Source organism: Corvus kubaryi, unplaced genomic scaffold, assembly GCF_017639235.1.
Source record: "Corvus kubaryi isolate FWS band 111438036 unplaced genomic scaffold, C.kubaryi_AGA036_p1.0 37341, whole genome shotgun sequence".
Taxonomy (NCBI): Eukaryota; Metazoa; Chordata; class Aves; order Passeriformes; family Corvidae; genus Corvus; species Corvus kubaryi.
This window is the reverse complement of record NW_024581112.1, coordinates 5,966,586-6,037,594: the sequence shown is the minus strand read 5'-3', so window position 1 is coordinate 6,037,594 and position 71,009 is coordinate 5,966,586. Positions and strand designations below refer to the sequence as shown.

At 44.5% G+C, this 71,009-nt stretch overlaps 2 protein-coding genes across 7 annotated transcripts; one reads left to right on the top strand and one right to left on the bottom strand.

The window, feature by feature from the left end:
* Window positions 1-23,819: 23,819 nt before the first annotated feature.
* On the bottom strand, window positions 23,820-48,544 carry CD58 (CD58 molecule). 3 transcript variants are annotated; one of them, XM_042031738.1, is made up of 11 exons: window positions 48,442-48,544; window positions 37,109-37,402; window positions 36,207-36,461; window positions 34,127-34,216; window positions 31,749-31,808; window positions 31,512-31,568; window positions 29,977-30,024; window positions 28,262-28,333; window positions 27,560-27,622; window positions 27,162-27,230; window positions 23,820-24,977 (listed from the first exon to the last, which is right to left on the bottom strand). In XM_042031738.1, the coding sequence occupies exons 1-11, from the start codon at window positions 48,482-48,484 to the stop codon at window positions 24,916-24,918; spliced, it is 1,113 nt and encodes a 370-aa protein (XP_041887672.1). In that variant the 5' UTR covers window positions 48,485-48,544; the 3' UTR covers window positions 23,820-24,915. The 3 variants fall into 3 exon arrangements, with proteins under 3 accessions (XP_041887672.1, XP_041887673.1, XP_041887674.1); XM_042031739.1 differs by lacking the exon at window positions 29,977-30,024; XM_042031740.1 differs by lacking the exon at window positions 34,127-34,216.
* On the top strand, window positions 42,341-70,720 carry PLA1A (phospholipase A1 member A). 4 transcript variants are annotated; one of them, XM_042031734.1, is made up of 12 exons: window positions 42,345-42,642; window positions 54,461-54,537; window positions 56,076-56,277; window positions 57,569-57,746; window positions 58,466-58,574; window positions 61,766-61,867; window positions 62,690-62,779; window positions 63,623-63,790; window positions 64,830-64,919; window positions 65,376-65,484; window positions 68,815-68,979; window positions 70,260-70,720. In XM_042031734.1, the coding sequence occupies exons 1-12, from the start codon at window positions 42,509-42,511 to the stop codon at window positions 70,342-70,344; spliced, it is 1,509 nt and encodes a 502-aa protein (XP_041887668.1). In that variant the 5' UTR covers window positions 42,345-42,508; the 3' UTR covers window positions 70,345-70,720. The 4 variants fall into 4 exon arrangements, with proteins under 4 accessions (XP_041887671.1, XP_041887669.1, XP_041887670.1 ...); XM_042031735.1 differs by lacking the exon at window positions 61,766-61,867 and having other exon boundaries at window positions 42,342-42,642; XM_042031736.1 differs by lacking the exon at window positions 63,623-63,790 and having other exon boundaries at window positions 42,343-42,642.
* Window positions 70,721-71,009: the final 289 nt, after the last annotated feature.

Sequence of the window (71,009 nt, the reverse complement as noted above, 5' to 3'; positions counted from 1 at the left end):
AACACATACACACCAAGGGACAAAGATGATGTCATGGCACAGCTGTTTCTGCGACACAGCTTCTTTTCCGGCTTCCCGATACAAATCCTGCTCTTTCTGAGCTGCAGCGAAGTGGGTGGTGAAACTGTCAATTGGAAGTTGCAGATTGTCCCTGCCTGGTGTGTGGTGCTTAGGCTGTCCCTGCAAAAGCTAACAGAGCCCTTCCGCTGCACTACGTAAACTGTGGGGAAAGGCACTGGGGCTCCCAAAGAAGCTGTTTACCTATGCAGTTGCCTGCTGGTACTTATTTACAGAGCACTACTGACAGCCACCAAATCTGCTTGTATAGCTCTGGAGACAGTTCAAACTCTCTGTTCCCAGACAAGTGATTAATGGTGTATGGAGAGAAGTTGGGACTGAGGATAAAACCGAGCTTTCAAAACAAGAGCCTCTGATCTCAAACTGAACAAACATTTTCCCTTGCCTGTGTCAGCTAGTTTGATTTCCAACAAAAGAGCAGATTGCTTGGGAAACCACAGTCACGCCAATGAATTACTTTCCTACTAGCCAGAGAGAGCTCTCTCAAGCACCCTGTCCTGCTCTCTCAAATCAGGTTGAAGGCAGAGCTCCATCTCGAAGCAGCTAGTGCAAATGAAGCTCAGAGGTGGGTCTCCCGGCTCAGACCTTGTAAGGAACAAGACTAAACTCTTCAGAGCCCCACCTCCTTATTAACCCTTACTTATAAATAGCCATAGGGCCAACCTGTGCTCAGAAGATGCACCCAATCCTGCCAGCAGCAGATCCAAACATGAAGGCATCAAGGGAACAGTTAACTCACCCTTTGAAAGGACTACAGAAGCCAGATCAGTATTTTCTCACAGTTTGAAAGCATCTCTGAACAGGAAAGAATTAACGGCACTGGCAAAGAGGTGCTCCATGCAAACAGGTCTGTGGCAGCAACCCAGAGAGCGCCGCGACAGCAGCAGCCCAAGGCACGGCGTTCGGATGGGATGGTCAGACAAGACCAGCCTTCCCCTGTGCCCCATCCACAGAATGTATGAAATGTGGTGGGTGATTATTAACAGCTCTTAAGGTCCGTGGGTTTTAGCCCACATGTACAGAACATGCATGCAAGTATAGACTCATATATGTGCATGCACACAGAATCGTTCACAGACTCGTGCTGTGGAAAGTGCATCCAGCCCGCAGCCGTTGCCTCGGGCTCTGCCAAAAACTGATGGGATCTTGCTGAAAAGTGCTCCAAGCACAGGTTGAACTCTGTGTGAGCCTCTTCCAGCTGAGCCCAAGGAGAACGCTGCTATTGTGAGGGCCAGAGCCTTCCTGCAATGCCAGCACACGCAAAGGCTGACGTTTCATAAGCTGCCTGCCATCGGGAGGACAAAGTCCCGTTGAGTGGGTATTGGCTCTGCCTTCCTGTGCAGATAGCAAGGGATCAGCTGAACTCGAGTTTGGCAGCCTCCCATGGTATGGCACAAGGCTAGCCAAGCATGTGAGGCAGAGCCATTATCAGTGCCCTGTTCCTAACAAAGTGAAGACATTCTCTTTCATCTCAAACTAATATTTGCTCCTGTTCTTTCCAAGTAGAGGAAAAAAGACACACACTGTGCCAGATCCCCTGCTGTGATACATATCTCCTGATCTCTGGCTTGTATGGTTACAGGGAGGCTGCAGGCATGGGAAAACACTTAAACATCCGAATCCAGGATAACATCCTGAAATCAAGGTGTAAAGTAGAAACAATAAATAAAGGTTCTTTGGGAAGGAGGGAAGATAAAATTATTTAATTCCATGTGTTTTCCCACCACAGTGGCTAAGGAAGCTAAGGTTTACAGAGGGCAAGAGAAGGCAGCTTGTCTAGTCCCTTTTAGGAGGAAGAAGGTGCTGGCTGCCCAGACTCCCTATCCAGAGCCCTGCTATCTCCTCAGTGGCCTTTATCACCAAAGGCAGGAAATATGAAGTTCTAGGACTTTTCTCAGCACTTTAGTCCTGATTTAGGGCAAGACAAGTCAGCCTCATGATTTAGCCAAGATCCTGAGAACTGAAGGAACTTCTGTCTCCAGAGAGTAATCCTAATTCTACAGGACCTTTGTGTATTTTCTTTATAACTTGAACCTATCCGTGAACTAGATTCACTTGCATTTCTAACTAAAAACAATCCACCTGTAAACACTGCCTTACAGCTAAGTGGAACCTAAGTGATGTGACATGTACTGGAGACACCCTGCTCCTGCTAGGATGCTGAATATTTTACATAGAGCTGTTCTGGGAAGCTGCTTGCATTGGCCATGATGCAGTGGAGATGCTGAGAGTCCACAAAGCACTGAGCTGCAAGGTCCTGGTTCTAGGCAGGCAAAATAGGATGTCTGGTTACAGATGGGTGTCTGTTCCTCTGCAAAAGTTAGACCAAGACTCTAACAAGCAGGGAAGCAGAGGAGAGGCACAGCTCAGGGGGTCACTGGGACCTAGTTCCGAATGTCCTGAGGGTGATCAGCCTGCCCTCCCCTCATATCTTTAACTATGTGAGCTCTCAAGAAATCCCAGTGGAGAAGGCGCCTAAGAGGGGATTTTGCTGTTTGTACTTGCAGTTCTCTGGGTCAGCCAGTTTTGGAAATAGAGGGCCAAAATTCATGTAACGAATTTTGCAGTTAGCTCTTGTCCAGAACCAGTTGATGACACATGGACTCTGAGCTGTTCAGAGAGAGAAAAAAGAGAGAAAAGTTCCTGTAAGGCTCATGTCAGCAGTAAACATACAGAAGTGGAAAGCAGGTGGACTACAGATACCAAGAGGCAGGTTTCAAATCAGTCTCAGGTCTTTTGCACCTATGTTTCCCCTGAACTGGAGCTATTTCACATCCAGCCAACTCAGAGCACAGGCAAGGAGGTGGGCTTTGCCGCCACTGCTCATGGAAGGACGTGCCCTTGTTTGCTTCAGGAAGGAATGAAAGAGTGCAGTGAGCCTGAAGGAGGCCAGACTTTCAGCTGTGCCTTTTATCTACATCCAGGCTTTCCCCAGTCTCTGCAGATATGGGCCTCTTCATACCATCTCCCTGTGATGCTGTCTGGAGGAGGGGACAGGGAAGCAGAGTGAAGGAGAGCAAGTGGTAACATGGACCACACAGCCCTGGAGTGCCAGGTCTCCTTTCCTCATGAGCTTTCCTTTCTCTTAGCAGCCTGCTGAACGTTCCTTGCAGGTTACTACAGACCTCTGCCACAGCACCTGCACCCCTGAAGCAAAGGCTGGGTTTGGCCAGGTGACTCTGGAGGTGTGAGCAGGTGCTTCGTCAAAGGGATATGTCAGGAATGCAGAGACACCCAGCACCACACAGGGGACGAAGCCCAGCATCCCAGCCAAGAAGCTACAGGGCAGGCTGGGCAGGTGTGTGCAGCCCATGGGGTCACAGGTGAGGGAGGTGACCACAGCACAGCACTGCTTTGGTGTGTGATACATGACAAGGAGTGGCACAGGCCCTCATCACATGCCTCACATCCAGCCGTGGCTGGGCATCAGCAGGCCTGCAAACACAGCCAGCCAGCCTTGGAGTATGCACTTTTCTTGACTCTTCAGTCTATTCCAGGCACTTCTTCTGCATCCAGGGGACAAGGGTCACTGCAGTCCTTTCACAGGGTGCCAGTGAACCAGTAGGGAAAGAGCCAAGGTAAACTCTTGAAGAAAAGCAAGAGCCACCACAAACACAACCGACTGAGCCCAGCAGGAGCAAGCGTGTGCTCTGTGTTGTCCCTTTAAACAACATTCAGAGAAGTAGTATTATAAACCAGTGGCTGCCACCCAGGAGGCAGGAGTCCTGGCTGCCATGGCCAGCCCTGAGAGTGCCTTTGCTTTTTGCCTTTGCCTAGGCCACAGGACATCTATGTTTCTGTTTCCCTGCTGTTACAGCATGTGGCAAAGTGGAGGGACTCCTTCCAAAACCTTTGGCCTCTTTGAGAGGGCAGCAAAGGACCAACTCAGCTTGGAACTGGCCAGCAAACACAGGGACAGCAAAATGCCTGTGTCAAGTACAGAGGCTGCCTGCTGAAGTGCTTGGAGCACCGATCCTCAGGAATTAAATCCCCAGGGAAACGGCCAGTGTTGCCCATCTATTTACTTCCAGCCACAGTGCTCTGCCTCCACATGGTACCTGGACATTATGGACACAAGCCAAACATCCAAGATACACCTGAGTCCCATGGCCTGACCCATCCCCTGCCAGTATCTCAGCTCCAACCCCTCAGCCAGGGCCCTCCTGCAGCCCGTGCACCCCCATCTGCTGGGGTCTCAGCCCATGCACCCTTTTTGCCACAGCACATGCCCTTCATGGGCCTTCCATGTTTGCCAAGCTGAGCAGCCACAGAGAGAGACCCTTTCCCCTCTATGTAAGAGAAAAGGCTTCAGAAAGGCTTCACAGCAGAGAAACCAGACCAGCTCTCTTCTATCCCCTCACAGAGCTGAGATGACCAGCTATTTCAGCTAAGGGAACCCCTTCCCTGGGTGGCTGGCATCTGTGGATCTCACCCATAAGTCTTCATTTTTTCCTGCACGTCAGTCAAGTGAAACTAATCACAGATGGTTTTTAAAGTACTGGATGCTATCTCACTGGAGACTCTCTCCTTAATTGTGTTGCTGGTTGACAGCCTGCCAGGGCCTGTGCACCTCTCCCAGGAGTTAATATTTTATCTAGAAGTTCAAGGGAAGCTTGGTGGAAATTGTGCTAGCCTTGAAATGCCAGAGGTAACTTTTAAATATTTCCTTCCTTCTGAAATGTTGCTCGTAGAAATGTATTCTCTGAAAGGAAATGGCTCCAGATCTAGGCTAACAGCTGGGGAGATTATTCATGGAAATCAGTGCCCTGAGGCTCTATATCACTTTCATCTATCTTTCCAAAACCCCCCACCTTTATGGAGACCAAATGCATCACTCTTCCAGGGAGGTGAAGTGAGAGCAGCCCTCCAGCAGAGGAAAAAGTGCTCATCCTGAAAAGGTTTCTTTGTTCTCATTGCACAGGATCATTTTTCTACTGTACAGCAGATTTATGTGAGGAACAGCAGTGGCACAGAGCATAATGACTCCATTTTGTTTAATAATTAACTCACATGGTCTCCGGGTGCCTCACGTTCCGGCAGACACTGCAAGGCAGTCAGGCTACGCCAGTGAGAGAGCAAAGCAGCAGGTGGGCAATAAGGAAAAATCCATTTCTCCTCCTGCTCACTGATGTTGTGCCCTGGCCAGTTCTGGGGTCTTCTTACCTGAACTGTGCTGTCCCAACAGCTCTTAGAACTCTGCAGGCTCAGAGTATTTTACCGAAACAACTGATACTGCAGTGATTTTTTCAATGAGGAACATACAGCAACTATTTCAAAGAGCAAAGCCAAACTTCATAGCAAGAGTGAATGGAAGCCAAAATTCATCTCACTATGTTTTCCAGCTGCCATCAAAAAGCTCTCTCTTTCAACCCATCACTCCTTGGTTTGCAAATGGCCAGGAAATGTTTTACAGTGAAAAGATACATGTTTCAGGAGAATTTGCTGGAAACTTTTCACCAAAATTTTCTCAAATTTATTGCTGGTTCCTCACAACCAGATAATTTCTAGAGAAAAGATGTTTTCAAAGAACTTGTCAGCTTGAAATACTGCTGAGGGAATCCCTTTTCTAGGCATCATAACATTTAGACATTTTTTAAAAGCAAAAAAAGATCACCACAGAGATACAATACTTAGTTGTTAAAAACCAGAAGGCTAGATATAGTGAAATGGTTCTAAAAGGACCATTTTAAGGTTACTGAAATAAAATATTTCAAAAAGGGTTTTCTTTCCCCTAGCAAAATATCAATTCTTTGAAAGGTTAGAGATTTTAACTTTTTCTTCAAATATAAGGTAGACCTCTTTCCACAACATCTCAAATCTTGGGGAAGGGGGAAATCTATTTCCTACTCAGCTTGACTTTTAGAAAAGCAGAAAACGATAAAGCACAATGGAATTTGGCTGGAAAAGAAACCAAAAATCTCAACCAGAATCCTTTCCTTAAGTGAAAACAACCCTAAGGTTATCAGAGACACTTGCAGTCAAGGCTGAGGCAGCTGTAGTTTTAGCAGCACTTCCCTTCCTGAACAAACGCCTGAGATGCCATCAAGTCCACATTGCCTGGGACCTGAATTCTGTTCCTATATCTCTGTCTATTTTAAGGCATATCCCATACATGGTCCTTTCAGCTCCTCACAGTCAGGAATGTGGCTCTTCCTGGAAACCACCTGCTCAGGGAGACAGCTGGGCTTTTACTGAGGGCCGAATCTGCGCTGCAGCCCCTCCCGGGTGGGTTAAGGTGTCCTCCTTGCAGGGTTTCACAAACCTCAGCACTCGGGGCAGAGCAGCAAATGTGGGAGGGACTTTGGTTTACACAATTACAGCTTATTACCATCCCTCAGGCATCAGATTATGGTTCAGGTACAACCTGACACCCACGTCCTCCTCACCTGCCCGACACGAGTTTCCTTTGCAGGCCTCCTGTGCCCTCTGCACTCATCAGGCCATGAGTCCTGCTGATAGCTGGTGCCAGGTGACTGCTGCTCCATGTCCTGTGGAGGCTGCCAGCTAAGCTTTGTCACCCTGCCTCTCCAATGGTCTGAAATGACCTTCAAGAGATTGGCTGCAAGGTGAAAGTACACTAGCAGGTTGAAACTGGTCACTCAACATCCAGGGATTAGAGCAAATGAGCAAACAAAGCTGGTTTGATTTTTCAAGATTTAAGACTTGTCTTAAAGTCCTATCTGCAAGCCCCAAAGCAGAAGCTAAGAAGAGCCAAGGGCCAAGGTAACCCAAATTTAGGGGACTGGAGGACTCTTGACTAGGCTGCCTGGGACAAGGATGAGAGCTGGTGAGAAGTGAGAGGGTATTATTCCAGACCATGTCTAACTGGGTACTAAAGTGTGGATGCCAATCAGTGCCCTATCTTCTCTGCTACAATCAGTCCCAGGGAAATTCTGTATGAGGGCATCATCCTTTGTTCAAAGGGGGAAAGAAAAAGTCCACTTTGGTAATGGACAATTTTCAGAAGAGAGCCTTGAAAATCCTCCCCCAGCTGAATGTCCTAGTGATGTTCTAGTGGTTCCTGAGAGCCCTAATAGATTTTATCTGTCCTGTGACTGATGAATTGTATCGTGTTCTTTTACTTACCCTCTGAGTGCTTCCAGAACAGACTGGCTGGGGGGATGCACAACTGCACATTGGCACCCCAAAATCATCGGGTGGTTGCTTAATTCCTTCAGAGAAGGGTTGAGTGATCTGGGAAGAGGAAAGTGTGGAGGATCTCAACACACCTCAACTCTCTGCTTTTTTGCTTAGCACCACAACATGCCTCCTGCAATGCCAGGTCTGTAAAGGTGGTGCCCGAGCTCAGGGCAGTGAGGAATTCTAGCTAAAGTTCTCCCTCTTCAGTCCTTGAACATAGAAAGGATGGCTCCACAATTCCTCCCAGGGCCATCCAGCTCAATGATGTGTGACTAACGCTTTCATTGACCAAAGACCAACCACTTCCCTCATGTGACCTTACATAACTGTTCATCTATTCCATTAATGAATGGAGCTTGAGAAAATTTCCATTGCCTAAGGCCCTTAGGGGAAAATGCGTGAGCACTGTCTCCACCTTTTGTGTGCCGCTGTGGGATTTTCCTATGGATTAACTGAGTACAGTTGTATTATTTTTTGGTTGCTGTCATTGGTGACTGAAATTGTAAGCTAACAGTCAAGTGCCATGGGGGTGGGGAAAAAAAAGGAGTCTCTGCCTGAGCCAGAGGAAACAGGAGACTCCCCCTGCCAGGAGGAGCAACAGGGACGTCACTGCATCACCAATGTGGTCAGGGACTGCACCTATTCCCAGGCAAAAGCTGCTGTGTTTACTCAGCCCTGAGCAGAGCCAAAACACCTCCCAGCTTCTCCTCACTCCCTCCACAGATTCAGCAGCGCCAACCTGCTGGTGTCCAGGGGGACAGACCCAGTCCTGGGGCTGGCAAACAGTTCTCTCTGGCCTGCCATGGTCAGGATGGAGCAGTCTGACGCTGGGCAGTAGCAGAAAGGGGTGATATGTACCTGTGGGGTTTATTGGCATGTCAGAGGTACACACCCCAGCATTTATAGCAGGTAGGAACTGGAGGGAAGATGGGAATACCCCAGTATTTCTAAAACCCCCTACCAATGCCTCAGATTTTCCCATTTTTACCACTTCACTGTGGTGCTGCCTAAGATAGAAATTATTTCTATCATAAAAGTCCTTCTACCAGTTAAAGACTGAGGAGGGGAGAGCTTGACCTCTCCCCAAGCAATGTCATTCAAAGGTGCTTGCAAGTGCTATAGAGACACGATTTTCAGAAATAGGATGAAAGTTTGAGTATGTGCTTTGGAACCAAGGAATATTTTGGATGTGCAATGTGGGCTCCCCATGGTGTAGGCTACAAATCTCATTTGGAATGTTGCTGAAGCTAAGAAGATAGCTAGGTTGAACAGAACATGACTGGACTACCATGATGAATGAAGTGGCAGCACGGAAATAATGGAGGATGCTCCTTTTTCAGTTTATGGGGAGAGAATGCAAATGTTGCCCAGGCTTCTGTAATGCCTCGTCCATGTGCAATGATGAGTAAATATTTAACTGCAGAAAGAACATTCCCTTCCAGAGATTGAAGCAGCCAAGTTAATCAGTTCCAAACTATATTCAAGTCATGGGTGTCAAGAGGACAATACAAGTTCAAAAACCTTGAGGATGTTCAAAGTCTGCTATTATACCTTGACAGTTGCCGTGCCTTCCCTGGGATGCTAAAAAGGAGGATATTTTCACCTGCTGAGAAAGCAGGATGATGAACTCTCTCAAAGACATGCTTCATAAGGAGGGGAAAGGGCTGGAGATGTGCAAACAGGAGTTTGACAATCCTCTTGTTGCATCCAGATGGCGCTTCAGAAACTTGGGAGATGAGGCTGCCGCAGCAGCTGGACTGGGAAAGCCCTCAGGCAGGTCTGGAGACATTGCCTGCCCTGGCAGCCCACAGGATGTTCACCATCAGGGCTGATGACAGAAGCTGCCACTGGTAGGAGTTCTCAGTTTCTGCCAGACCCTCCTCTTACACAACTTATTTCCAGTTGTTCTTTTATCCAAGTGTAGTTTGTCCTCGTCTCTCTCTCCCTTACAAAGCCAGTCTGTTCCCTTCAGAGATTATGCAGAGAAGGTTGTTAGTACTCATGTCTCTAATAAAACAAGTTCCTACAGACATGATGTAGTTCATATTTTCATTTACTGTCTGTAGGGCTTGTGCTGCGCTCCTGGAGCATTGGAAAGAGGCTTGGCTTTCAGCACAGTTTCTCCCACCAGTATGACTGGCTGAGCAGTTGATGAGCTGGGATTTTGGCTGCTCTTGGCTGTTCATTCACCTCTGACTTCTGCTGCTGCTTTGGAGTAAAGACATCCCTCTGTAGAGAAAAAAACCACTCCAAGAATATCTTCAGGCCCATCTCTCCTCTGATGTCTTCCCCACAAAACCCCTTGAGGTTCAAGGAACTTATTTCTGGCTCCCTGCACCAGACGCTATTCTCTAGAGCCCATTTTGCTTTAAAGGGACTCATTTAAAGTTGGGAGGAGAAAGGAGGGAAGTGATTCTGTGTCCTAGTCCATTTGTATGACTGAACATCTCAAGTGCTTCAGCCAAAGCACTCAACATTTACTATTTGGGGTGCTTTTTTGTTAACAGATAAGAGCTAAGTATTTTATCATGAAATTAAACTCTTCATGTATTATTCAAAGCTCAACTCCTCCTAGAGAAATGACAAATCAGAATAATGCTAAACTGAATTGTGGCTACAAAATAAAAAAGCAAAAGTCCGTGCTGCTATTTCTCACTTTGGATTTAAACCCTCTGGACTGAACAGCCCTTACCAGGCACTGTGTAAAGTTTTTTCCTAAAATAAGATGACAGGGATCAGGGGCCCAAGCTAAGCTGATTAGCACAGCTAAAGCCGTATCACATTGCTACAGTGGGTCACATGATTGATCACTAGGATAAATATTTAGGAAGCTTCCCAAGGGAAGGGGAGTAGATGGGACTGACCATAGAAACCAGGCAAAATGGGCAGCTGGATTGTACCTAACAGTGGGTCTGATACCATTCACCTGTCATAATACAGATCAAAAAAGCAGGGGTAGCTTTGCGATGGGCATTACCTCTCCCATGAGCTTCCCCTTTGAACACATGTTCTGCTCCACAGGACTCTGGATCACCTTCACTGGGAGGCAGCTTTTTCAGCAGGCAGGACAGAGAGATGTCACTCCGCAACCACATGCTCCCCATCCTGAGGCTTTGCTGGCTCAGGTCAGTCCTGCTCCCCTTTCCCCGCAGCCAGGGACAGCACAGTGCCCACTATGGAAGGGCATGCTCATCAGCAGGTCAAATGGCCTTTCCATGGGCTTTGACTTTCCTGTAGGCAGCAAGGGACCCTCCATGAAGGGCAGGCGGGCCAGGAAGTTTAAAAGGGGCTCCTTGCAGCCCCCAAATGGTGACAGTATGTGAGCAGTGTGTGGGGGGAGTGGTGCTCAGCTCAACTCAAGCCCCGGGTCCTCCTCAGGGCCAGGTTGTACCCCTTGTTCTGCTGGGCCTCTGTTAGGAGGGTGCTGCCTGGCCTCAGGGATTCTGCCTCTGTTCAGCAGGGACCAGAGAGGCCTCTGGGCCCCCCATAAATGATGGACAACATCCTGGGCTGAGCCCAGGCCTTCATAAGCACAGCCAGGGCCTGACTCAGCTATCAACCTGCTCACCATGATGCACTCAGAGCTCTGACATGGAGAGTTTCCGGAGCTCCCTCCATAACTCACAGCAACCAAAATGGTCACTGGGAGGGCTGAAAGGCAGGAGGGAGGGAGGCACTGCCCCAGTGACCACCTTGAGGTCCTGCTGCAGCTCCCAGAGAAGCTCCTTCGTCCTGCTGAGACCCAGGTGCCTGAAAGGCACAGAAGCAAAGGCGAGGCCTGGGAATTTAGAAGGATAATCAAGAAGACAAGGAGGCTGTGAGTGATGGAAAGTGAGCACACAGCCATCCTGGAGGACCTGTATTATTAAACAGGTGTGAATGCCAGCTGCCCAGGAGGAGATTGAGAGGGTTTGTTTTCCACACATGTAGTGCTTTTACAAAAACTTTCCCCCATCAAACTTGAAAAAAAGAAGCCACCAGAAGTTAATCTCCTCTAACCGCAGTTTTACCAGCTCTCATTTCTTCACTGTCTGCCTTTCCTGCCTTGTTGCAGACCAAGGTTGTTTGCCAGAAAATAAGACAAAGGCTTTTTGCTGCCAGAATCTGCCCTTCCAACAACAAGGAATAGCAGTAAGTGAGCAAGTAGGAACACACAGAGCTGTACAGAGAGCAGAAGAGAATAGCTCCTATTATTTTGGTAAGTTGCTGTTGACTTTGAGGCAGGACTCTCAGGGAAAGGTAACAGCTGGTGTTAGACAAATGATACAGCTAGAAAAAACAGAAGAGCTTTTAGACACACAACTCCTTCTTCTGAGCTGAAGCAAAAGGCTGTAAACGTCAGCCTAAGCACAGATTGGAAAACTTTCCTCTAAGTCTCTCTGCAGAAAAAGGAGGGCTACAGGGTAAGAACCAGCCTTTCTTCAGGAAGCAAAAGGGACGTGTGACTGGATCCTCGACCTCAGGTCTTTTGCAATGACATGGTGCTCCCCCACCTGTAGAAACCACTGCTGTTGCTGAATCCACCAAACAAAACCTGTTATGCTACTGCCATAGCACCCCCAGTACTTGTGAAGCATTGGCAGATACTCTGCCCCACTTCCTCACTGCACACGAGCAGTTTGCAAGTGCCACTCAGACACAGGCTGGTGATATTAAGCTGTGATTTACACTGGCCCCAGAGATTTCAGGTGAACTTATGCAACTGCTGAATTCAGTCTTTGGTGCAAACATTCATTGTATTTTACCAGAAAAAAAAAAAAAAAAGGAAGACCAGTTTGTAGGGAGAAGCACCAGGGTTGAGCAGAGCTCAGGAGCTGCATCAGCACTAGAAGAAGCAGGTGAATTAGAGGAAACACAGCATGAAAATGCTTTTGAGCTGAGACATGGTGATGGTCAGTGAAGCAAACTAATCTCTACCAGGTTGCAGGGTCAAGCAGCACTAGTATGTTGACTGATGACATCAAAATGGCCAAATGACTGGTCTCAGGTGCAGCAGACAGTTCTGGGATCTGTACGTCTGCTTGATTTGAATTGCAGAGCCACTTGTCCTTGGGCACATGCCTTGGCTTTGATATAGCACAGCGGGTCACACGCAGGAGACTGCACTCAAATATAATCACGTTGAATGTCACAGGAGAAACCCACCAGCCTGTGGGTGGCAAACTCTGTCCCTGGGACTGGTGCTCAGCCACATAATTTCCTATCGCACAGCATGGACATTTTCTGACTTGCTGCCTCAGACCTGCCTCAGCCTCTGCCTTCCCTCTGTCATGAAACTCTAGAGGCGCTTCTCCTGTACCAACACTATTTTGTTCAGAAGGGAAAAACCTAGGGCTGATCCACCCTGTCGTCAACAAGCAGGTGTCTCAGATAGTAACAAAAGAACCAGCATCAATAATGGAGAGGGGAGAGAGAGATGGAGGTGCAATGAAGTGGAGAGAGGGAAGCCAATCAACCTAATGAAATAAGGTACAAGGTTAGTGAAGGGCTATTTATAGACTCCAACTGGTTCAGCCTCGTGCACTTAGAGGCTGGTTCAAACTGGCTTCTTAACAGCAGTAATAATCATTACCGAAGAGAAAGAGAAAAAAAAGTGAAAGCTTGGAAAATTCACTGCCGGAGGTAAAGCTTTAGAGCTGGGTCTGGCTGGAGTCAGAAGTAACTGCATTATTGAGAGATTGAAAGGTTAATAGGAAACCAGCTGACACTGGAAGGGAACAATTAGAGAGGTTAAGGGGCTTAATATTAGATTAATGGTTGCCTGGAGGAGCAAAAGCAGAGATTTCAGGAAAATGGGAGAATGGTGTGCAGAAGGCTGTTTTTTTCATGGATGAAGAGCCTCAGGGCTGCTCCTTCCACTCCCTGGATAAACTGGAAGAAGGTGCCTCTGCCATTCCTTGCCTGCCTTGCTCAGTCTCCTGTTTTCATCTTTCTTCCTCTTCTCCTATCTGTCTCTTGAAGTCTCTTTGTGTTTGTTCTCCCCAGCATAAGCACTGTCTGTGTGGCCTTATCACAGTGTCTTCCTTGTGTTCCTCCTCCACCCTCCCACTGTCTCCATAATAAAATGATGCTTAGTATTCCCATGGCCCTTCATTCCTCTCCAGTGTGCTGCTCTGCAGAGCCAGAGATGGTGGGAATGGACAATTTTATCTGCATTGCCTGTAACCAGGACTCAAAGTTTCATAAGAGGAAAAAAAAAAAAAAGGGTTGACAAAGATCAGATGACATATGTGCTCCCCAGCATATTCTCCACACCTAGATGGACAGTAATGACACTGGTGAGGTCCCTGACTACATAAGACAAGCTGTTCTCCCTTCCTCCACACTATGAGATGAGTAGCAAAGGATTTGGGATGGACTCTGCATCTGTTCAGTGCAGACTCCCCAGCCCTAACATGTCCTGTCCCATTTCCCCATGGCCACTGCAGGGACACAGTAAGTCCCCTGACAGTCCCTGTACCTCATACCACAAGAGCCTTGTCACATAGCACCACCAGCTGCTGCTCAGGACCATGCTGGGAGCCCTGAACTGCTCCCTGTACCACCTCGAGGGACTCCTGAGACCCAGGGAGAGATTCTTCCCTCCTGCACCTTTGGTGGCTGCTGCACTCGAGGACCTTCCCAAATGCGTGTGCTCCTCCCACAGGATAGGGAGAACTTTCCCCAAGTGCCTGGCCTTGATGGCTGCTTCTGTAGTCAAACAAGCACAAGCTGGCTGGATCCATTTTTATCTTACACTGCTTCCACAGCACAGCCTCCCCTTTGAAAACCTCCACTGCAAGATTAGAAAGCAATGCTCTCAGCACTTCCTTCTAAGGCTGTAAAAGCCAGGCTGGCACTCCAACACTGTGCAGGCACCCAACAGAAAAGTTTCCTCATTTGTGATAATGAGAGAAAATGTCCCAGCCTAGAGAAGTTATGGTCATTCATGGAATATTATCCCCAAAGACTTGAAAAGCAGTGTTCTGGCTTGATGCAAACCTCTGAAGGTCACCCATGGGGTCTGGAGCAGAAAAGACCAAGGAAGCTCTGGCTGGCATCAGAAGGCAGCTCAAGCTGTTTGCTTCTTCTATCCACAACAGCTGAGCACTGACTTCTTACCAGCTGGGACACTGCTAATAAACAGAAAGACCCAAAAGATGGCCAGAGAAGCATTCACTGGATGTATTAATCCTCAGGTCCCTCTTTTAAGCAGCCTCATCTGCTTAAAAGAAATGAGCCTTAAGAGACAGGTTCTCTCTGTCACCTTCCCATTCTACATAGGAGCACTTCCCAGATCTAAAATAAACCTCCCCTATAAGCCCAGCCAGCCACATCCCTGGAGTTCAATGTCTGCTTCAAAAGATCTGATATAGTCTGAGCGCTGGCCTCTGCCAGAGCCTCGGGGTGCCCATCACCTGCAGCCTGAAATGCCCCAGAGTTCAAAGCAGATTTCAGCTAAGGATCTTGAAGAGCTGTACAAACAACCATTAATCCTCAAACCATCCCTGGGAGCCAGGCCTGTAATTATTTAGCTCACCATTTATCTCTGGAACTCTCTGTGCCCGTTCCCTCAGCCTGGGGATGAAGAGAGGTAAAACAATACCTACCATTTCATAACAAACTGCAAATTAAATCGACTGCCGCTCAGCCGTTAAGGGAAATGTTACCTTTTCCATAATCACCTCCTGCAGGCAAGTGCAACAGCTATTTTTTAACAGCTAGGTAAACTTTGACAAAAAAAAATGTAAGTGACAAGCTCTGAGTGAGACAGCCCACAAGTGGCAAAAGATTTCCAGGATCAGAAATCAGGAATCCTACCTCTTGGTTTCTTGATTTATCAACTGAATTGTCTTCGCTCCACCCCTCGCCCCCTTAAAGATGACCGCCAAAGTAAAAGAAATGTCGCCTATGCCCTTTGTGTGACTTTGTAATAGATTAAGGAGCCTGTAGGATTTCAGTCCAATGGAAAAAGATTAAGCGTTTTTCCACTTGTTTTCTTACATTAGAAATGCGGGTCTTCTGGAGCCTAGAAGTCTCCAGTCTGTCTAGATCGTGACAAAACTAGGACCAAAGAAAGGCAAGAGGGCAAGAATGGGGTGGAGGAGAAGGGAGAGAAGATCGAGCCAAACTTACATCGTGCTGTTTGCAAGCAACAACTGCATAAACACAGTGACAAAATGACGCACAAAATATCAGTAAGAAATTACGTGCTATTCAAGAGCTGATTTTCCCGCAGCTCCAGCCAGGGTGTGAGAATCCACAGAGGTCAAACTCTGAATACCCCAGGAGATCTGCAGAGCAAGAAGAGGAAAAAAGAAAGAGATCCTCATAGCATTTTTTTCTTCTCAAACAGAAGCCATAAGCAGCCTGAGATCTCAAATAAGACAGACCCAACATACAGGAATGAGGAGAACCAGGTAACAAAAGCAGAGCCATGGCTGTTCTTTCTGTGCCTCCTGTGTTGGCCAGATTCATGCAGAGGAATCCCTGGAGAGGAGAGGTTGAAGGGAAGGAGCATGGGGATGGGTGGAGTAAACCAACAAAACAAAAGGCAATTACAAAGTGAAGCGGAGGTGAAGAAAGCGACAGAAGGACAGGGCTAGAGCAAATGTCAGCACACAGAGGAAATGGTCCCACTTCAGTCCAAAAAGCAGAAAGGTCACTCCGTTGGTGACAAAGCTGACCCTTCTCTGCCCTCTTCCTACAGCTCCCTCCCCTACCTGTTGCAGGGAGGCAGCAGGACCCCTGCTCTGGTCTAAGCCCAGAAGGCAGTAAAGAAATAATCCAGTCAGTTCCAGCTGTACCTGTTTAAACTACCTCTGTGGCTCGGAGGTTTAATTAGAGCTAGTCTGCAATATTCAGGCTTTGCACTGCCTGAATAGCCTGGGATCAAAACCTGTATGACCAGAGGATGGAGGGAAGGGCAGTGAGGGGTGGGAGGAGGAGACAGGGGTGCAGGGGGTGTTGCAGCTTTATTGAAAGTTGAACAGGTCATGTCTAGATGTGGCTCAGAAGTACACAGACCACGTTTACACAAAGGCATTTGTTTGCAAGTCACTGGCTACTTCAAGGGCTAAAATCCAATTCAGTAAGCAGAAGCCTTTCCTCAGGAAATCTGTTTCCTCAGTTCTTTGCAGGTAGCTCCTCCAGAAACCTCCAAGCACAGAGCATTAAATAATCATCTGTTAAAATTACCTCCCTCCTGAACAACTACCTGCCAGCAATACTTCATTGCTGTATGTACGTGTCCTTAAATCCAGGAGAAGTCCAAGAACTGCCTGCAGTAACCAAGTGTAAATCTTGCGTCGACCCCTTCCCTGCGTCAGGAAGCAGGTAAATACACTGCAAACTGGCGCCTTGAGCTGTAAGGACACCATTCCCCCATAGAAGGGAACTGGAAGAGGTTGTGACGAGCTCTTTGTCAGATGCCACAGCGGTCAAGCAATTGCTGATCTTAGAGCGGTGCCTGCTGGCCAGTCATCAGAAGCACTTGGAAATATTTCCACAGGGGACAAAGTTGCAGTCAAGTTCAGGGGAACATTTCTAGGCAAGAGCTGCGTGTCCAGCTCTGCCACGCTTCTGCCAGAATTCTGCCATCCAAGTTCCCACCTGCTGCAAACAAACTGTCCTAATTTTGTGAATCAGTCTGGTATTTACTTCTATCGGATCTCCAGCCCCACACTGTTTCTTGTCTTTACTCATCAAGGTTTTATGATTTTCAAGCCAATCCCAAGGTAACTGATGACTTTATTATTTTGGTATAACTGATGCTGTCTCGATAATGCAATTCCTTGTGAACATTCAGCTTCTCAACTGTGTCATCCCAACAGGCTTCTTAACCTGTTTGACAATGGATGCTGAGAACATAAGGCACCACAAATCCCTTAGAGCTTTTGAAAAGTCTGATGTTTCACATACCTTTGCCATACAGAAACATGCTCAAAATGGCAACAACGCCACTTTTGTAGGCTGGACAAAACGGCTGCCAAAGCCACTGTTCTTTTACTGTCCTTATGGCGTGCTGGGGAAAGAAATGATGCTATGGGTGAAACAGCTCTCATCACAGAGGCAGTGTCTTGCATCTTGCGTGCTTACAAAAACAAAAATACAAAAAAAGATTAAATTACAAAGTAATTATCTCCAGAGATATAATGTACCACTCTTATGCCACCATCACACACGTATAACAAGGTATTATACTGAAATTAATCCTCAGCCTGACGATCTGGAGACAATTCAGGTATGAACAAAAGAAAATAGGTAGCGTATCTTGTAATTCCAGAGCTTATGATGGAAAATAGAATTCTGTCAGAAGATTGGAATTATGTCCCCCCGAGCCCACAGCTCTTCTAGGTAATGACACACACCTCTCCATACACAAACACACACGGGCACAGAGCTCTACTCCTAAGAAAGAAGTTTAAAATGGCTAAGAGCGGTAATGGCAGAGGGTTGCATCCATCTTCATCGTCTTCCAGGGGCTGCAATAGTACAGAAAACTCTCTCTTGGACCCATGTTTTCTGATGGCAGGTGGGGCCATGTTAGGCAGCCTCAGATAGAGATTTCCTATTACTTGCATATGCTTGCTGTTTTGACACACTTGAACTGTCAGGTTGACATTTTACATTCTCAGCATGAACGGGGCATATGTAGGTGGGAAGTGGGCAGGCAGACAAAAACAGTGGTAAGGCTGCTAAATGCCTTTCTGAAGAACTGGATATTATCTGTACATCTGTTTGAGCTCCCCCATGCTGTACATAAACCAAAACACCCAGTGAAATATGTATTTAAGGTAAACACCGGCCAAATGTCTGTGTTGAACCAGTAGCTGCACAGATTTTAGCTGTCCTACTGTCTCTGAAGATGAAAGGACTCTCTCCCCACATCCACTCCACCATAACTCAGTGGAAACTGCTACCCCTAGGGAAAACAGACCCCAAGCAGTTCACAGCCCAGACAAGCACTGTTCTACTGGCAAATATTGTAGTAACTTAAACCATTTCTACTCTAAAAGCCCGTGCGCACTAAGAGGCTGATAATTTTCTTCAGTATACTTCCCCCCGTATGAGCAGTGCTCAATACACAGATGCACACACACATTCATGCAGATACACAGAACATAAACATTTGCACACACGCAAAGCCCAAGACTTCCAGATGTCTGTGGCCTTCACCTAACAAGTCAAAGCACCAGTTTGTACTGCTCATTTATAAACAGCTTTTCTCCTGAATGCACTGTTTCTCCTTCTAGCATAAGGGGAGGACAAGAGTATGGGGAACCCCAACCTCTCTGCTGCCTAAACATGTGGAGTTTTCCCCAAACAGAATTCATACATGACTGCCATACTGAACCTGTTTGTGCATTCCTTATTTCCTCATGCGTGCAATGAAAGACCTTGCTAGTAGCTTGTAGCTGCAACTGGAGCTGAACTGAGTTCTACCTTAACCATAGGAAGGCCTCAAGCCTACAGAAGCATGCAGGAGAGCCAAGGCACAGTCATGAATGTTTTCTAGTTAGTGAACACATCTGACAGACTTGGCTGTAGCCTCACTGTATGCCAGTTTGCCCATCTATAAAAAGGGGGCAGCACCACCACCTGTCTTAGAGTACAGAAGATTTGCTTGGGAAGTGGTCAGATGCTATGGTGTCAACATTATAACTCAAAAACATCTGAAAGAAAGTGAATTATTTAAAAGTACATCTCAGGTTATGCTCAAAAGCCAATAGGCTACACAAAGTTAATGTGTATCAAATCAAATGAAAAATGTTGAAAAATCAAATGAAATGTTGAAGCAGAGAATTTTTCTACCAACAACAGGAATCTGCTGAAAATAAAAGTCTATTTTCAGAACTGGGGGAATACGGGAAGACAGAAGAAAATACTGAATTCAGCAATTTCTAGTCTTTCAGTGTTTGACTTTGCCACTGCGATGAACTTCTGTCCTAATTTATTTGGCTTCAGAAAGAGAGAACTGAAAAACCACCAGATGATAAATAATCATTATTGTGGAGCACATTACTAGTGATTACAATGTTCCAATTCACCATATGCATGTTACCACTGTGACACTGTAGTGATTAGAAAAAGTGTATTATGAGTTCTAGTTAATATACTCCAGAGTTGGCCAGAGGACTTTTCGTATTTCAATCAGTGCTGTTGAGCAAAACCCATGGTTCAGAGCCACGATGGAGCCAATTTCTAATTTCTCTAGGAAAAAAAAAAATTATATTGGCCCTTGAAAACATCTACAACAAACCATCCCAGAGGGCAAATCACCCTCACACTCACCAAATGCCCTTTGAGTAAATGGGCAGCAGCCTGCCTCCTGCAGCTCTTAATACAAAACAGCTAATCCATAGGTGATTAATCTTGAGGAGCTTTTTTCTCTCCCTCTGAATCAATGGCCTTCCTTGGAAAGCTTCACACTCCACACAGCAGAGGGAAGCTGGGAATAGTTTCTACACTGCTGGGTCCAAGTCCTGCCCCAGGAAAGCAATGCCACCCGGACGCACAGAGCTTCAGGCTGCCATTCTGGCACTTAAAGCTTCTTGCTTCTTTTTCAAGTGTTGCCTCTCTGAGGCATTCCTCTGGCTTGAGTCTCAGCCAGAGACACCAAGGACCATCACCATCACCACCAAGGACCTTCCTTGATTAATATAGTTAAATTAGTTATTTAGGTTAGCGTAACATCCACTTAAAACTGAGAATTTGCAACTGGAAGTGAAACATCGGAAAATGTAATTTTCAACCAGACCTAGCAGGAAAATGTTGGTATCAGTGGAAAGGCATGGCTCCTCTGTTGTAAGGACTGCAAGACACAGCTTACTGCAGTATAAGGCAAGCATTTCAAAAGGTTATTCTGGGATTAATTCATCTTTGTAGCCCTAAAATAGTCTGTTTTGCAGTACTCTGCACAGAATTTCTGGACCTTCTTTGCAGTTAACCCCACCTATCACTGACTGCTCCGTTCACTCACATTCCATCTTCTGGGTCCAACTCTAAACTCTCTTCTCCCCCCTCTTCCCCAGGAAGCAAAAAAAGGATCCAAACTGCATACTTGAAGTGCGCTAATACTCCCCAATGAAGAGGGATGGTAAACAAATATAACTGGATATGATAGAAGAGGAAAACATATTCTAACTTGGAAAGAAACTTGCAATTTATAAGGCTAGGAATGATTTTTTTTCTAGGTAGAGAGACAATGCTGCTAGAAAAAATTGATAAGCTTTGTGACCCACAGGCCTATCCTCAGATATCCAACAGGAATGAAGAAGCAGCTGCATTTTACCCAAGTTTTATGTTTGGGTCACATCAAATTTGGCAGATTAGAAATGTGGGTGTGTCCTTGAGCACAGAATACACTGATTTCTCCCATGACTGCACTTGTTAAGCCATACTGGCCAACACGATGCCCCACGATCAACTCTACTCCCCACCTTTTAAGGAGGAAAATTCCCTTGAGGTCATACCTAAGGCAAAGTTCCTCAGAATCTTGCTACATGGTGATTAGGGTCCACAGAAGTGTTTCATGTCCTTGTACCTACCCCACAGTCCAAACTGCATCCAGAGATGGTCGAGCACACAAGCTCACCTCAACCTTTTGCATTGGATGTCCCTAAATTAACCTGCTGCTGCTTGAAGAGCATTGCAAACCTGTGTTCCAGCAGCAGGATGTCACACAGGATGTGTATCACCTCCTTGCAATCTGCCAGGCATAATCAGTCCCTGGTTTTAAGGCACAAATACAAATCTGCTCACAGGAAAACCGTGCTGCCTGCTGGTGTTCCTGCTATCCCTAGCTTTTGCTGCAGTCCTGCTCCTGGAAGCCAGTCCTCTCAACTCTGCTTGTGTAGCTCCATATGAAGGTAGCTCTTAGGCACCAATGAAGGCTCTCTCAACTCACAGGGCTGCTTTTACACTGGAATCTGTTAGAGATTGATTCCAACAGTTGCACAGACAATGACAATGTGTGGAAGGTGCAACTTTTCAGCAAGATCCAGCACAGTGTGTTTGCAAACAACTAAAAGCTGGGCATGTCAGCACAACACAAAACTGCCTGCACAACTGTGGGTTGAGTTTGATGACCAAAATCCACACTTTCAGCTCTACAGCAGATATCGAGCTCTGATCTCATTTATTCTGGGATTAATTTGGAGCAACATCTCCTGTAGCCACTGCTTTCATAGGTTAAAGCTAGTATAAAGAAACGAGAGTCAGGACCAAGGAATCAATCAGGCTTTCTCTTGTGAGCAAGAGTACTTAGCAGAAGCTTCTATTCACTGTGAGTTTGCTTATTAGCAAAAACACCCGCATGTGCTGAGACTCAGGGATGTCAGAGGACAGGTTCACTTCCTGGTATACAGTCAGCATTTCCTGGATTCAAGTTGTTCACAGGCCAAAAATAACTGCATTTCAAAGTGAGCTTCTACTCTCAGCTATTGACAACTGCCTATTTTTCCATTCACTGCAAAGTAAGATTGGACACAAGCTTTTCACAGAAAAAAAAAAGTTTATTCTTCTTTAGTTATTGAGAAGACATTTGAAGAGAAGGACACGGGCAATGGCACTGAAAATACTGCCATCAAAACCTGCAGGAAGTCAGGTGAATTTATTCTCCCAAATGTCTGACTTCACAGCCTTAGAGAAAAAAAAAACCCAAAATCTACCCCTCAAAGCCCAAAGAAACAACAATACCAGTAAAAAAAAAGCTTCATGGTTGCTTTGAAAACTGCAGTTTGCGCTTCTACCAGAAACTTCTCATGCACAGAAGACACTATGCAAGGTAAAAGGGTGAAAGCAGGCAGTGAGAAACTGTAGAGCCTATAGTTCTTGGTCTTATGTCAGCCTGCCATGTAAATGCGTTTTTCTACTTCTGATAAAGCTCCAAAATTCCACAAACTATTCTGAAGACTTCCAGCAACTGTGGTTAATTAAACACAACCGCTTACTATTTTTGAAGGTTGCTGCTTCTTGTTTTGGAAAACAATGTCAATTGTACCAGATGTCAAAGAATTTTCAAAACCACACTATATGAGATCTTTCTGTGCTGTTTAGTATTAAATTGCATGGGATGAACAGAGACTATTAGACAAACCGGCATAATTTCTGGGAGCGATTCCAGCCAGTTCCACCAGACAATCAATTTTTTACTATTATTTCTCACATTAATAACACAAAATAAGACTTTGTCCAAGCAGGCAAACAAGCTACAGGTTTACTCCTACCACAATACACATGACAAAGGAGATCTTTGTGTGGAGACTTCTTAAAAAGTTACTGAGAAGCAGACAGCCTTATCATGATAAATTCACTGAAGGTCTGTCCTAGGTTACAATGCAAGGTGTATTCTATGATCATCTTCACAAGCTGTTAAAGCAGGTGGGGCTGTGTTCCTTATCTCCTACCATGACTCATCCCTGATTACTCCCTCTGGGGGCCATCTCTGTTAATGGGCCATCAAGGACCCCTTCGTGACTCCTAGAATTACATCATCCCATGCTGAGATGCTCCACCCAGGGGGAGGAGGCAAGCATTCCTACCTGGATATAATCCGGGGTTTGGAACACCACAAGCAGTCCTTACCTACTGTATTTCCAGAGGACAAAAACTACCATTGGACCTTCAGGTGAAGACCAGACCCTTCTATAGGATCACTGTTTCAACAGGATCACTTCATTTGGACTGCTACCACCACCCTTACAAACAGGGTGTGAGGTTGTATCCTGACTCTGTCAGTGTTCTTGTACTATTGCATTTATTTTAATTTTCCTATTAAATTATAACTCTGACTTGTGATCTCTCACTGGTTTGTTTTTGAACTAGTACAAGGTGGAATGGAGAAGGACACTTGGGTCAGGAACACTGACCCAAAAACCAACCAACTAACCAACCCAAAACCACCAACCATATAAAATACATCGCGTTGGGTTATTTGGGGATCAGTCAGTAACTTCTAAGGTTAAATAAAAATTGCATGTATATATTACTGTTGGAACCCTGGATTCTGAGAATTTCAGCCTTTCAGTGCTGACAAGCAGTGATCCTCAGAAGCACACTCTATTCAACCTGAAACCTTGGGAAAGGCTTCTTAAATTGTGTGATAACACTGAGGTTGTTGCTGTATAATTAAGAGTTATATCACTGGGTGGAATATGTAGAGGTGTAAAAAATTAGGCTTAGGGGATATAGGTAACAATATGGATGATTTTGGGTGTGGATTTTGTTGTTCTTCTTTTCTTCTTCTTCACAAATCTAGGGGTTCTGCTATTGGGTCAAAAAACCCGCACTGCAGGTCACAGAAAGTTAGTAATTGGATTATAAGTAAAAACATATTACTTGGTATTTCATAATTGGTTAATTTAGACCTTAAAAAGCCTTGGAAGTTAGAACTCAGGGCTATTTTCCATCTTGTTAATTTGAAAGCACACTCTGTGCAGTTGTATTATAGATAAGCTATAATAAACAACTAAGTCCAAAGATGAATTTTTGGTCTCCTGCATTTTAATTCAAACTCTGAGTAAAAGAACTCACAAAACAGAAAAGAAAAGGTAAAAAAGAGAAAGTTAAACCCACAGGACATTAATATATTACAAAAAAAAAAAAAAAAAAGGCAAAGCTTTTTACATCTTGAGTACTTTAATAAATTATAAATATTTACATACAACAGTAGAGGTAAAAGGTCTAGTCCTATCAAAAATGACTTGTGAACACTCATCCAGTACAGCTGCAAATACCAGAAGAAATTGTGTGAGTGGAAAGGGTGTAAACTGAAACAAGGGGAAAGCTGAATGGGGAGCTTCTGATCTTTGGTTACCAGTGTCAAACCTTCATGATTCTTTACATGCACCAAGTTAAAATGCACTAAAATAGCTTTCAACTTTTATGAACAATCAGCATGTAAACATAATGAAAAACATTCCATAGCTTGATGTTCTGAAAACATTAATGCATGTTGTTTTTCTTTTTGATTTTTTCTGAGCTTCATTATATATATGATCTCAGTTTTCAAGTTTTTGTTCTAGTCTCAAGCACCTTGAAGATACAGTGTTGTTCCTTCGAAATGAGTAGAGGTAAGCTGACATTCCTAGAAAAAATGTGCAGTAAGAGATAAGGCATCAAAAAAAAGGTCCTAAAAGTTAAAAAAAATATATAAAGCTTTAGGAAAAGCTGAAATGTAGTTTATCACAAAGTGAACCACTGTCAAGAGATGATCAGTTTGCCAGGTGCTTGCCAACTCTAGGACACAGCTTTGTCTGGAGTATTGAGTTCTTGTTGGAGAACCAAGGCTAGAAAAAGCCAGCTCCCATCCTTCTGGGTTTGCTGAAGGATGAAGTTTTTTTCTGACTGTAAAAAGGTACTGATAAAAAAGTGCATAGAAAGCTGATCAGTTTTTGATTTGTCCCCATTCATGCAAATATATATACAACTTTGTAAATCTCTAAATATCAACTACAAAGAGGCCTTGGTGTGTTAGTACGGCACTGTTTGTTAAAACCAAATACAAAACAATTAAAATGTTTTGGCCTATGGTTTGGCCTATTTTTCTTCACATAGTAGCACTAGAAAAGGAAGCTGTCTTTTCTGAGGAAAGAAAAATAGGCACTGGAAACACTTCAGCTTGTCTTCTAAGTGCTTCTTGATGAAGGTCTGATAACTTCATTGCTCGTGGAAGACCTTCAAGGAAAAAAGTAGCACATCCTTCACCGTTGAATTCTACTGCTTCTCTTCCATATTTGTGTGGGCAGCAACGGAATTACTTGCTTTTGATTTAAGACCTGAAACAAAAGAATACGAAAAGCACACAGGTGAATTACTATGTCTTTTCTTCTAGAAATTGAACTAGCTATATGAGAATACTGCAAGCTTTAAATACTAATGAGGTGGTGTGAAGATGCACCAAGACACTCTCATGTGATGCATAACAATCCAGTTAGAGCAGGTACATGACACATGCTATCTGATAGCCACTAAACCTTTTACCCAAATTATCTGTTCATGCTTAGACACATTCCTCTGCAACTAGAGCACAGTTAGAACATTTATTACTTAGTGCCAGCCACCTGCTATGCATCTGGTAACCTGTGAAGTTGCTCTGACTCCATGACTTCAGATCACAGAACCAGGCAATTAAGACACTACTTCTGTGCAAATGTTTTATGTCTATAATCTCAGTATCAGCTGTGCTTCACACATGCATGTGCTGCTGCTGCTATTTCTTCCACACAGTAATGCCGGGTGCTTTTGGAGTTTTCGCTTTTGAGGATTGAAAATACAGCTCATATTTGACAAGCAAGGAGACTGAAGGCCAAGGGAAGTTACACTGCAGAAAGTTCAAGACTACATGCCCAGCCTAACTCATCACATGCAACATGCATCAGCCTCTAACCAGGCTGATTTCCAGTAAAGCACACACAAGCCCACTTACATTGGTGTTTCCATCTTGTTGCACACATAGCAACTCTCTAAGGGGAGCCACCTGGATGTGCCAAGGCACTATGCCCTTCGGTCTTTGCTCCCACTTTGGTAGCACTACCTGTCCCTTCCACTAATCTCTAGCCCAGCCTCACTCCAACCTAGGATGCCAGGAGATGGTCTAGGAGAGCAGTGTATGGTGACATATGGTATGCAACTCTCCAGAAAATGAGAAAAAGAAAGTTGTCCCTAGTCTGGTTCTCACAGGTTCCTGGATAGGCCTGAAGTATTTTTATGATTTATATGTTTAAAATCCAAGCAGGTTTACTGCTTTACCTTGGTGGTGATACTAAAGAACCCTATCAAAAATCCACTTGTGTGTGTGTGGTGAGTGTTTGTGTGCTGCTTCTTTGGGTCTGTGCAGTGAGAGGGTCTGAATATGAAATAGGGTTCTCTCATTCTACAGCTGCAGGAATAGGCATCAGCTTTCATACCCCATCCTCAAAACACACAAAATGTTCTGTTCTCACATGGTTTGCAAACAGCACCAAAGGAAGCACAGCCACATCTGGTGCCTCAGCATGACATAACAACAGAGCAGTTGCAGACGCTAAACCCTTACGGGTGACGCAGGAGCACAGTTTAGCCCAGCAAAGCAGCACACCACGGGGACCAGGAATAATACACTGACTTACTTCATTTGGCTTTCAGTATTATTCATTGTTAACTAACAGGATCTGACTCAGTTATTACGACACACCACAGCTTCCTCTGCAGCTACACAGCCTGCTTCCTTTTTTCATGACAGCTTCATCAGCAGTTTTGTCTGCATCAGAGTCAGGTTTCTTGTACTCAGTCCTAAATCCCTCCCACCCTTCCATTCATCCATGCTTCCTCACATTTGGAAATTATTTTCCCCCTTCTTTTCAACACTGTCTTCAGCAAATACCAGAATTTTTGGATGTGATTGCTTGGCTGGTAATTCAACAGAAGTATCAAACTTGGCAGAACAAAAAACTCTGCAGCAGTAAGGTGCCACCTGCTTTCACATGGCTGTGCATTTTGAGAATCTTTAAATGGATTATCTTTATCAGCAGACTCCAAAATGGGTGTGCACAAGGCAATCCACTGAGGTGCAGAAAAAAAATATTTTTGCACCAGTAATAAAATTTAAAAATAAAAATACTATTTGCTCTATCATTATAATTTTTTTTTAATTTATTTTGTGCATGTTTTATAATGTATGTAATACTTGAGTATGGTAAAAATTGTATACAACTTATAAGTATACATCAATTGGGTATGCATGTTCAAAGTATTTTACTGATGTGGTAGACAATTACAAAAAGTTTGGTGACCACTCATCTACAATACAAAAAGCAGAAACTAGTATGAGATGCTCATAGTTACACCACTCAAGTAAGGACTGTATGACAGACAAAACAACGTTTTTCATTTTTCTTCTAAGAAAGGAAAACTACTCACAGTCAACCTCAGTGTCAGTCAGCACAATCTCCCAAGACACAGAGAGCTTCACCCTCACATACCTTCTTTACTGCAGCTGGAAGAGTTGTTCAGGTGCTCCCCATCTCTACCTTCTGCATCCTGGGTCACCTCTGCAAGGACAAAGGCAATACTCAAGACAGTCCTGGACCTCACAACTCTCTGACTCTCTGGCCCAGATGGATCAAGAATAATCTGACTGAGATTTGGGCCATTTGTTTGGCAACAGTAGTAACCCTGACCAACATGCCCCATTCCCATGGGATCACCATCCAACACCTTCCTTCTCTCCTCCATTCCTGACTCTACTGTCTCCATGATCCCTTGCACACCCTGTAAATGCCAAGCAGGGGAGGTACTCAGTGCCTGTGGTGCCACCCATTAGGTGGCATTAGGCAAAAGTCACAATGAACAAAGGCTGCTCCACAGTCCAGGCACTTACCTCCTTCATTTATGCCATGCTCATCTGCATGGTTGGCCAGCATGCTGCTGTTCCTAAAGGTGTCTGAGGAGAGATAAGAAGACAAATACAGTCCCCTGCCTTCCTCAGCGTCAAGGTGTGGCTCTATTGCATCAGACTGAGTTGCTAGTTGCAGCTCTATGTGTATACACAACATAGAAAAGCTACTGGAGAGCATCCAAAGGAGGGCCATGATGATGGTGAAGGGTCTGAAGGGGAAGCCTTACAAGAAGTGGCTGAGGTCACTTGGTTTGTTCAGCCTGGAGGAGAAGAGACTGAAGAGAGGCCTCAACACAGTCTACAACTTCCTTGTGTGGGGAAGAGGACAGGTACGATCTCTTCACTCTCATGACCAGTGACAGGACTCAAGTAAATGGCCTGAAGCTGAGTCAGGGGAGGTTTAGGTCAGATATCAAGAAAGAGTTTTTCACCCCGAGGGTGGTTGGGCACTGGAGCAGGCTCCCAGGGAAGTAGTCACAGCACCAAGCCTGACAGAGCTCAAGAAGTGTTTGAACAACACTCTCAGGTACATGGTGTGATTATTGGGGTGCCATCTGCAGGGCCAGGGGTTGGAGTCAATGATCCTGATGTGTCCCTTCCAACTTAGCAGATTCTATGAAGAGATCATGGCCAGTTTGCTTACTGGGTCAATAGCACTGACTGCTCCATAGAAAAGGCACTTACCTTCCTGATTTACACAATTCTTAACTATCTGCTTGTCTTTCAGGGCACTGTCCTCCTCATTCAATTCTCTGTCTGAAAAGAGATCAGAGAACAACTGCAGTCCCTCAGGAGCACAGTCCATTGCTTCTGCCCCTCCCCAGCACAGGCCACTGCTCTGTGCAGTCTAGGGCTCAGAGCAGTCTAGGGCTCAGAGCACACCTTCTCCTCCCCAAGTTCAGTACTGCTGTGCTATCAGCAGAAGCCCTGCTTGGAACTGCTTTGTACACACATCTCAGAGAACACCAGAGCCTCGCCTACAACTTCCCATCTGGAGAGCAGTGACTGTCTGTTCCCTAAGTGCTGCTGGGTGTACTGCACAGAGGCGCACTAACTCCCCTTCCTGATGTTCCTGTTCTATACTGCAACAAAAGAAAGTTTTTTATTTTCTGCATCTCGTGTCCAAACTGACAACCTTTATCTATGGACCTGATTTCTCTTTTGCCTGAACTGTGTGTTTCACTCCTTTCTACTTTAAGACAGGCATAAAATAAGCCTCCTTTTCCTGTATCCATGTCTATGTATATGGAAATAATTACACAAGTGATAAGACAATCCCGCAGTACACCACACCTTCACAATTCCTATTTCTTCAGATGAAAAAAAGCTGTTCTACACCCATTATAATTCATGCAGGAAGAATATGCAGCAAACTCCAGGGGCTCTGAGTTTTTCTGAGTTTCCTTTTCCTTGTTGTCATCACTAGTGATTTTTTCCTTTAGACTTCTGCCTTTTCCAACCCCCCTATTATCAGCCATTTGTGGAAAATGGTGGAAGAGCTAGGGACTGAATGAATCACTAGTGCAACAGACTGGGGAAAAAAACTGACATTTTTTTCTCAAGTTGAACAATAATGTTCAATTTCACTAGCCCTTTGGAGTTAAAAGAACTTCTAGAAAAAATACAGGTCCCAGAACTTCCTTGAAATTTACACTGACTGGACTAAGAAAACAAAACTGGAGCTTTGCTTAGCTGCCTCATGAATGCAGTCAAAAGTCTCCTAAAGCATAAAGCAAATGGAAGATACAGCAGGCTTCTTTCCTTAGAGAAGCACATTTCTGGATGAAGTATCTCCCAAATACGAATTTTGCAAGTTGGTAAGCATCCCGTCTCTAAATTGATGTGCCGAGGCTTCTATCTATTTGGAATCAATACAAAGCTTTGAAGCCACAGCATTTTATTGTCTAAGGTCGTGTGTTTCTTTCCAGCAGAAAGCAAAGACCACCTACCCATGATGACATCCTATAAAAATATCCTTGCACTCTTTTGCATGCAAATAAAAGGTAACATTAGACAAAAGGGTAATTTTCTTATTTACTGTAAAGAGGGGTTCTTTCTTCCATGCTTAGTTCTTTTTCCCACAGCTGGCAAAATGGTTTGCAAACACAGTAAGCACCATCATCCTCATCAAGAGGGAGGGTAAAGCCCCAAGAAGGTATTTGCTCTGTGCTGTTTTCCTGTTTACCAAACACAGGCCCCAGGTCTTTCTGACTTCTCTTCTAGTGATCTACCCATCAACGTTTCCTGTTCCTAAGGCAACACATTCTTCTAAGCCAACAGGAGAATGGTAAACTCTATACTAAGAACATGCTAATATGGCTTGGACTACAAAAGGCCATGTGCAAAATTACTTTCCCCCTTCATATTCCTCTGTTTTAGGGCTCCATCTCACTTGTTACCTGCTTCAGGCTCTTCATTCTCATTATGAACAGCTTGTGAAAATGTAGCTGCAAGAAAACAGAAATCCTTTTCCAGAAATGTGTATGGAGGCAGCACAACAGTCTGCAAAATATGCAACTTAGCCTTAAAGTGACAACTTCATCATAACACTTTCAACAGATATGGCAGTATGTTGTGCCACTTTAAGGACTCACAATTAATTTCAACTTCAACTTCCCTCCAGTAACCACTTAAGGTCCCAGACCATGACCAACATTGTTCATATTTATGCCTACAACTTTACAAAAGTCTTGCTGAAGTAGATCTACTGATAAAGCTGCACAAATCTGCCATAAAAAGCCAGAGATAACTGAGAAGAGAATCTGCATCTACCTTTTTTACTTCATCTTTGTGTTGCACTAATACTGTAACTTTAAACCCTTCCTCTTTGCAGACCCTAAAGAACCTTTAAAATAAACATTCTAAAGCAAATGTAAGTGCAGTACCAAAATGAGGCGTTTTGCAGGGTTTATTGGTTTTTTCCCCTACCCATCCTTCTCCTTTTTTTGCCTTCAGATTCATCCCTAGTCTCAACTTCAGTGGTCTCTGAACGATGGGCTAGAACCACAGCTCTAACAAATGTAAGGTACCAGACTGAGCATCCCACATGAAGGCACTGTGAGCTCAACACCAGAACACTCCAAGAGGGCACTGAGCCTGCACCTGATGGCAGGAGCTTTGGCCATTCCCCACTGAAACACTGTTTGGTCTGGTAACAGAATATTTTTTAAGAATCTTCCCCTGCTCTCCCCAGTCTGCTTGACTGCCTTGGGGGTTGATTTAGTTTGGTTCCTAAAAACAGACCACAGTCCTGGCAACAAGACTCATATATGTTAAAGCTAGAACATGATAGCCAAATTCACCCTTATGAAAGGAGCACAGACTAAATGAGTTGTCCCCTTCCTTAGCTGCTCACTATATAGAGTGATTTCCACATCCCAAAACACAAGAAGCCAGAGAACAGAGCAATCTTGCTACAAATTAAGGAAGTAAGAAAACCCAAAACCACTCCAACAAAATGCTTAGAAAAAACAAAACAAAAAATCCGCAAACAAACAAACAAACCCCCCAAACAAAAAAAACCCCAATGCCGATTAGAATGGACAGCAGAAGCCCAGATGGAGATCTGGACAGGAAAAGAGGAATGACAGATTGCCCTACAGTGTGCACTTTTCCAGCCCTCATCCTTAGACCATCCCCAATTCTCCACTGTTAAAAAGGTAATTCACTTCCAAAGACAGCTGCTGACCAGGAAATTCTCAGCCCACTCACTGTCAGTAACTTTGCCAGCCCCACTAACACATTCATTAAGTGCAGGTCCCTATAATCATCCAATATTGGACCCCAACTGAGATTTTGAGTCTGCCTGTACACACACTGAAAACCAATTCAAAAGCTCAGACCCTGCAAAAAACTAAAAAGCAAATCAGACTCCCTGCTCCAACCAACAGCAGATGTTTAGAAACATTAATACCCTAGAATACAGGTTTCTTACCTCCCTGTGAGGTAGGCTGTTGTTGGCTGTCCCCATGGAAAAGTTGCTCATGTTCTCCTATAAAGAAATGTATTTGTTTTAGAAAGTATGTATTAATGACCTGCAAAAAAATCACTGCACCCAAAGAAGACTTACTCCTTTACTTCTCCAATGCAAGACTACACTGACACAGAATAAAAACTGACAAGCCCAGACCAAGCACCGGTATGATTTCCACACATTTTGACACTGTCTTACCTGAGCCATTCACTGGACTGTTCTGAGCAGTGTTTCTTCCTCTTCCAAAGTTAATTATACCTGCACACAAGCAAATAGAATACCTGGAGAAATGACTCAGAAATAAAGTTTTGTGCCTTCAGAAACTTGTTGACGGCTTCCATCCATTCCATCCCCCTCTCCCACCCCAAAACAAAAGAAAATACACTTCACTGAGAACATGCAACTGAATACTTGACTTGAAGAAAGAACAAAGAATGAAATACTGTTTTGAGGGAAAGAAAATCAGTGAGAGAACAACAGAATGGGTCTCCTGCGACAGCAAGTCAGAACACATCTAATCAAATCTAAGGTAGTGCTTAACAATTCCTGATTCTGAGTCTTGTACTTAAATCAGCAAATCTCTGCTGTTTGATTATACCTGTGCAATGCTTATCCTACCAAGGTATAACAGGTTTATTTTCTTGCATGTTCAAACACTCATTGTTTCAAGGGAAGTAACAGAATTGCTTTGATTCTAACTGCTGGTCAGTTTTGAGACACATTCTTTCCGTGTTGTCACCAAGAGCAGTGTTGTTTAACACCACCAACATGAGCAAGGACAAAGAAGACATTTTCAGAAAGTTTGCAGATGGCATCAAACTGGGGAGAGTAGGGGACATGCTGGAAGGCAAGATTGCCACTCCAATTGACTTCAACAACCTGGAGAAATGTGCTGGCAGAAAAGACGTGATATTCAAAGGGAAACAAAGTCATGAATCTCTTGCAGTCACCCCATGGACCACTACAGGCTGGGCTCTGCCTGGCTAGGAAACAGCTCTGCTGGAAAAGACTTGAAAGCATGAACAAGCTGAACATCACTCAGAAAAATGTGCCCTTGCAGTAGAAGGCTTCCAAATACTGGGCTGTGTTAGCAGAAGTGCAGTCAGCCCAAACACATAAATAATTCCTCCTCTCTATTCAATATTTGTGACACCACATGTGGAGTATTCTCTCTAGTTTTAGTCTCCCAGTTAATGTAAAAACACCTACTTTCTGAAGTTAGTCTAACAAATGTCCACCAGGATGTCTAGGGGCAGGACCTGTGCAAGGAGGTGCTGAGAAAATTGGGTTTGCTCAGCCTCAAGAACACTAAGAGGATGATGGCTAACTGCTGTCTACAACTAACTACAGAAAAAAAGGATCTCCTCTCAGAAGTATAGAGCCTAAAGCCAGGAGGCAATAGACAGAAGTTGCCAAAGGGCAATCCCTAAGAGAAATAAGGAAAATATCCTTCCCTACAAGAGTGATTCAGCACTTAAACACGTGCTGAAAGAGGCTGGGGAATTTCCATCCTTGGAACTATTCAAAGTTGGACTGGACAAGGCCTTAAGCAACCTGATCTAGCTTTGAAGTTGGTCATGCTTTGAGCAGCAAGTGGGATGAAACTTCCAGAGATGTCTTCCCACCTAGTTTATTTTATGATTCCATGCCAACAGAAACTAAATGGACTATGAGCAGGAAAGCATAAGGTCCACATGCAATATGTATCTATTTATGTCCTGATCAAAGCCTCCCTGCAGAATATCATCAATTAGTCATTCCCAGATGGGATGCATCCAGTACTCTTCACCCTGCAGCCACCTCCAAGTGGTGGCCCCATCTGGAAGTCAACATGAATTTTCCATGCAGAGCATGAATAGGATGAAGAAATGTATTCCTGTTTGGGACTCTCTCCAGCACAAAGAGAAAAGATGGTGTGCCCCTCTTTCAAACCAGAAGACAATTTGACACAAATCCAAAAATGCAGCACAAAAAAAAATACACAGTGATAGCCTATAATTACCATTTCTGATTAAAGTGTCAGACTTACAAAAAAGATACTTGAATTCAGTGTAGGGATGGATCAAAAAACAAATACAGAACTCCAAGATGATGGCAATACAGGCTGACAGGAGGCACAGAAAGTCTCACTTATCAGTTGACCACACTGAGTTGTCAGATTAGACTCGGCATACGATATTCAGCCCTGGTATAAGCCCGTCCCAACAGTAAATGTGATCTTGAGGGCAGCTTTATGATGCTCTCAAAAAATGCTATGAAAACACGCCCAGGTAGGAACGGGAGAGGCTACAAATATTTGGTAAGTAGAAACACGCAGTAAATCAAACACCCAGTCTGAAGGAGAAACATGGAAATGCAAACTGCCGTGTTTCCTAGGACTCAGAGCCCAGTGTCAGAATGCAAGAAAGTTCAGTACATTATTTCCTTCAAATATATTAGTCTTTGCCTAAATTGGACTTGTTTCTTCTACTGTTTTAACAAAACATCCAATGGTCAGAAATTTTCATCCATTCTACAGAACCTTAGATGAGCTGAATCTTGAAGCACATAAAGCTGTAAGGAAGTGTCATACATACCTTTGTAGAACAGGAATACTAGGACTACTACAGCTATAAGGATGCAAGCTCCAAAAAGAGCACCTCTGGTTCGTTTGGAAGAACTGCCTCCTTAAAAAAAAAATCACCAACAAAAAAAACCAAAAGAGACTGTTTAGTTAAAAAGCAACTGTATGATACACTAGCTCAGTAGAAATACAGCCCCAAATGTTTTATAGGTATTTTTTAAAAAGTAACCTCAATAAATTAATGCACCAGTCAGTTATCAGCAAAACCTTCAGCCAGGTCCAGGACAGTTACATGTGAAGTACCTCATTTCAGTGAAGGCACATCCCTTGAAAGGCAATGGCTGTTCCACTTCTTGGCCTATGAAAGGCTGAGCCAGATTTCAAACAAATGAAATTTCAGCAAATATCATGTATCGCATTTGCACTGCAAGGTTTTGATGGTTTCTGTGAGAAGATGCCAGAAGCTGCCCCCATGTCATATAGAGCCAATGCCAGCTGGCTCCAAGCTGGATCTGCTGCTGGTCAAGGCAGAGCCCATCAGTGACTGTGGTAGTGTCTCTGGGATAACACTTCTAAGAAAGGGGAAAAACTGCTGTACAACAACAGCAAGGGTGAGAAGGGAATGACAACAGATGAGAGAATCCGCCAAACAGACACCAAGGTCAGTGCAGAAGGAGGGGCAGGAGGTGCTCCAGGTGCTGGAGTTGAGATTCCCCTGCAGCCCATGGAAGACCTCACACTGAAGCAGGTGAATGCCTGAAGGAGGCTGTGACCCCATGGGAAGCCCACGCTGGAGTACACTCCTGGCAGGACCTGTGGCCCCATGGAGAGAGGATCCCACACTGGAGTAGGTTTGCTGGCAGGACTTGTGACCCTGTGGGGGACCCACACTGGAGCGGTTTGTGAAGAACTGTGGCCTGTGGGAAGGACTCATATTGGAGTTCATGGAGGTCTCCTGTGGGAGGGACCTTACACTGGTTCAGGGAAGAGAGTGAGGAGTCCTGCCCCTAAGGAGGAAGGACAATGTGTAATGAACTGTCTGCTGACTGCAAGCCCCATTCCCTGTTCCCCTGCACTACTCAGGGAGATGAGGTAATGATATGGGGAGTGAAGCTGAATCTGGGAAGAAAGGAGGGGTCTGGGTGAGGTGTTTTAGATTTGCTCGCTTCTCATTATCCTGCTCTGATTTTGGCAATAAATTAAATTCATTTTCCCAAAGTTGAGTCTGTTTTGCCTGTGACAGTAATGGCTGAATGGTCTCTCTCTGTTCTTACCTCAACCCATGAGGCTTCTGTCATATTTTCTCCACCCTGCCTCACAGAGGAGAGGAAGTGACAGATCAGTCTGAAGGGCACCTGGCAGCCAGCCAAGGTCAACCCATCACATCCCTCATTTCTAACAAGTTTCTAACACATAACTCCAGTAAAGGAAAAATTCTATACTAGTAAACCATGACAATGACTTTGCACAGAAATGAGCAATACTGTCAGTTAGGGACTGCCTTACACACCCTACAAACCACATGGTTCCAAACAGGTCCTCACTCTGTGTTTAAAAAAACCCTAAAAATGCAAGCCTCAAGCTGAAGGCTGTCCCAAAGCAATAAGCAACAGGAGGAAAACTCTTTTCTACTTTTTATACCTCTCTATGAAGGAGGAAAGAAGTATGCTCACTGACATCCTAGATGAGAAATTATTTTATCTAATGGCTGCTAGATGACTCACTTGAAATGGCTGAATAGTTTCACTCCAATTCATGGAGAGCAGTACAAAGAGGACAAGTCATTAGCAGTAATTACATAAGGCCAGAAGATTCAGAAGAGATCTTCTAATCTTTATTATTACTCAATCAAGTCATAGCTAAAGGCTTTCTTCTGTGGAGGTCCCTGCAAAAAGTATCTTTCTAAGGGGATCAAACTGTCAGCCTGATACTTTTCCCAAACTTTACACAAACTTTTAGCAGACAAATCACTTCTGATGCTTTTTATTCTTTAAATTTAACTTCCCGGGAAGTCAGAAGAAATCTTACAAAGGCCATGCTGCTTCCCAACCAAGCCTCTCAGACCTGTGTTTGCAACATGACACATTCATTACCGTTTTCATCTGAAAGGCATTGCATCAAGGAGATTTCAGAGCTCCTTTCCATTTGTGAGAATTTAATGATGCATGTAGCTTTCGTGGTAGCATTAACATCTTCCAAAAGGATGGAAAGCTCCTGCTTCTCATGACTCTGTGGATTGTCACTCAGCTTCCAAATGTAATTCAGAGGCCCCTGGAAATTTGCTGCACAGTTTAACACAAGTTTATGATTGCTGGTGTTGCAGCTTATTTCAGGTTCTGGAAGGGGATCTAGAAGGAGAGAAAACATTCTGTATTACTTTAGTTATAAACTACATAGAATTTCAGCACGGGACAAGGGCTGGAGCAACAAAAACAGCAGGAGAGTGCATAGACAAAAGTGTGAGCAAGTGTGTACATGTGCATGAGAGAGGAATGTGTTTCTGAAAGTGACCTGTAAACTACCTGTTTGTGGTTCTTCCATGCCTAGTCCAAGCATCCTCACGGCTCACTGTCCATAGGACTAATAGACACACTTATTTCCCAAAGGCTGCTAGTGAGGCTGAGTAGATCTACACAGGATGATGCCACAGATATTGAAGCACGTATAATATGCCTGCAGGAACATCTTTAATAGGTACATAATGTTTGGGATTACCTGGTCAGATTGCTCCAAAAGTTTGGCTGTCTACCTGAAAGTGCAGTGTGCCATCTGCACACATTCTAGAAGTCATTCCAAGTGAGTAATGATGGGCACACAAATGAGATGCCACCTTTGAAAATTTGTTCAAAGTGACTAAGCAACTTAAAATTGAGACAAAGAACAGCCGCCCCCTCTGTTTCTGTTTGCTTCCTTGACAAATATACAATCCCCTTTCTAGACATTTTAAAGTGAATAAGGTGGTTCACATTCTTTATGCAGTTCTTCCACTACTTACCTAACACAACAAGTACAAAGTTTAAGTAGTGATCTTTCATAGAATCCCAGTACTGTAACTCATATGCACCAGCATCATCCTTCTCCAAGTCAACTATAGTCAAGGACCCATTCTCCATAAGCACACTCCTGTTACAGAGACGACCAAAATACGTTGGTTGGTTCAGTCCTTCCCATTCAGCCACTTTATCCCTGTTTTTCTTCCAGATAGTTTCCACTACTTTTTGGTCTATTTTTACTGGAAAAGTAAAATTTTCTCCCACGATGCCAAAGACGTCCTCACAGTAGATGTGTGCTATGGGGGGGGAAGAAAAAGTTACTTTAACAATCATTTTATAAAACACTGCTTGACTAATGCCATATGCAATATCAGATGCATTCAAATTTAGGCAAGAAGCACATCACAAAGTTGCTGCATCAGTTAGGAATTACCTATCAGTTAGGAATTACCCAAACCCAGGCTGTCAGCACAATTGTATGACAGGCACAGGAAAGGAATTCAGTTTCCACAATCTGGTCCCAGGCAGAATCATTGCCCTGATGATCCTCCCTGTCCTAAGCCCCCCTATACTCAGTACTTGCCCTCTGTTCACCTGAATTAGGCCTCCTGCCCATGATCTGGTGAAAAATATTAAAGAAGAATTATCACTAGCAAAATCTGTTTTAACATCTTGTTGCAGAACACCCAGACTGAAGTTTCTGCTGATGAAATAAACCCAATTTTTCCGGCATGAATACTTACAGTTTTGAAAAAGCACACTTCTCACACAAAACCGCTACTAAGTTCAAAGCAACTGTGCTGAAATCATGGGGTTATTAGAGATTTCCCTTGAAATGTCACTTAAGCAAGTTTATTTCGCAGCCAATATATGTGAAACAGCATCCCAGCCTCTGAGATCTAACAGAGCTGTCAGCAAGAATGAAGCTGTTCAGATATCTCTACTGCTTTCAGTCTTGGCCAATTACATTCTGCTAAAAATGCCCAGGCATTCAACATAAATAAACCACAATAGAAGAGAGGTAAGAGATTTTTCCTAATTTTCATTGAAAACAGCTGCATTTGTGAGGAAAAAAACCCTACTGATCTAACAGACAAAATCCTGCTGTGAGGAAGGGGCCACAACCTTTAAACCATCAGCATCTCTGTGTCCCTGCTTCAGTCTTCAGCAGTCACCTCCTCCTCCCAAATAGCTCTGAGCGGCTCTAAAACAATTGCAAGATCACTGCCATGGCAGACAGGAACATAGACAAAAACACTTTGGTACTGAGTTCAAGCTACACTTGTGTTTAGGAATCAATTTTTCTCCACAGTAGCTGGTAACTTTTTACTACTACATAGAAGGAAGGGCATGGTTAAGATACAAATGAGGTCTCATATTAAGTCAAGATTCCCGATCTGCATGATGCAAAACTTCCCATTAAACAATAACTGTGCGTGGTGAAACAAGTATTTCAGATATTTACTCCTCAAGCCAACTGGTTCCAAGTGACAGCTACTATTTTGGGTTTGATCTTTTTTCATTTTTTCCCAAATGGCATCCGTTTACGAAACCACCAATTCCTATATCATTCTGTGCTTCCCTTGCTTCTCATGTCATCATTGTAGGCAAACTTACTGCTGTTCCTAAACCAGTGCAGATACTACAGCTTTATCACACCAAAACAAGTCTTCCCTACACCGAATATGAGTCCAGAGAACCCATCTTTCTCCACATCTTATCTCCTTTCCATATGAAAGCAGACAGAAAGGTCAGCTAGGCCTTCTTTTCCCACTGACAAAGAACAGTGCTCATCAGGTCTTCTGCCACGCCAGAGAAACACAGACTTTCTCTGACAGGACACTGAAGACAAGCAACAGAAATGCACTTCCATGTGCTTGTGTAGAGAACTGCACACACGTCTTCTCCATGCCTTGCTTTTTATGGAATATCCAATCTGTTTGTAATTTACCCATTAAAGCACTCTTCTTGCTCCATTAGAGTTCCAACTTCTTGTTGGCCTGTGCTTACATGGTGGCCTTTTCCAGGTACAGGGACTGTAGAAGTAATCAGGGTAAGCTATCAACTCCCACATCTTTTCAACACAACGTACCCACTTTCTTTGTAGTCTACCCTGTTCAGGAAGATTTAAACATTTCACTTGAGCATCTCATTCCACACATCTCAATTAATGATTTCCAGAAGAAAAAGAATGCATGAGCTCCAGAATTTGTGTCTGGAGACCACAAGATTGCAAGATGTTGGGTGGGGTGGAACGCTATTTTGATCTGACGAAGCTTGGAGCCTTGTTAGAGACTCCTGTTTCCTAAAGACTGTGGAAACCATGCCTTTATTAGAAAATGGACATAATGTGAACCAGCCATAAGATAGAAAATCCAGAGCATGTAAGACAGAAGGACTTGAACAAGGGAGAAAGTCCATGGGAAGGTTGCGAGAAAAGAACAAGCAGCATTGGGGAGGATGTGAACGAGGAACAAGCAAAGGAAGAAAAGGATAAGAAAATGCAAACTGAAGGACAGTTGTGACATACACGAGGGACAATGTGACACACAAGAGCCAATCATAAAGCATAAAGTAGCATGTGAAAATAGGCCTTAACCAATAACAATTACGCATGATCGTGTGCAGGGAAAGCAAGATTTGTGTATCAGGGACAGTAGTTCATCAATAAAGTGGCTTCTGCCTGATTCATATTGAGTCGTGTAGAGTCCATTGTTTCTGCCTGCAAAAGACAATTTCCAGGAGCACATATTCCTCAAGAAGTCACCCCTCACTGCCTAAGGGCCTATAGTACTCCTAGTATGGAGAAATACTCCCTGCTCTTCCCACTGTGAATTTCTACCTCTCAGTAGATTTGGGGTGGTCAAGCTGTGGTGGCCTGACATCAGCACAAGCCAAACCACAGTGGCTGTTGACAAGAGCCTTCAGGAAGGACAGCAGCTGTTTGCTGGGAACTAAGAACATGAGCAAGGACAGCCACCACTGCTCAGCCAACCCCTAATAACTTCCTAAGTTTGAGTGTTGATCCTGGTAAACACTCCATGTCTTTACTCTCAGTTAGTCATAAGTGCTAGGCTGGAGTTATGAGAGCAAAATTGTTGCTTCTTCAAGCCCAGGAATGAGACTGAAGGAGAGCAGAGCTGAAAAAACCCCACATTTTCTCTTCACAGGTTCTGCCCAGCACAAGGGGCACTGCTGTCTTCAGCACACTCTTTTCTTGCTGGCTGGTGAAACAAAGGCTTGGCAGCAAGGAGCTGAAGAGCTCCTGCCCAAGGGCATTCAGGGCTCCCAACAGCAGGACAAGGAATGGTTATTCCTCAAGGATAAGTTATCTCCTCCCATCTTAAAAAACCCAGTCTCTGGTTTTATTTCCCTGCTTCACTGGTTGAGAGAAAATGTGAAGAAGTCTCTCACTTAGCGCTGTCAGCTTCCTTTTTTTGAAGAAATCATACAGAAATGTTGCATAAGGTCATAACCACACATGTTTGAGCTTCTGGAGAAAGCATGTGTCATTATGTTTTATAAATTCCTAAGGAACCCTTCCCCATTTTTCTTATTTATTTTAAATGAAAACTTATTTCCCATACCACAGTGGTGGGCAAAGAAGGAGAAATGACAACCAGACACTCTCTCACACACTTTTTGGAAGGCTAGAACTGCCTTTTTTTAAGTTTCTCTGCTTTCTCCCTCTCTCCTTATTGTAGCCTATTATTCCCAGATAAAGTTCACACAAAAAAAATACTGCTGTGCTAAGGCCTCCAGTAGTCTCTACAGAAATCATCACACTAACTGCTCCTGTATTGCCTAAAATCCACTCCAGATTCCTTCTTATGCCAAGTGTTAGTGTTCTTTCCTTCTAGTCAAATCACATGCTCAAAGTGTCACAGATAAAGAGGAGCTAACATTGTGTGGGCAAAGCCTCTTCTGCAAACCCACCACCTCACCTTGTCTACATCATCTTCTGCTCCCATTTCTCCAGCAGCCAGACCCACAGAACCCAGTGCTGTACTGGAGTTTTAATACTCCCCAGACTAATTCTGACTCTTTCAGCATTTTAGCAGGCTAAAGGTATCCATATTCAGCTCAGACTAAGTAGAACTTTATACTCCATTTATCAGCAATAAATGCTTCATTACTTACTTGTCCGTTTATCAGCAATAAATGCTTCATTACTGTATTTATCTACCTGGTTTGACTATTTTTCTTGGAGCTGATGTAAGGCATAGTTATTTTGGAGAACATCTGTAAGCTAATCCCTTTTTATTTTTAATGCTATCATTAATTTTTTTGGTCTCAAATACCTATTTGAAATGCATACAGGGATATATTAGGTCTATACAGGCAGCAGCTAGGCTCTCCTATTACCATTAAGACACAAACATTCCACCTGCCGAAACTTGGTGGAAAAGTCCTTACTGCTTAGTTTATGGCAAAGAACTGTTTGCTTCAGGAGCAGGGCTTTTTAAAGAGCAGATTTTTGTTTGATTTTTTTTGTAACTTCCCAACTACCCCCTTTTAAGGCTTTTAAAAAATTTTTAATTCTCCCAGCAACTGTAATTAGCAGGGCCAAATATGTTCCCTGCTAGCCCTCAAAACCACCAGGTGCAGAAAACCCTGAAATAGATGTTCAGTCCAGAAGGACTATGGGAATATACACCAACCATAGTCCTCTTAATTCCCCCCACAGGCCACAAACACAACCCACTTCCCAAACTCCAGTAAGAAAGCACTTCGACCCATGGTATAAAAGCACAGGCAAAAGCTACAATCAGGAGAGAGAACACAGACAACAATAAGCTGTAGCAGCAACCCAGGCTGTTGCAAGATAAAATCAGGTTTGCACAGGAATGAATGCAAATCCTACACATGTAACACCCAAAGCAGAGGTTTTCTCCTGCATACTGCAGCATGTTCACAGAGGTGTGTGTTGCTCCTCCCAGACAATGCAGAGCTGCCTGCATCCACAGAGCTCTACACATCAGCAAAGGCAGGACCCAAGGGTGGCACCCAGCAACAGGCCTGGGTCCCTCCCATGTGGTGGTGCATTCCTCCCTCCTCTTTTCCAGGTTGGAGTGTGATCTGAGAAATGCCTGCTAGGCCTTGGCCTTGAAAACAGCCTCTGGGCTCAGCTTTTTCCGAGCTTATCAGAAATACTGTCTGCTTCCAGGAATTGCTAAAAAAGCTCCTATTTTCCCTATGACCAGCCTTGGAAAACATTCCTCTTTTCTGAATGGCATAATATTCCTGTTCTCACACTTTCAAACAAAGTGCCAGCCCACACTGTGTCCGGGATGAAACACTGTTACGACTGAAGCCCATTCTCTTGCAGCGGTCCAAAACAAGAGCCTTTTGAGCTCTCCTGGGCCACCACGGGCTGTGATCAGCATCTGCCTCTGAGGGGGATGCCTCTCAGAGCCAGCAAACCTTCAGGTCTGCTACACTTGGAGGATCGCCAAAACACAGCATATCCTGGGCTGATACCCTCACTGCTCGAGGCCCAATCCTTCACCTGTCAGGAGATGCAAAAGCATCCAAAGTGAGTATTTCACTGGCCTCTGAATGGAATTGTTTGCAGGTACCTTGCTTGTACTGACTGTTTCTGTCAGTGTGCCTGCACCTGCGCATATGCTATAGCAAATCTGAGAGAGATGCTGCTTTCCTTGTTAAGTACCTCAGATACCTAAGTAAGTTAGGCCTGTAAGTAAGGCTAAGTTATAGTTAGGAGCTTACTTAAATGATGCTGAGTGTTGTTCTTTTGCTAAGTTATTAAACATAAGTTGTAAGCTACATTAAGTGTTGCTAAGCATTGTTCTTCTGCTGACTTGCTACTTGTAACTTTGAAATTATAAGTTAGGTTAAATGTTGTTAAGTGTTATTCCTCCGTTAGAATGTTACTGTTAAGCTATAAACTAAGCTATAAGTTAAGTTAGGTATAAAGTAACTGTTTTTCCTGTGTTAAATTGTTAGGCTTAAGGTATAAGTTAAGTTAAAGTATTGTTAAGTTTGAGTGTTGTTAAGCTTTTGGACTGTGTTCCTTTTTATCCTTGCCTGCACTGTCTTTTGTCACACACACACACCTAAATACACACACCCCCCCAGACAGTTCTCAGTTCATTTCTGTTTTGATTGCCTGGATTTAGTTTGGTTTTGTTGTTGCTTGTTTTCCCTTGTTGTGCCTTAGCTGTCCTGTAAGTAGTAGAGTGAATCTTGCCAACAAACTTGTCATGCTTTGTCTCTTAAAATCAAATCTTTTACTCATACCCTTGCCAGTGATTTTTTAAGCAATCTCAAACACTCTTGCTCGTAACACCCCACTACAAAATCCATACTTTCAGTCATATCCCTCAGCAAGGGCAAAACATGCAGCATTCCCACACAAAAGCTACATGGTTATTTTTAAACTAAGCTGGTGACCAAAAGCATGGGGATGGACTTACCTCCTTCTCCCTTGTATTGGCCTGCCTGTTTCTGCAGTGACATAGTCATACAGACAGTACAATCTGCTGACAGTTAACTTGACACAACACCCACTCCAACTAAAGAAACAACAAAAAACCCACAGAAGGACTGTAATTCCCGTATGCGACTCATCATGGGAACACGATGTGCATGGAATGGAGTAGAAGCGAGCGAAACAGGGAAAAGCAAGAGCAAGAACATTGAGTAGGGCCAGACACTGATCTCTTCTCTGAGGTGAAGAGATCTGTCCAATGACAGGAGCCAAGAGAATGGCCTGAAGCTGTGTCAGGGGAGGTTTAGGCTGGATGTTAACAAAAGGTTCTTAACCCAGGAGGTGTTTGGCACTGGAACAGACCAGGGAGGAAGAGGCCTGGCAATCACCACTTTTAGTGGTGGTGAACTGTTAGGGAGGATCACTGTGTCCTGCAGAATATTGATTCTTTTCAGTCTCTAGGCTTTGCTTAGGGACAAAACTGCTCTGCATTTAAGCCTACCTTGAACTATGAAAAAAAGCAGCACTTCAAAATCAGTCCAGAGACAATGGAACAGGTTACCCAGAGAAGTTGTGGGTGCCCCGTTCCTGGCAGTGTTAAAGGCCAGTCTGGATGGGGCTCTGAGAAATCTGGTCCAGAGGCAGGTGTCCCTGCCCATGGCAGAGGGCTCAAACTGGATGATCACTAAGGTCCCTTCCAACCCAAACCATTTTATGATTCCAAACCCTCTGGTCACTTACTCCCAATATTCAGATAGCAGCACTTCCTATGCTGTACAAGCACAGTCTTTATGTAGGCTCCATAATCAACAGGACTGAGAAGATAATCTCTCTTGGTAACTTTTTCCTTCAACTGAGAGAATTTTCAGCCAGATCATCTTTGCACTTCTACTTATGAAGGATGGCACAAACTAATGACATGGAGAGGAACTGTTCTCGACCTGTGGCAACACCAGCTTAAACATACTCCAAATTACAACTTCTGTCTCTTACAAAGCCTGTATCACCCAGCCAGCCTACAGTCACACTACCCTGAACACGGCCAACAGGCTCTCCTGAGGCTGTAAGCAGATAGGAGGACCAGTAAGGAAAAAACCAAAAATAGACAAACCTAGACACACTTCTTTTTTCTTTTCTTTTCTTGATGAACACCTTTAACACACTCAGAATCAAAGCAGTCTGTGTATGCAATCCAGAGATGATCCTGGCTATCTAAAGTCTAAGACCATTAATTACATTAAGGCAAGAAACTATCAGAAAGTTTTCACTCTGTGTTCATCCTGTAGTGTTAAATAGCCATGGCAAAAATATTATTTGCTTCATTTTGGTTTTAATATGATATAACACCTTCAGCTCTTATCAAGAGTTTTTAAGCAGAGGGCAGACGTCTGGTTTGATTTTTTTCCTCTGTGAGGAATTTATAACTTCCTCTATTTATTGAGGAAAATTCAGGAGTAAGGTTACAGGACAACACAAGCAGGTGTCAGGTTGACAGTGCTGATAACTGATTTTTCCATTTATACTATTTAAAATTGTGTTTGACATTTCTATTAGCAACACACAAAATAACCACATTCCACAAACAACCCAAATTTGTTAGGAGTCCAGGTTTTCCCCCATTCATCCCAATGTCTTGTAATGTAGTTCCCATGACACCTCTCATGAAATGGAGAGACACAGAAGAAACATTGATCAGAAAAACATGGGGATTTCTCAAAAAAAAGGAAAGGAAGGAGCACATATTTCTGTGTACAGAGACAAAAACACAGGAAAATTTAAAATTAAAAAAAAAAAGCCAGCTCAAACTTGTTGAACTGCCTAATGACACAGAAACAAAAAGCCATATTGAAGTAAGTCTGGTTTCTATGCTGGTCAGTCTCAGAAGAAGTCTGAAACAAAAATAATTTTTATCAGCTCTCAGGTTATCAGTCTATGCTCAGTATTGGAGATGGCAACTTCCGCTTTTAGGTGAACCAGGTTTTCTCAGTTTAACTCAATTTTTATAAAGAAGTTGAATTGGGAAATGAAGCAACCATTAATGCAAGGATACAATGAAAATGGCATTAAGGAATCCATCTAAATATGCAAGAACTAGAAGGCAGTTATACTGCATGACAAAGAGCTGACCCTCAGAACTCTGAAGGAGTTGTCTGGCTTTCAGATGAGCCTTACTACAGACACAGAATGCTTCTAGGTGCTCTAGTTCATATCCAGCTTATTTCCCACATCCTCTCTGCTTTTGGGGCAGGATCCTGACGCAGCTAAAGCAAATAAAAGTCTGGCTGCCATCTGCAGTGCAAAAGATCATCCCCACAGGTGTGGCTTGCCCTGCAATCCTCCTGTTGGTGTGGTATTATTTATTCACCTCCTACAGGGAGGTGAATCTCTCTCTGTGGGTTCCTTCACCAAACTAGGCCACAGACACCACATTGACTTTCTTCCCATGCACATACAACATCCAGGATCCTAAATCTGAACAAAGTTTTGTCTTGAACTTCCAACAACTGTAGGAGCACGCTCCTGGTAGGTCTAAAAATCTAAGTCCTTCCATAGCCTCAAGGAGAGGTTTTGCACTGTAACTGACAAGCCTGAAGTCTTAACAGATAAAAAACTGACTTGGCCTGGCATTGTGAAAAGCAGGAATGCCCTATGTGGTGAGTAGGAATTCTGAAGACACCAAAGCTACACTGCAGCTTCTGGATCCCACAGGGGAATGAAGAAGCACATCTCCTCCCCTACTCCAGATGTTCAGCAACATGACTGGGACAAGCGCAGTGCTTTAAACTTGGATGGAGAAGGGATTCAGGAGGGGAAGGCTGATAGAGGATGAGGATCTACCAACAGCATCCTGGTGTTTAGAACAGGTGTTTGCAAGGCTAGAAACTTGCATGCCAAGTTGAACTGCTACTGATTTGCTTTATGCACTTGGGCAGATCAGTCTGACTTCCAGGGTCTGATTTTCACATAGAGGGATGATAGATTATTTTACCTTGTTAAAATCAACATGAAACATTTACAACAGTCAACACACACATAACAGCAATAGTGCAAGCATACAAACAAAATCATGGTGTGAAATCATGCCTGTTTAGTTTACTGAACAACAGTAAAGAGTTTGCATTCCTGATCTCCTGCCATAATCAACCACTTTGATTCTAAAGTTTTACAGAGAAGACAACAGAACTAGCTATGTTTTTCATTAAAGGAGGACATTATGATACTTGAAGCCACAATTATCCTCTCCAGATGTCCAATTACCATCTTCTCTGCCTTTGAATTGTATGTTCTTTGGAACCTGGAACCTTGTTTTCTGGATAAGTCTATAGCACAGGGATCAGATGTTCAGATCAACAGCAGGCCAACTTACATAACACAAGGTAACAAAGAGCCTTGACTGCAGAAAAAGTTACAAGAGGATACTCAGTTAATCATGCCTGAGTCATACTCATTAGAAACCTCTGCAAAAGCACTGCAGGCGAGATAAGAACTTGCAGCTAAGGCTTAACATCAGCAGACAGACTCATGCAGGGGGACAGTGTCCTGGCTTCTCCACTGGTCCTCCCTGCACGCCTGGACCCCTAACGCTCTTACAGAACAGGATCTCACAATCTCAATTAAATAAAGCAAGTTGAAGACTGTTGGAACAGGAGGAAATCACAGGGAGTTGCTCAGAACTTTCAGCAGCGGAGAAGTTCCTTTTTAAACAGGGGGATATAATAGCTCCTATTTTAGTCACATTCAGGAAACTCCCAAAGCAAAAAAAACCCAAAACCCAAAGTCAGGAGAAATCCCTTAGAAGAGAGGAATGATAAGAAGATCTTCACAGATTAAATCATGCTTTTTGGCCAATCTAGCAATAGCAGCTCACTCTGATGACAAGAAGAAAGTTTGTACATCCATCTTCAATTTCAAAATTCAGCAAATTTTGTTTATACTTCTCATGTTCACAGCCCACTGCAAGGGCTATGGGTGTAAGGGTTATGCTCCTCAGGCATTTGAATTAAAAAGGCCTTTGATTAATATTTCGATAGCAGTTAATAGTAATAATTTACTTCTAAAAAAAAAAAAAAAACCAAAAACCACGAACCAACCAAATAACAACAAAAACCAAACAAAACAACCCCCAAAGCAACACAAAACAATTGAGAACGTTGATGCTTTATCCATGAGCAAGAAGGAACACAGAATACAAAATAAACAGCATTTTCACATTTAGGGATGACAAGAATACTTTTACAATAAAAGCTGGTTTCCTGACTTCCTTAACACTTCAGGACCCGGAGGCAAACGTGCGCCCCGGTATGAGGAGGAGGAGGCTGCCCTCGTGCTGTGGCCCTGCTTCCTTCGCAGCGAGGCAGGAGTTAACTCCTCGTGCGCGTGTGCCATAAAAACCACACACATCCCTACCCCAAGCTCCCCGTCTACACAAGTTTGAAACAAACGGGGCACAGGATGCCGAGAACAGGGTGGGGAGGTCCTGAACGTGCTGATGGCCGATATGTAATTCTAATTTTAGGCGCGGGAGAGAGGCGGCCGCCCGGTTGTGTTCACCACTCCTCGGGAGGGCAGCGAGCCGGCGGCCAGCGACGGCCAGCGACGCCCCGCTCGCCCCGCGCAGGGAGCCCCCGCCACAGCAGCGCCCGTGGCGGCGGCTGGGGCAGCTCCCCGGGCACCTCGGAACCCCCCGCCGCTCCCAAATCCCTGCCGCGCCCGCTCCCGCCGCTCCCCAGGACCCAGCACGCCCTTCCGAATGCCCGAGGAGCGGCGGCCGAGGGTGCCCCACTCCCGCCGCCCCGCGCGGCACGGAGTGACGGAGGGAGGAAGGGAGAGAGGGACAAAAGCGAAGGGCTCGGGAAAGGTCCCCGCCGCCCTCTCACAGCTTACCCAAGAAGGGCACAAGGCACAGGAGCGAAGCCAGCAGCCGCATTGCTGCCCACCCGCTCTCTGCCCGGGCGGAAATCAAGGCTCGAGGGCGACCACGCCCAGCTCAGCCCGCCCCGTCCCGTCCCTCCCAGCCCATCCCGCCCAGCCCCGACCTGTCCCGCCCCGGCCCAGGCCTGCGTCCCGCACTGCTGGTGGCCCCATGTGCTCGGAGGTCCCCATGGGCGCTTTTTCTGACAACTCCGTGACTGGGGGGAAAGGGCATTTCAGCCGCGGCGGCCGCCTCCCGTGCGCCCTGTGGGTGTCGGATGCCTTACAGGGGCTTGGAGTGCCAGGTGGTGCCGCCTACACCAAAGGGCGCAGCTCCACCGAAGGCTGGCGGCAGAAGTTGCGTTGCTCTTACGTCAGGGAGGTTCAGCTGTGATAATTGAAAAGCTGAAAGTAAATCAATTTCGTGTGGAGTGGGAGCCCGCAGATTAGGGGAAGAACGAACTTGGGCAGGGGGCACGCAGCTCGCCACCTCAGGAAACGACCACAGAATAGTTTGGGTCAGTTCCAATCCCTCTGCCATGGGCAGGGACACCTTCCACTCCTAGTATTCCCTGGAGCCTGGTGTTTGATATTCGTGCTTCCAAAAATGCCCATTGTTCTCTTTGAGGGACACCTGGTAATATCACCTTTTGAGGGATGGGCTCGAGGCTAAGCCTGGCCACGCTCTCCTGTTCCACCCAAGGTGAGGTTGGTCTCTGGGGGCTGAGTGAAGGAAAAAAAATGGAACAGAAACCAACGCTGACTTCTGGGGGTTTTCTTTGACACCAACTGCTCAGCAGCCCATTCACAAAACTAAAACACAGATTCTGTTTCATGGATGTCTGGCCTCTTGACACTACTGAGTGTTTTTGAGGAAGAAAGGGAAAATGCCACAACAGTTTGGAAAACATAAATACGCAGCAGCTATTGAAAAATCGCTGCTCTGACAAATACTCCAGTGGCAGCTGGGAGTCAGCTTTCCTCTCACGGCAGTGAGTCGCTGTGAGTGGATGCTTCAGCCTCCTTCGCCTGCATCCCACTCAATGCATTACCCTGGCCGAGAAGGGTCCAGCTGCAGACCTTACAGCCTCAAAGCATGCTCAGCCCCAGCAGCTTGGCTGCCTGTCCTGGCGAACACCAGCACAGCGCAGTGCTGTGAGGGAGGCTCTCACCAGAGGTTTCTCTCCAAGTTGGATCTCTCCCACTGCACTTGGCCGCCACACTCATGAGCAGCTGTGTTGGGCTATTCACCACCCCTTTGAGCAACCTCAGCTTTACTCTTCACACAATAGAATCAGAAAAAAAAATTGGCAACCATGGATATCTCTAGCCAGAGGTCCTCCCAGAATAAATACTGAAGATATTCCAACTCTGAGGAACTGTTTTTCCTCTCCTTCTAGGAATTACTGTAAGCTCCTTTAACTCATCGCTGAAGGCTGCAGCATGAGCTGGAGTGACACTGCATCTTGGGCTGAGCAATTCTGTCTCATTCAGTTGTTACAGAAACAGAGTAACACTGATCCTTTTCCCATAGCTGTGTTGCAATGTCATGACATGTAACTCACAAATCGAGTCAGGCCTGTCCCATAAATTCCTTTTGCTCAGCGAGAGAAACCCACGTGGAGCCTTTCTGTCCCTCAGTTACCTTTTCCCCTCTGTTTTCAATGTCTAATTAGAGTGTCAAAGGGAGCTCCCTACCCTGTAAAGGCTCCAAGTCCCAGTGTTTATGCCAGAAATGTAACATAGCCATCTTCCTGCAGCATTCTCAGGCAGCAGCACATATTCTCTGCTGCTGACTAGTCCTCTTGTTAGGTAAAATGTCCTCCCAAGATGTCAGAGACTTTGGATTGAATCTTGTTGCTGGGAGGATGCTTGCACGCTACAACTTCCCTGTAGGTCATGAAATCTTCAGGGTTAGGAGAGAGGAATCTCAACCAGACAGTTTCACTTTGAAACAGGTTATTTTAGGGTGGAAGGAACCACAGGAGGTCGCCCACATGCACTTAAGGCAGGCCTATATTCTTCCTACTGAGCTGCTCCATGTTGTAGAAGATGATTAGGGCTTCACAGGGCAGAGAAAGTGAGAGAGAAACTTGAACATGGAGGCTGGTGCCCTCACCTAGGCTCCTCTACTTGCTAATACATGGTAAGGATGCATTCTCCCTTCTTATGCATACTTATACAGGCATACCAGGTGCCTGTATAAGTTAAGTACTCACGAAAGGCTCAGATGACTGGTTTTCCTCCTTCCCTGATAGAGTACCCAGGCAGACTTGCCCATGTTTTGTCTTCCTCAGTTGCCAAGACAATCTTCGATGTTTACTTCCCGCTCTGCCATTGTTGGGACACTCTTCTGAAAGCTGGGAGTTCAAATTGTATTTTGTTGAGATGAGAACTAATCCCAGTTCCTCTGTCAGTCCTGGGAACAATACACAGGAGTCTACATGCTTAACACAGAGCCATGGTTTCTACTCCACAGGCAAATGACAGAAAATACAGGAGCTGTGAGACCAAGTATTCCAGCAGTAGAGGTGATCCAGGATGTCATATATGAAATGGAGTGTTGGCCTTTGCATATTAAGTGTTTCAACTTTTAATTGTTAATTGTTTAATTATTGTTTATTCAAATCATCAACCCAGTTGAGAGTTATTAAGTTCCAAAGTTATTCTCCTGATTAGTTGATTAAAGAGTGTTTTACATAATTCCTCGTTAAAAATCCCTTGTTAATAAAGTTCCACAAGTTTGTTCCCCTCTTTAGTCCCTAAAAAGGGTAAAAACCCACAATGTCTTAATTCCTGTATGTGTCCAAGTTAATTACCCTGTTCTTAAGAGTTCTCTGAAATACTTATAGCCCAGTTTTAGACCTTTTACCAAGTGTTCTTAACATTTGTAAGTTTTAAGTGAGTTTTGAGCTTTGCCAAAAAGGAGACCTTCTAACTGACAGATATTTTTGGAACCTGGCCGTTGGCCTGCAACTCAGCACCGTGGCAACCTGGAATTTTAATAAGGACTTTTTCCCCGAGACAACAGCGAGCCATTGGCAGACTGAGATTACCTCACCTCAAGACACCACCAATCATCCAGGACCATGGAGGCTGGACAGTGGGCGGTCATGGGTGGGACCTAGACTCTATAAAAGTGCTGGACACCAGATTGGAGGGGCCATTTTCACCTCACATGAGTTGCTGGTGAAGCCTGATGCTGGGAGCACAGGCCTCTACGTCTTTCAAAAGGCAATTTAACCATTCTGACTTTGGGCTAGCTGAAGTCACCCCAGCGTTGTAAGGTCTCTGCCTTGGGACTTTTGAGCCGGTTCAGCCAACAAGATCTCTAATCACTGCAGACCCGGGGATTTTTTGGCTTTATAATTCTTTTGTACTTGCAATTTTTTTTGCTGATTGTTCTTTTAATACATTGTTCTTAATTATTTTAATTAAGAACCAAGAGTTGTCTCATTCCTCACACGGGACTTAACAGCGAGCTAAGCTCTGGGTGTATTTTCATGCCCTTTTTCGAGTGCGAAGGCCACAGGGAGAGATTTTAAATAGTCATCATTTCCTTAGCTCACACTTGGCTTCCCCCAAGGTCTGGTGCTGGTACCCCAACTGCATTGTTTCCAGTATCAAAAATTAGTTTTCCAGTCTACGTGAATTTTCTTGTGATCAGATATCCACTTGACCACTGGGTATTTGCAGTGCTTATATGCCTCTGCCAGCTGTTGCTTTGTGGGTGGGGACTCAACATTTTCGGCTGAGTTTGGCACTTTCAGCATTTGCTAGAACATGCAGAAAGCACGTTTAAAAAATTTTTTTTAATTAAAAGGATCTGTGCATAAAATCAAGTTTGTTTGCTTTCCTTATCCCTGACGTTCTCAAGCAAATCACACTGTGCTTCATGATTGTGCACTGTAAGGGACTATTAAAAGAAATCTAAAGTGGTTTGAAAGTCTTTGCAACAGTGCTCCCACTGCCATTATAATCACTCCCATTGGGAAGTAAAACAAGTGGAATTAAGTTTCTGAACTAATATATAGTTCAGAAACTTAATATATGTATAATTACTTAAAAAACTTAATAATATATAATTACTCAGTAATTAAGTTCACAAGTAATAAAAAGAAAACTCTTCACACCAAAATAGTTTTACTAGTAAGAGCATTTTAAGCACAGAGTAACTGAGCGGCTTTTGCTGCTTGCGTAAGAAATTGCCACAGTGTGCTGCTATAATAAAAAACATCCTGTAATTACTAAATATGAGATTACAAGAAAAAAAAACAACTACTCAGGAAACAAAATTTTCAATTTTGTTAAGAAATTTCTTTTTTAGAAAACACCAGTTTTGTGCATTTGCAGAATTGTTAAACGCCAGGATCTTGTTTAACAGGTCTGCAAATACACAAAATGAAAATAGATCTGCACATCTTGGCCAAAGTTTTGTTTAACTCTAGGGCTGTAATACTGGTGCCTGCTTTGTATTACATGGCATTTCAAAATTCCAATAGGACTTGGCAAAGAAGGAATGGGCCCATTGGAGTGCACAGGCTTTATTTTACAATCTGAGAATAAGCATGAATCTAGCGCTGGGGATGGAAAGATGAAGACTGGGGTGGAAGCCAGGAGCTGGCTATTTGTATTGCAGCTTTCAATCCTGGAAAATTGTTTGGGCTGACAAACTCAATGACATATTTATGAGACGCTAAGGACCTGCTCCTCTGACAATAAGCCAGCTTGATCCCAGAGGCAAGTATTTCAGGGTCAGAATGTATCTGTGTATGTATCTCTGGGAGGATGTTGTTGGGATGGGGCTTCAATAGTCCTCCAGGCCAGGCAGCTGATGCTCCCTAACTTTCAGTGAAAACTGGAGAAATTTATGTCAGTAAACTTGGAAATAAAATGGTCTTCTGCCTAAAACAGTCCCAAAGCCTTCAGGTGGAACAAACTGGGGTAAGGAAATTACTGTTATCACCAGTAGTTATAAAGAAAAGTAATGTCTGATGCCTTTTGAAATGTCTTTGGTCATCTTCCTGATCAGACTGATGAAATTTCTTCATTTTAATGTTCAACTAAGCCACTGTAGATTTGTGCCTGGACAGGGAACTTTACTTAGCTTGTTACCATTCCTGCCATTCAGCACAGTCAAGAGCAAAGCTGCCTTGTTCAGCACGATGGACCAACACACAGGACACAGGTGTGTCATTACCTGAAAGTCCATCTCAGCCAGGGATATGGAACCACCACATCATGAATGTTGTGTTAGACATTTGGGTGTGCACTTATGCTTCTCCATCTGTATACATCAAAGTGGTAAATTTTTTTATTCAAAGGTATTTTTAAAGTATTTGCATGCTTATGATGCTGGCGCATTACTGAAGGGTGCCCCCCCTCTAAATAATGTAATCTGGGCATGTTATGGTGAAATGACCACCAGTTACATTTTAGCCTGCCTTTCCCTTCACTTTTCAGATATAATCCACTGTTTTGCCTTCTTTAGGCTGTTACAGGTATCTGACCAAAAGTAGAAATTATTAAGTTTTCCTACTACAGCAATGCAGTAGGAAAATTTGATGCAAGGCTGATATGAATCTTCCTGGCATGGACTTACTGTGAAGCCTTGTGATAAACCAGCATCCCTAGTCAGAATTTGGCAGAAAGGTCTAGGTAGCAAGGATAAAGCACTGTAACTCTATCGCTTGCTGGGACTGGTTTCACTAGCTGATTTCTGAATTGAGAAGTTTCCCTTGAGGAAAGGGAGGTAGGGAGGAAAGGAAGGTCAACATCTCCTTTAGTCAACCAAAAAGTCAGTGAAGCCTCTGCTTCAGATTTTGACTAATGGTTAAATAAGAGCAGAGGTAACTGCTCAAAATCCAAATTAGGTCATTTTCCCAAAAGTGCACAGGCTGGTTGATCATTACAAAGTCAAGCTGATAATTAACCACAGCTGTTTTCCCCCTGTATCCTATTCCCAATCCTTATACATGTACTGGATGAACAGGAAGATGTTTGAGGATCCGAAGAGAAAACTGCTCATTATTCTTGCTGTCCTCATGCTGCCCAGCTCAGCACAAACAGGTAAGAAAAACATGAGTGCCTAGCAAGGGATTGAAGGCTTTACACAGAAGGATCTGAATTCAATTCTCCCTAAACAAGCTGTATGTCAAGAGGTCCTTGTGATAATCTTGTTACGTGCCGAGAAGAAAAAGTTGTGCAAGAATGGTCCTGTCTTCTCCTATGCTTTGATTCAATCACTCTCAGTGATTTAATTCCATTAACCTGATTTACAAGAATGATCCAGCTTTACCCTGAAGTGTAAGGATGCAGAAAAGGGACCACTCGGCCTCTGGCAGTGGCATCTCCTGCTTCTAAAGCTCGGCAGGTGTACTCTGTGGTAGCTGAGAGAAAATAAAGAAATGCCACAGTTCCATTTCTTTCTTTAACTGTATTGTCAATGAGACTGCCTTAGTGATCACATCTGCAGTCCCATATCACCTGCAGCTTCACTGCAGTGCACATCCTGCCTTGCCTTTACTGATGATCCCCCACATCTTATGCCATTTCTGACATTCGCTGTGCTGGCACTGGACCTGCTTTTGCTACTTAGACTGGCTCCTGATCTCTAAAAATATCGCTTTCTTCCTTGTCAGTACACAGGAAAACCAAAATAAACAACAGTAAGGGATTTTCGTATTCTCCAAGGGAATCTGAATATTGAATGTGCTGACCCATAGGACATGTTTTGTCTAATTGATGTAAAGGGTCTTCTGAGGGAAATTGGGAAGCTGGTTGTTTGATTTAAAAATAAATAAATTAATAATTGTTTTATTAATTTGTGCAGATTCAAGGCTGTTTCACTTCCTCCAGTCCAGAAAGGGAAGGTGCATGTATTGTCATTGCAGCAGGATGCCACTCTTAAAGTAACACTGCTAGTGACACATACTGCTGAAATTTGTGCTTGCTTTCTAGCCTAAATTCACTCTGTTTTTTTACTAGCTACAGGTCAGATGGGGTTTTTTTCTAGGTCAAAGTTCCTTCCAGTAGCTGCCTTTTCCTTCTCATAAAGCATTTTCATGCAGTAAATGAATCAATTGTGAAATTATCATTGACATATTTTTTCATCAGCATTCTCATATTTATTTCTGGACTTTTGATGTAATTGTCAGTTAGACTTGTACCTTCTACTAAGCCTACCAGAATTTGAACAGAAATATCCCCATTCAGTGGTGACTACCTGTCAGCAACCATTTTTTAAAAGATCTAACAACAATCTCATAAATGTACTTAGTAGGTGGTGTATGTGGCCAATTTCCTAAAAGAAACCAGCAAAGTATTATTTACCTCATGCTAAAACAACTCACAGAAGTCAAAGCTAGTATGACATCCATGGTTATTTTCCCAGCCAGTGCTGGAATTACATCAAAGGACAGAAACAACTTTATCAGTCAGGTAAAGTTTCCAGAATAGTCTCATTTTAATTTATGCTCTATACTTTTATTCTTTATCAATAGAAGCAAAATTGCTACCTTTGTTTTCCTAATGAATTAGAATGAGGGCGGTTTTTTCCCCATTGCACAGACACAGACTAAATGTGCCACTCCCTCCCTCCTGTGCAGGGAATATGGACAAACTCTTGGGGCATCACTGCACTGATTTCCAGACGGCCAATTTCCTACGGGGCAGCAAACTTAAGGTCCAGTTTCTTCTGTTCACCTCCTCGAGCCCCACCTGTGGAGAGCTGATTTCAGCTGATGATGGCATCAAGAACTGCAGCTTCAACAGCAGCCTGGAAACCAAAATCATAATCCATGGCTTCAGGTGAGAGAAAGAAGAGCACTGTGACTTACGTTTTCACTGGTAAATTAAACACTGCTGGGGCATTCCCAAGCACTGGGTGGGCTGTCATGGAACTCTCCTGCTTGTGTGACCTTCTTATCTCCCCGGCAGAGTGGCTGCATGAAAAACAACCGCTAAGAGCAGAGATTGGGATGTTCAGCCTCAAACTGGATCCGGGAATTTTCCGGGAGGCTGTTGGTGGAAAATGCTGCTGACACCCCTCATTACAGCACAACTTGAAGTACTTTAGTTTGTGACCAGTTGCCTTTTTGTGTGTCTGCTTCACACTTTCTGGAGCCTAAAAAAAGTTAGAAATTAGACTACATCTTTTTTTCTTTTTTTTCTTCCTTCCTTCCCTCTCTTTCACTCTCTCTCTCTCTCCCTCTTCCTTCACATCTTTCCATTTCTTTCCTTTTTTTCAACATTTTTAGTTAAGAAGTATTCTCTAAGATTCTTGTCCCTTTAAATGGTTTTCTGGGATTTCATGCCCAGTAGCCTGGATTGATGAGCCATTTGGAATCCCCAGCAGACAGATTATCCTTCTATTCTTGAAAGTGTAGGGATTGGAGCTGGGTTGGTTTTTTTTTAACTGCTATCATTCTGCACGCTTCTGTGCCATTTTTCAGTCAGGTGTGACCATATAACATTATTTGTTTTGAAGTGCAAAAGCCTGAATAGAAAGTGCATAGAAGACCAGGATGAAACCACAGCAGCTGTTGCAGGGTCTTCTCAGAAAACCTGCTGTTGCCTTCAAGTGAGATAGCACACTCTTCACCAGATGGCATTAGGAAAACTGGGTAGAACAGAGCCTCCTCAGTTTTTCTGGAATTCTTGGGTATAGATTATCTTTTTTTAATTGTCTAGAGATGAGGAAATGTAGCCATGAAAGACCAGGTGATCTGGCCAAGGACTTCCTTCCAGTTGGCAGCAGAGAAGGATCCAGGTGTTCCCAGTCAGCTCACTTACTCCGGGTGGGCTCTGTGGTGGCTAAATGACACACCACAGTGAGACTGAGATCTCAGCCTGAGCTCTGCAAATGTTATCTCATTCATTAAATAGCTGGTTCCCTCCTGAACCAGTGCATTCTGGAAAGTGTTATTACACCACCACAAAAAAAATTTCCAGGTGTGGGTGTCTGGCACCAAAAATAACTTTCAGCAACTGTCTGGCAGCTTCCTCTGAGACATGTGAAGCTCCAGCACCAGTGAACTACACACTGGCACATGCCCTGCTTGGGGAACACCTAACGTCCTTGTCTCTGGTGGCTCCACAGGGCTTTGGGTACCAAACCTTCCTGGATTGAAGGGCTTGTCCAAGCCATACTGCACACCAGCCAGGTGAATGTGATTGCAGTAGACTGGGTTTATGGGTCTACAGGAGCCTATGCCTCAGCAGTGGAAAATGTCACACGGCTGGCCCTGGTCATCTCACAGTTCATCAGCAAGCTCCTGGTAAGCTACTGTGCGTTTCCAGTGCAGGGAGCATGAGCAGGGAACTGCTCCCAACCTGCTGTATTCAGATGTTGGACAACTGGATTTTTTTATTCCAGATTTTTCTTTTTTCCCCTCTTTTGGTCCAGGCTTGAGCATGCCACCATTTTTCTTCTTCTTTTTGAGTTTTGACATTTTCTGGAAAAAAAACCCCAGTTGTCAGCTGCCTCTCCAGCTCAGGACAAACCTAAAACCTGCCTTGGGTTTTCTCAGATCCATATTCACTGGACAGTCTTCTTCTGCTCAGAAATTTTGTCCAGGAAGCTGGAGGGAGTGAGATCTGAGGCTGGATTATATTTGCTCTGGGCTTCAGATATACTTCCCAGTATGTGGAAAAACCCAGATGTGTCCCACTCTGTTCGTGCAAAGCACAGCTGAACAAGACTTCTGCAATCAGGGTAATGAATCTTTGTGTTAACCAGCTACATGTAAACTCTCCACAAAACGTTTGCATTGCTGACTCACCTGTTTAGGGCTGGATTTGCATCTGTGGACCTAAAGAAAGGCTCTAAAAAACAGAAAGGGCAATACCCATCATTTCCTTAACTATCTGGTTTTCCACTGTACACCTCAAAAGCAATGCTACATCAGGAGAGTTACAGAGCTGCTGTGTGGGCTGGGACAGGGTATTTTACCTTTCTGCTACAGAGACATAAATTTGTATTTTTGTCACCCTGCAGGCCCTGGGAGTCTCAGGGACATCTATCCACATCATTGGAGTAAGCCTTGGAGCACATGTTGGGGGCCTGGTGGGGCACTTCCATGGTGGTCACCTGGGACGGATAACAGGTATCACCAAACTGAGTCTGGGGTCCTCACCTGTTCTTCAAGAGAGAATGAAAGAGCAAGAAAGGGGAGTCATTCAGAGTGGTCTTTTAATTTCATAAGGGCTCATTAGATCCAAGCTCAGATTCTGACAGCGCCTTTCCAGCCATCAGTCCCCTCCACGCTTCCAAAAGAGCACAAGTATTTTCAAAAAGGTCCTTCCACCTCTGCTACACTCTTCAAATTGGTGCCAGCTTAGAAAAGTACGAGCCCTCATGACTAGTGAAAACCCACAACACCCACAAGCTTTGCTTCCAAATTATAGCATGTACATGTGGTTCTTAGAATTAAAGTCCACAATACAATTGTGGGGGGAGCAGCAGGAGTGAGTTGCTCTGCAGGAAAACATGAGCTGAGAGCCAAGGGGACAGCAAGGTGGGCAGCGGCCTCACTGACAAGGAATATGGTCCTACTGTGTCTGGGCAAGAAGAGCAGAGCAGGTCCAGTGACAGGAACCAGGCTCAACCACAGTCCAGTGATCACCAGGCAAGTTCGTAGTGACAAGGCAAGCTCAAGATCAAGCTGGGAAGTCAAGTCAGCAAGATAAAGGCAGGACCAACAAGACACAGGGCAGGGCATGGCATCCCTACCACACAGCTCAGGCAAGGAACAAAAGCAAGAGCCTGAGCCAGCGTTGGGAGGACCCAGATGAGGCTTCTTGCTGTTTTCCCCCACAAGCTGGCTGTTTTCACAGTAGGCTGGTCTAACTGTACCAAATCAGAGCTGACCTTAAACACAGCCAGACTCCTGGGTGTGAGGAAGAGGTTCCACTGAGGGAAATACAAAGCAAGATGGTTATAGGCTGATCCTGTCACTTAGAGCTTTTGGTGCACTCAGGACCTCATCAGCCCTTACATGTGGAGCATGAATAAAGTCACAGAATCATTTAGGTAAGGAGGGACTTTGCAAGGTCCCTAGTCCACACACCACCACCACCACCATCACCCCTCCTCAAAGCAGGGCTGCATTGCAAGTTATATCAGATTGTCAAGGGTTTTACTAAATTCTGAGAATCTCCAATGATAGAGATTCATTTTAATAGGAGGGGAATGCCACTAAGAAGGAACAGACATAAAGTCTCCAGTAGTGTGGCCTCACATCCCAGTCTGCCTCAGCCCATGTTGGTCTGTTTCACAGAGGTATCCTCAGGAAGGCTCTCACTGCACACTCCGCAGGGCAGTCCAGAGAAATGTTGGTTCAGTCTTCACATGTCATAGCTTCCCATGCTGCATGAAATACAGGCATTTCTTAACAGAAACTGAATTTCTTGCTGGGCCCTTTTTAAAGCTGTGAATCAAAGTTTACATTAGGAGAAAATTGGAGTAGCGACTGTCCTGCACCAGAATTTTATGATCGGTGATGTCTTCAGATGAGCGGAAGCAGACATTTCCATGAAACCATGGTAATTAGCTTCAGAGTTAAAGACTCTTCCCCTTTGTGTTGTCCACATGTAATAGAAGCTCTGTAGATTTATTTATTTCATTTGTAACTCTGCTAGAATACAACCCCTTTTCCACATTCCTGTTTATCCTAAGATTTGATAGGCACATTGGGTATTGCAGATTCCAGTTCAGATTTAGGAGCCTAGACAGGTTGGATTAGACCCAAGGTATGTCTGATCTCATCTTCTGCCTCCTCACACACATGTGTACACTCACACAGGAATGTGATCCCAGAGCCACAATCTGCAGAGGTGTTTTCAGTCAGCTAAGAAGGGCTGTGTGGAGCAAAACCAGAGGGAGTCTTAGGATCAGAGCACAGACTTGACTTTAACAAAGTGACTTTCTTTAATCCATGCCTGTTCCACTGGATATCTCCTTGTGCAGGAAAGAAACTGGAATGAACAGCACTTACCAAACTCAGAAAAGAACACTTTGTTTCAGTACTTGCAGAGGAAATTAAAAATCTTGAAGGAAGTAATTTGCATGTAGAGCTCCAGTAAATAGTTTCCTTAGCTGCCAAAGATGTACATCTCAATGGAGTTTATGCAGCTTGTGCCTGGAGAAGGAAGGGATAGAGGAGAGAGGATACAAAGCTGCTTGCATTGGAGCTGTGCTAGAATTGACTGCTGTTCATATTAGGTTTCTGTCTCCTCAGCATGAACTTCATGCCACACCAAAGAATGATTTTCAGTATCTTTAGAAGCCTTTTACTACAACGTGGTCTGTAGAAGTGGGTGAGGAACCTCTGAGCTTTTCGTGCATATCAAGATTAAAGAACATTAAAGTCTCTTTCTTAGCTTTTATTTACAGAAAGAACCGGAAAGTAGGTTTTTTCCCTTCTTTTCCTTTTCCCCTTCCCTCTCCCCTCACAATTGCAGACATGCCCATTTGTACATAGTTGATATTGCCTTCTCCATAGAGAATTAATAGGACTGAGTCCAAAGCAGTGAAACCAGCCAGCTCCGAGGCTAAGTGGCATGTGGAGCAGACCTGTTTCCTAAACTATTGTTGTCTGCAGAGTGAAAAAAAAGTCTTGTGAGGTTACTTTTCTACAAAATGGAAATAGGATAAACCTCAGAAAAAAATTACCTTTAATCTGCTCCTTGGTAATGCCAAGGATACTTTTCTGTGTTCCTTTGAGTCCCCAGAAGTTGCTCTAGGAGCAAATTTTAGGCAAAAATGTAGATGATTGCTAGAGACTCAATTTTATTTGTGGGGAGAGGGCTCAGAAGCCTCTTTGTTTTAAAATTGTTAGATAGTATGAAACTTTTGTAATTCCTCAGTTGGTTAATGCCTGGGGTGCTGAATTCACCACCTAACTGCTGATCTCGTGATATTTCTCAGACTGTAGTGCCAATACACATGACAGTACAATTTGGGAAGGCATTAAAAGTTTGATTCTCTTTCATCAAAACTCCAAGAGACACTATGCACCCACTCTGTCAGAGCTATTTAAAGCTCAGCCATGGCTTTACAGCCTAGAGTTAAAACATTGCTAAAAGGGTGTGCAACAGTGGAGGACAATGCAAGGAATCTGTAGTGGAAGCTGGTGCTGGCAGAAACTATTCTGGAGCGTAATCGCTGAGACCTGGGAATAATTTATTATTTCTGCCTAGCAAGATTTTTAAAGATTTAGATAAAATAACTGGTCCAGAAATAAGAAGGAGAGGGGCTGAAGAGTACTTGTTGTTGAGGTGTTTGATTTTGTTACAGCCCTGGATCCTGCAGGCCCTAAGTACACCAGAGCCAGCCCTGAGGAACGCCTGGATCCTGGGGATGCCGTGTTCGTAGAAGCCATTCATACCGATGCTGACAGTAAGCTGCCTTCCCTCTTCCTCGGCCTGGGCTTCTGGTCCTTCTGACATCATTATTGCTGAGGAGTCTGTAGGTCATTGTCCCTTTTTTATCAGACTACTGTGAGTTCAGGTTCACTCTGAGGAAGTTTCTTGTTAAAGAAAGGGTTTGATGATGAATTCATGCCCCAGAGCACTTCAAACAACAGACAGACAGGTGGAGATTGATACAGCAGATTGAGTTTATGCAGAACCAGCTCAGCAGGACTTCTACTGAATGAAAGTAATTTATAGGTCTAGTCTCACTTTGTTTTTTCCCACCTGATGTAAGAAAGGTGCCACCGAGAGTGCTGTCGGAAAATAACAGAGTCAAACAAGAGCTGGTGCAAAAATTGAGTAACTTCTCCAAAGCACTGAGGATCTACACAGGAAGAGCATGTGCTAAAGAATAATGTGGTGCCTTTGAGTCACACCTTTTGCCTGGAGACCACAAAAACCTCTACCAACACAACTCTCAATTATGCTTCACAATCCCACATTAAGGCTGTGGTGATCTTAGTTCTCCTTTACATAGAATCAAAAACTAGACTCGCTGAGGTGGTGGTCAAGACAGAGTTTCCAGTAATTTTGATGGCAGGGCCTGGAGCATTTTCTGCTCTATGCATGAAACCTGCACAGTACAGGCATGTAGAAGCAGGAAATCTGGCCTTGATGTCTCCAGCACTGGGGCTGGCTCCAGTACTACTAATGTTCAACATATTATTGGGACCTGTCATAAACATGTAGGGTAAAGCCTACAGAAGAGCCAAGTCTGAAAATGAAGTGGCAATTCACCTCCTTTCAGATTTCGGGATCCGGATTCCTGTAGGCCACATCGATTATTTTGTCAATGGAGGCAAAGATCAGCCAGGATGCCCCCGATTCATCTCTGCAGGTAAGAACACTCTCTGGCCAAGTGAAGAGCTTTCAAGGCCATTTAGCAGACTGTGAAAATGGCAAGCAGCTCCTGCTACAGCCACAGCAGACAGCAAAGCAAGATGAACATGTATTCACAGCCCACCTCTCTTCTCAGCAGTACAGGAAGCAGGTGACATTAAAATCACATACAGATCAAGTGTCTTGGCAGCACCACTGTCAAGAGATGTGATTTTGGTGATGCTTCCCTATGACACAAAACCCTAGCATCAGTATAGATGACACTTTTGCTAAAAAGACTCTTAGGTATCACTAATGAAAGCTGCTTTTGGTTTTCCTGCTGCAAGTTGTGTCTACTTAGAGAGGCAGTTTGTACACTTACTGTCCTTTTCTTCTAGAGAAGAGGACTTTCCACAGTAAACAGTGTGGACTCACTAACACTCAAATGTGCTCTGTATGAGTCAGCTGCATTGAGGCTCAGCTTACCTGGGATACCTATGGTATCTCATTTCCCATAGCTGGGGCTCCAGTACAGGTGGGAGTCAAAGCTGCTGCACCCCCTTACAGAGAGCTTGGGGCCTGACTGATGGGACACTGACAGAAACATGACAGCTCTGTGGTCCCCCTCTTCTACGGGACTCAGTCTGAGAGATAGGTACACTTTTAACTTTCTGCAGAACTTTTTCTGCAGTGGGATCTGAGCTTGCAGTCACAGAAATGTCCTGCAAAATGTTATTAATGGGAAGGTGATCACTGCAGTAAGAGTGTTCCTTGACTCCCAGTTCCTTGGGAATGTGCAAAAAAACTGCAGCCAAGAGGAAGGCTCATGGCTGCTTTTCTCTGGTTGATTTTCTCCTTGCAGGCTATAACTTCCTGATCTGTGATCACATGCGGGCAGTACATCTCTACATCAGTGCCTTGAACCATCCCTGTCCCATCATGGGGTTCCCCTGTGCCAGTCATCAAGATTTTCTAAATGGTCATTGCCTGGACTGTGCAGAACCCTTCTTGTACTCCTGTCCCAGAATAGGTACAGTACCAACATGAGACCTTCCCGGAGCAGATGACAATATGATGGTGTCAGTGCAGAGCACAGGATGCAGTCTAGATTTTTCTGTGCAGGATTTGCTTTGGATCTCTTTGGGAAGAGTGAGAAGCTGTTTCGTTTTCAGGCTTCTATATATACACATATAAAAGCTCATATATTGCCCTAGGTAGAACACCAAAACCTTGAACATTTCTGATCTTTAAACATTTCCTAGGACCCAGATATGTGTTGAAAGAGAGTTTCCAGAATCACCTGCCAGAATCAGTGGGCAATTGCTTAAAAAAATGTCTTGTTCAGAGAAGCAGCTGGAAATTTTAGTTCAAGCCTGAAGTCTCATTCTTCTACACAACTCTGTTGCTGAGTCACCTCCTTTTCATAAATTTCTGCCATGGTCACCCCAAAGATGAACTCTCTGGACTGGGAGAAGGTAATAGATGCCTCTTTTAGGCTTCTGAAATTGGGCTGTGGCATGAGGAAAGGAAGTGTCCTCTGCTGCTATTTGCAGTATGGTACCAGAGGAACATAAAGAGAGGCCTTTTTTGGTATAGGTTCTCTCAGATCAGCCACTCCTTCCCCATCTCCCCAAGCCATTTTGCCAGCTAGTCAATGATGCAGGCCCCAAATTACGGTGGTTTCCTCATTTGACCAAGGAATTCAATTTCCCTTGTGTTTGCACTGTCATTTACATCTACACTAAGTTTCCTGACTTGGTAGTCTTTAGTCTTGCTCATTTTACACAGATGCAACTGATAGCACAGTTTGTTATCAGAGGAATGGAAAAAAAGCCACCAAGAGGTTCTCTGGTGATGACTACCTGGGGTAGCCAGAGTAGGTTTTCTGAGAGAATGTTAACCTGTCAAACAGCCACCACAAACTTGTACTTGCTCTGATTTACACTGGTATAAAAACGGGATCTGTTCTCTGAGACAGGGGAGTCAGGCAGGCTGAAAGGAGGTGACTGATTATATTTCCATTCTGTCATTCATGGCTTTCCCTGCACTGACCTTATTTCCTCCCACAGGCCTGCTGGAGCAGGCAGGTGTCAACATGAGCAGGCTGCCCCAGGAAGTGAAAGTTTTTTTAATGACAAGTCCTTCAGCCCCATTCTGTGGTAAGTAGCATGAGAGAAAAATGAGCCAGAAGGGTGTTGGCCAATGAGGCACATCCTCCAAGGAGCCTAGGTAGTTACAGCATGCTATCCTATCAGAATCAGCTGCTATGGGCCACAGGGTCTGAGACACACCGCTGAAGAGCAATAAGCCTGCACATCTCCTCCACAAAGCCCTTTCCAACAGCTTTATTAGTGTGAGCACAGCCCTGAACTGACACAACCACACGGTTTCAGGACTGAAGAAAAGGGGATTGAAAATGCCTGTCTGTTCACACTGGACGATACAGACATGCCCCCTGTGCCTCACATAGCACAGAGACTTGATTCTTTCTTATGTCTGTCTAATCTTTTCTGCTGGTGGGGCCAGGGAATGAGTGCTAGAGCCCCTCTTTTGGCATGGGTAAGTCCTACAGATAGTACCTGTCCTCACTCCCACATTCTTTGCCTCTTGCTCAGTCCACCACAGCCTGGTTGAGTTCCACTTGCAGAAGAAAAGAAACAGAGTCACCAGCATTGAGATCAGTTTCAGCAGCAACAGCACCAAGGACACAGCAAAGATCACCATGTGAGTGACAGTGCGTGCTTCTGGCCTGTTCATCCTAATCCAGGAAAGGCAAAACAACAGTGTATTTCCCTGAGTGATGAACCACAGCCTTGTTTCTTGAGTCTCTCCACATTTTCCTTAAAGGCCCTGAAGAACCAGGCATGTGCTACCATTACTCAGTAACCCTGACTGGGTCCACATCTTCCCTGAGTGCACAAAGCAGTAGGAACACCCTGGGACCCCCAGATCTGCATACTTTGTGTGGCTGTGCTGCTTTCCTTTCCACACCATAGCCTGGACCTGGTGCCACCAAACTGCAATCACTGTCAGATAGTTATTAGCCCTGCTCTGGCAGACAGGGGTGGCTTACAGCAATACCCCATCCACCAGAGGCTCCAGACTGATAGACTTGGTGGCTTAGACATTTCTCTTGATGCCCAAGAGGACAGCAGTTGCAATGAGGAGACAAGTGCACCTCAGCATAGTCAGAAATGTGCTAGTAGCTTGCTGCTTCTGCAGTAATGCATCAATGCTCTCATGCTCCCATTGCAGGGAAAAGCAAAGGGCAAGGGATCAAGATCCCCTGTGTAGACAGAAAGATGTCTCTTGAAAGCACCACTCAGACTGTGTCTGAATTAAAGGATCAGACTCCACAGCTTCCACAGCTCTTGCCACAAGGGGATCTCCCCACCCCAGCAAGTTCCCTAGAACTCTTCCTCACTTCTTCCTACTCCTTGCTCATTGTTGTGGACTGGGAACCACAATGCAGCTAGCACATGCTGCTGGCTGCCTCAGGAAGCAGGAAAGCTGCCTGCTGAAGAGTCTCAGCCAGCTCTCCTGGGATCAGAGGGCTTCCAGTGCTGGATCCCACACAGTCCTTACTGCTAAGCCAAAATATTGTGACCTAGAGCTGATGGTGTTGCTGCTTCAATTGTGGGCAGGAGGTAAGGGTGAGAAATGGGGAAGGGGAAGCCACACTCTAGGGTACTCTCCAGAGTGACATAGATGCTTGGTCACAGATTTCCAGCCAGGCACCACAATTTGGGTTTGTACTCCAGCCTGGTGGAGCTCAGTCTGCTCAACTCCTCCTGGCTTGGAAGCCAAACCTGCCTTTTCCACAGATGCAGAAGGGAAGAAATAGGAATACCGAGGTCAGACCAGGATCTGTGCACCACTTCCAGCGGCAGTTGTCGGACGTAGGGTCTGGTGCAAGTCCAGCAGAAGGCATGTGAGTGCTGGAGGGAAAGGCTGCCCGGGGTTGTGAGCCAGGCAGGCAATCCCGAAGCTTTGCTGTACCCTCCGGTTTTAATGAGACAGTGGAGTTAGAGCAGGGTAACCTATCCAGAGATGCCCTGCGGGGGGAACAGCAGCTGTGTTTCATTTAAATGCCTTTCTTAGAAGCACAAGGCTAAACTGAAAAATTTGCTCACAGCAATAAACCTACAGATTTGAGAGTATAAAACTGAAGATACTCCTTTTAATTCTCACTGGTAACAAAGGGCAAATTTCCCTGCTCTAGGCAAAGCTCAGGCTTCCAGTGCAGTCAAGCTCAGAGTATCAAATGGGCATCTAAACATAGATCCTCACATCACAGCTCAGACACTGATCGATCAGTGAGTTATCTCAGATGATCTGATATGTATATCCTCCTGCAGTTTCCCAGAAGTGTGGAAGGACTTACTTGGGAGTGCTCAGCTAGTCTCAAACCTTCAGCAAGGGACTCACATGGTTGTGTCTTGCCCCACATTGCCCTTCTCATCTCCTCTCCCAAATACCCATTCCAATCTCACTCCTCCCCACATGTTGCTCAGAGTGTTCCAGGAGACATGTCCCCAACCGTCAGTAGCTGACATGGGGCTGATGAGTGAGGAGTTTGTTACACAGGATATTTCCCAGCTGCACTGCTGTGTGCTTACACATCACATGACATCATCCTCCATATCCAAGAAAGCAAACCTCTGAAGCCAGCCAAGTTTCCTACATCCATCCAGGGGTTGTGCAGGGTTGGACCAAGTGTCAGTCCCAGAAGTGGCTCTCTTCAACACGGTTAACTGTATTGTGTTCCTCTGTCCATGGACAATATGCCATAGAGAGATGGCTTCCATTTGCTATCCATTATTCACTTTTATAACCACAATTTTGTCATGCCTCTTATTTTTAGCAGCTTCAAGCCAGACACAGACACACAAAACCCAGCAACTACTGCTGCAGTGTAAGAGAGGGACTGGGGGTGCTGGTGTGGGTTGGCTGCTGTGAGTGCTGCTGTCAGCCTGTACCTGAGAGCTACTTTGGTTAGCAGAATTGTAGACTCTTCCTGACCCTTTTGTCACCTCTCCCCTTTCCCTGCCAGCATGTTTCTGATCAGACAGTCACCCAGGTGGTTCTGGGATCGTGCCAAATCAGCTGCACAGATGTCATTCTTCATGGGCACAAGGAAATCAATGATCTCCGTGTTCTAGGAGGTGTCAAGTACATCAAGTGTAAGGCCCACTGAATGGACTCCACAGAAGGGACTTAAAATGCCTGGGCAGGACACATCTGTGGCACACAGCTGACTGGGCTCTGGTCGTTGGCTCATTACCAAACCTCTGTTATTTCTCAGTTCACATTGCCTGGGTAAGAGCATAGTGACAGACAAAGGTCCCTCTATCCAAGCATCCCATCTTCAACATGATCAAAAGCAAGTAGCTAGAGAAGAGTATAAAAAATCTCTGGGTAAGCATGTAGCAATACTTCCCCACAGAGTTTCCCAGTGTCTAGTTACATCTCAGGGACTTTCAGAACCAAAGATGAGATCTTTATTCTTACCAGCTTTTGTATTCCACAAACTTGTCCAGTCCCCCTCCTCTGACTTGTAGAGCCATGTAAACTTTCTGGCATTCACAACATCCCACAGCAAGGATTTTAACAGCTTGAAAGGAATGGTGCAGTGTGCATTTTTTTGAGCCTGCCACCTCTTGGCCTTCTTTGATGAACCCTGGTACTGGAAGAAATGGTGAGCAACTGGTCCCCATCCATGCCATTCACCATTTCATAGATATTGACTTATCTACCATCTGTGGCAAGGTGAGCAGTGTTTCAATTGATACACAACAGTTAGAACAGTGGTTGTAATTGTGTGATGGAAGGAAGGATATTTATACAGAAATATTCCTGAACAGAGAGGTAAAACATGGAGAGACAGCTCATGCAATGTCTAGTTTTGACAGATGAGTCTTCTCACTCCATTTTATTATGTGAGGGCTTCACAATAATAGTGCAGGTTCCTCCAGTGTTTCCATGGATATGCACATGGACTGTATCTGTAGGTTCATGGAACACATCCCTCACATCTCTCATCCCGCCTTGCAGACCTAAGGACCAGGAGACAGGCAAACAGCTGCTGGCTCACCAAGTTCCCCTCTGCCAGATAAACAGTGTGACCCTGAAGTATATCCCCAAGAATCGTTTTTGGAGCAAGGATGAGCCATCCATTGTTGGCAAGCTCTGTGTAGCGCCGCTGCCTCTCAACAGCAGGTAAGCCACAGGAATGTTGTACAGGGATACACTGAGCCTGTGGATGCAGCCTGTGGCTTGAAGCAATGCATTCTTCTTCCTATTTAGGGACACATGTAAAGAGGTCTTTCCCATCACCTCTGTGTCCCATGTAACTCATCTTGTATTTGTGAAAGAGAAAAGCTGCAAAGGTAGTTTTCTAGGAGTTTTCTGAAATTCTTCCCCCAGGATGAAAGTGTGGTGCCATGGAAGGAATACAGCTGCAACTCACATCACCTTGAAGATACTTCAGTCACAAACCATGGCAAAAGCTTGTACTAACTAGAATTATTCCTGTATCCTTGCTTGCCCTCTCCATCTTCCCCTGTCTACAATGAGCCCCCATCTAAAACATGACAGGTGAACATTTTTCAGGATGAGACAACAGAAGACCAGTAATATATTTCTGTGTCTTATACAGCAAGGTTTATAAAGCACTAAGGCTAGACAACCATTTTGGCATTTTCTAGGCCAGACATGGTATAGACCTTCAGCCATATTTACCTTTCCTGGAGTAAAAGCAGCCAAGTCCTTCTCATCCTGAGAAAGGTCTTCTCCATAATACAATATTCTTGCCAGGAGTTTTGCAGATCCAAGTTCTTGCAGGCGGGACAAAACAGCTGGGTCTATACTGACACATTAAACTGTCCACATCGCTTCTGAAATGCTGGCGGAAGGCTGAAGCAAACTACTGGATACTTCAAAGCAGGTTCAAATTCTGTTTTGGTGGACAGTAAGGAGGCTGAAGCTCTAGGCAGTAAAAATATATTCAGTAGGCCCAGAAAGGGGGAAAAAAAAAGGCACTCCTACATAAATACCAGGTATTCCCTTGAGTATAAGGACTATTCCTTACTAGCATGTTTTGCACTCCAAAGTTGGGATTGATGTGCTTTTATCACTTATGAATGGGACAGCAAGGCACATTGCCTGAAAGAGGTGCTAACCTGCACCCCTGGAAGCACTGAACTTGGCTTTGATACAGATAGAAAGCTGTAGAGTTGCACAGGCTCACAACTGTGCTGCTGTCACTATGCTGGGAGCACCCAGAGCAACAACGGTGCTGCTTGGAGGGGTCAGGGAAGGGTGAAGGACACAAGCCCATACACGCCCTTCCAGCCAGTCCATCCCAGCCAGGGCACAGCACCCCATCCACTATACCCTGGCAAAGCAGCACAAGGTCCAGCACCTGACTTGCTTCTGTGTTAGGATAGCAACTTCCATCTGCTAATGCCCAGCCTGACTTCTCTGTGCTCTTCCCACAGCAGGACAATGTCATGTCTGCCCTGGAGCCTCACCCTCCACAGCAAAACAGACATCTCTTATGACCTGCCTACTGCTTGTGCCTAGCTCTGCCTTCAGGATACACAAAACCAGAATGGAGTTCTAAACCTACTGCTGCTCTCTGCTACCAGATGATACATTGACCATAAAACTGGATGGGTTTTTTACTCCCTGCATTAGGGGCAAGATGTCAAGGAAAAGAAGTGTGTGGCAGATTGGCAAATACAAGGTTAACTGGTTACAGCAAAACCTTCCAGTTAAAAGACTGGATTGAAACTTTTGTCTCACAAGTTGTGTACCCAGCTCTCAAAGTGAGACAGGCAAGTCATTTAATCTCAAGGTTCAATCTGTATGAAAGAAGGAGTAGATAATACCGCTTTTCATAGTGGGAGTATTGCCATAATTCATTAGTGTTTTATATTAAACTGTCCTGAAATCTTCATATTAAAGATGACAGGTATTATTTTTCCTCAGCAAGGGGAAACAGTGTGGCCCAAGTTTGGCACAGGAAGGAGTCATTCTTAGCCAGGACTCCAGTGGGAAACTCACTAGTCCCATCTATGAGATGCTTTCTGTGCATCATTCTCTCTGAAGCTCACATGAAGTGAAGCTGACACCAGGAGCAGCACAGTGCTCTCACATCCAATTTTGCACTGCTTTGACCATCTGCCCAGAATACAAGGTAGTGAGAGAATGGAGCATTGTAGCAACAGGGCCACCTAACACAAATT

Coding starts and splice junctions, on each gene's coding strand:
- PLA1A (XM_042031734.1), top strand. CDS start 42,509: ATGCCTCTCAGAGCCAGCAAACCTTCAGGTCTGCTACACTTGGAGGAT. Junction 57,747..58,465: donor AGTTCATCAGCAAGCTCCTG/GTAAGCTACTGT, acceptor GTCACCCTGCAG/GCCCTGGGAGTCTCAGGGAC. Junction 65,485..68,814: donor GACACAGCAAAGATCACCAT/GTGAGTGACAGT, acceptor CCCGCCTTGCAG/ACCTAAGGACCAGGAGACAG.
- CD58 (XM_042031738.1), bottom strand. CDS start 48,484: ATGCGGCTGCTGGCTTCGCTCCTGTGCCTTGTGCCCTTCTTGG. Junction 37,403..48,441: donor GTGCCTTGTGCCCTTCTTGG/GTAAGCTGTGAG, acceptor CCCCCCCCATAG/CACACATCTACTGTGAGGAC. Junction 31,809..34,126: donor AGTATTCCTGTTCTACAAAG/GTATGTATGACA, acceptor GCTTGTGTGCAG/GTATAATTAACTTTGGAAGA.